The 72,089-nt window shown below is 30.5% G+C and overlaps 3 protein-coding genes, 1 long non-coding RNA gene and 4 pseudogenes across 8 annotated transcripts; 1 reads left to right on the top strand and 7 right to left on the bottom strand.

The window, feature by feature from the left end:
- Positions 1-1,797: 1,797 nt before the first annotated feature.
- LOC109792477 (disease resistance protein RPV1) lies at positions 1,798-7,926 on the bottom strand. The gene is made up of 7 exons (XM_083062522.1): positions 7,331-7,926; positions 4,987-6,100; positions 4,607-4,882; positions 3,475-4,434; positions 2,785-3,387; positions 2,466-2,622; positions 1,798-2,089 (listed from the first exon to the last, which is right to left on the bottom strand). Exons 1-5 carry the CDS (start codon positions 7,822-7,824, stop codon positions 2,926-2,928), a joined length of 3,306 nt encoding a protein of 1,101 aa, XP_082918648.1. The 5' UTR covers positions 7,825-7,926; the 3' UTR covers positions 1,798-2,089; positions 2,466-2,622; positions 2,785-2,925.
- Positions 7,927-13,016: 5,090 nt separating this feature from the next.
- Positions 13,017-14,756, top strand: LOC145950733 (uncharacterized). Its single transcript, XM_083062421.1, has 3 exons — positions 13,017-13,746; positions 13,850-14,257; positions 14,380-14,756. Exons 1-3 carry the CDS (start codon positions 13,179-13,181, stop codon positions 14,628-14,630), a joined length of 1,227 nt encoding a protein of 408 aa, XP_082918547.1. The 5' UTR covers positions 13,017-13,178; the 3' UTR covers positions 14,631-14,756.
- Positions 14,757-24,691: 9,935 nt separating this feature from the next.
- Positions 24,692-33,352, bottom strand: LOC109792482 (disease resistance-like protein DSC1; annotated as a pseudogene). Its single transcript, XR_014428343.1, has 8 exons — positions 33,321-33,352; positions 33,185-33,190; positions 33,020-33,099; positions 32,853-32,955; positions 29,904-31,019; positions 29,520-29,801; positions 28,381-29,349; positions 24,692-28,288 (listed from the first exon to the last, which is right to left on the bottom strand). The product of XR_014428343.1 is annotated as a disease resistance-like protein DSC1 (transcript).
- Positions 33,353-33,796: 444 nt separating this feature from the next.
- Positions 33,797-35,496, bottom strand: LOC145950787 (disease resistance-like protein DSC1; annotated as a pseudogene). Its single transcript, XR_014428628.1, has 2 exons — positions 35,083-35,496; positions 33,797-34,935 (listed from the first exon to the last, which is right to left on the bottom strand). The product of XR_014428628.1 is annotated as a disease resistance-like protein DSC1 (transcript).
- Positions 35,497-36,169: 673 nt separating this feature from the next.
- LOC109792483 (disease resistance protein RPV1-like) lies at positions 36,170-39,715 on the bottom strand (annotated as a pseudogene). Its single transcript, XR_014428342.1, has 6 exons — positions 39,489-39,715; positions 38,170-39,293; positions 37,997-38,072; positions 37,568-37,842; positions 36,832-37,393; positions 36,170-36,704 (listed from the first exon to the last, which is right to left on the bottom strand). The product of XR_014428342.1 is annotated as a disease resistance protein RPV1-like (transcript).
- A 5,771-nt stretch (positions 39,716-45,486) lies between these two features.
- On the bottom strand, positions 45,487-48,077 carry LOC109806977 (TMV resistance protein N). Its single transcript, XM_083062517.1, has 3 exons — positions 47,535-48,077; positions 46,344-47,439; positions 45,487-45,735 (listed from the first exon to the last, which is right to left on the bottom strand). Exons 1-2 carry the CDS (start codon positions 47,913-47,915, stop codon positions 46,948-46,950), a joined length of 873 nt encoding a protein of 290 aa, XP_082918643.1. The 5' UTR covers positions 47,916-48,077; the 3' UTR covers positions 45,487-45,735; positions 46,344-46,947.
- Positions 48,078-48,229: 152 nt separating this feature from the next.
- On the bottom strand, positions 48,230-50,565 carry LOC145949189 (disease resistance protein RPV1-like; annotated as a pseudogene). The gene is made up of 3 exons (XR_014428627.1): positions 50,290-50,565; positions 49,676-50,183; positions 48,230-49,383 (listed from the first exon to the last, which is right to left on the bottom strand). The product of XR_014428627.1 is annotated as a disease resistance protein RPV1-like (transcript).
- Positions 50,566-56,174: 5,609 nt separating this feature from the next.
- LOC145950842 (uncharacterized) lies at positions 56,175-57,636 on the bottom strand. The gene is made up of 2 exons (XR_014428690.1): positions 57,532-57,636; positions 56,175-56,452 (listed from the first exon to the last, which is right to left on the bottom strand). It is a non-coding gene; the product is annotated as an uncharacterized LOC145950842 (long non-coding RNA).
- Between the last annotated feature and the right edge of the window lie 14,453 nt (positions 57,637-72,089).

The raw sequence follows: 72,089 nt of genomic DNA, 5'->3' as shown, positions 1-72,089 counted from the left end.
ACATACAAAAAGTGTCACTGTAGTCTAAATTTATATTTTTTAACAATATATCAACATATATTGCATCTATAATATTTGAAAAAATAATTTTTAATGACAAGTATTATGTCTCTATAAGATGTGTGTCATTACTTAATAATTATTTTTAATAAATTAACATATAATTTATATATATATATATATTATAATAATAATATATATATATAAATAGAAAAAAGTAAAATTTTAGTGGGGGAAACTCTCATACAAATATATCGATTTGTAAATATGAAGATATAGAATTTGTGGTTATAGAGATATATATTAAAATAAAAGAGACAATATATAAAATGACACGTAAACATTTTTGTTAACATGATAATATTTTAGAAATATTTTTAGCTAACGTGTCAATATAATATAAAGTAACTCAATTATAAATAGATAGATAGATATTATTTTTTCATTCACCCTTTCTCGCCATTTGATATACTCCAGAGGCACTTAATTGACTCTATCAATAGCAAGGAAATTAAAGATAGTTGGTGTGCCAAAACAAAGGTAATTTATAATAACTTTATTATTTCCATCGCTTCTTTTGGTTTTGAGTAAACACATAAATTGTTCTTTGAATTTAGAAGATATTGTCATATTAGTTTCTGAAATTAAAAATTGTTAAATTCATTCCTAAGTATGTGTTTTTGAATTTAGAAGATATTGTCATATTAGTTTGTAAAATTAAAAATTGTTAAATTCATTCTTAAGTGTGTGTTTGTTAGAAAAGAAATAAATAAGTCAGAAATATAGAAATAAAAAGGGAGTGAAAATAAGTAAAATATAAAGTGAAAATTTTAATTATTTTATTAAAGAGAAATAAGTGAGAAGGGGAAAAGAAATAGAAAGATCATTAAATATTCTAAAGGACAACATACTAGATTATTTTGGTTGTTCTTGACGGTTCTAATGATGGAGTTTATTTTATGAGTTGACAGTAGTTATTGTTTGCTGGAGAGTGAAGTCCCACATCATGTACCTCCGTCCCCTTCACTTAAAAACTATTGAAAGAGAGAAAAACAAATGCAAGGGCAACTTCACTTAAAAACAATGAAAGAAGGAAAAACATATGCAAGATATGCTGAAACCGTGTGTTTTGGCTACATAGCAGAGTGTTTTATATAGACTCAATGAAATAAATACAAATAAATTTAGGAGAAGATTTTCCTATTTACATTATATGATAGACCTATAATTACAAAGATCCTAATTTAATAAAGAAATAAATCATAAAATAAAAAATAAAAATAAATCCTAAAAGATCATCTATGAATTTGATCACAAATTCTACTTGTTGACAACACACAAGTAGTTTTCCGAAACAAGTTTTTCCAAGACAGAGTCAGAGAATGTGAGGGTGTTTCATGATGTTTCTGATAGAGGTGGAGGGGAAGGAGGAGGAAAACCAGAAGCCATAGATCAGAGATTGATCCAAGCTCTTGATATATACCAAATTGAGAAGGAACTCGATACTCTGTATTATTTATGAAAGAATAAAATTCTGATTTTATAATGAAGAGAGCAACTATATTTATATAGATGCTGAAATGTGCACAACAAGCTTCATAAGTTGCAAGACTTCAACAGAAGCTATCTCCTAAGAAGAATACAAGAGAAGCTACTTCTTAACAGAAAGGAAGTGACACATAACTGAGAGTGACAGTGACTCAACCCTCCACCTTAGGCCAAACCTAGCGATTCTTTAATAATCATCTATAAGCTTGAGGATAGTTTAAAATTATTCTTAATAAAATACAATAAAAATTAAAATATAAAAAATGTAATAATGTAATATAATAATTAACTCCTCTTGTTTATGTTCAAATGGGTTATGTGAAATTACATTTTGTAAAGGAGCAACTCCATCAATATAGTAATCAAGATAAAATATGGTTGGCCCATGAACAAGCTACGTATCCAATTTGACTAAAGCCTAATTACAATTTAATCATAAATTTAACAGATTGAATCAAACAAACATGGTCTTCTTGTTTCGGTCTTTAATCCGGTTTTCAAAAAGTTGCAACAGGTGGGTGTTGGCCAATGTCACTTCCTTCTACAGGAAAAAGGATTCAAATTGTGATAAGCACATAAAACATGTAAGAAGAAAACAAAAATATAGCAACTTCAAGCTTCAAGATATTTTTCAGATTCAATCTTCAATTTAGTTTTCAAAACATTACAACAAATAATCCATTTTGTTTTCCTATTCTTTTGTTAGGAATCAAAATGCTTAAGACTAGTCAAGCCCTCTAATATCAGAGCACAGGGCAATGACTATTTGGATCAGAATATGAAACAGATTCTATTTGTTTTAAGTATATATATAAAACTTGAATAAAACCAACAAAAATACCATAATATTATTATATGTCAACATAAAAAGGATTAGAAACACATTAAACAAAAGAAAATTAGAATCATATGCTTACCAATAGAAGGATCCTATAGATGCAGGATGTGGAAACTGATTAAACAAAAACTTGACTGTGTTTTTCCATGAGGATTTGGAAGCACCCTTTCTCCATTCTGTTGATATTTGTCTCAAGTTGTGTGAACGACCACTTGTATGAAAATATTAATTGCCACCTTAGAGTCACAAGTAAAATTGGTCAAATAATGTACAAAGACAAGTTAAAAAACCAAAAGGGAGTTAAGGACCAAACTAGCTATTTACATTTTTAAAGTAGTAATAATGAAAAAGATGACTAAGAGCATTTCTTCTATTTACAATCAAACAAGTAACACTACCTTTAACATTTGTGCAGCTTGCAAAGAGAGGGTTGGACAATATATCCCTAAAGTCATTGTGAATTTGAATTCTGCTATGCAACCATATTCAATTATGCCACCAATCCTTCTATATGTGAAAGCGTAGCTGAAATGAAGTTGCTACATGTTTTCTTCAATTGCCAAAAAGTTGTCCTTCTCATATACCCAACGATACCCATATTTTTTCACCTCAATAGGCCAATAGCTCGTTATTTGAATTTCCAATTTCCTGTCTGTGATATCCCGTGGTGGATTAGAATAATAGAACAACCACAAGTGATCTTCCGTGACTTGACGTTCTTCACCCGAAACCAACGGAATCACAGCAGTATAACCACAAATAAATTCTGTTTTGGGAGGAGGCATTCTTCCAGAAGAATGTGCAAATACTACACAACAAGCAAGAGCAATACAACCATTGTCATGCTGCATAAGGGGTGCTTCATCTAAGGTTATGAATTTACCCATGCCTACGTGCTGATTGTTGAACCAACCAGGTATTTCACTTCCTCCAATAATACTTGAAATGTTTGGAGAACACACAGTATCATCGAACCACAGACATTTGTATTGGTAGTAGGCCTAGTACCACAGACATAGCTAAGAGTTAGTTCCTGGTTCCTAGTACCACAGACAAAGAAAAAGAGAGAAAGGAAATAGTGAACACACCTTAAGAATTTGTATCGTCCATGAAAGAGCCTTGCTACGGCAGCATTTCAACTCAACCAATTTTGGACAACAATAAATATTTAATCCTGCTTTCTTGAAGTTGTTATTTCTCAAAAATACTGATGGGTCATTTATTCTTAAACGAGACGTTGTTATAGACTCTGGGATCAGGTATCTTTCTGGTGACAAGTCAGTTTGTGAAGGGAGCTCAGGCAAATTTTCCAACCGCCTACAATCCCTTAAATTTAAATTGTACAGTTTCGAAAGCTCCTTGAGGCTCGGAAGTGTGGCAAAATCATTTCCCATTAAATTTAGAATTTCTAAGAAACATAAACTTCCAATAACATCAGGGATTTGAACTAAATTGCATGACTTCAGATAAAGTTCACGCATATGAGTAAGAGTAGGCGAGGAAGGCAACATGCAGCTAACTGAATCTTTATTTGCTCTAGGATGAAACCACCTTTTCACGATGGACGATTTTGAGTGGGAACAAATAGGAGATTCACCTATACAAGGCTTCATCATTTTCTCTTCATCTCTTGCTTTAAGACTAAATAATTTTGGACACCAGGAATGATTCAGGTATTCTAGAGAATTTAGACGCAATATGTTGCTGGATAAGCTTACTAGATTTTCACACTCACGCAAATCTAAAAACGTAAGCTTTTGTAGATGACCAATAGATGGCTTGATCTCCTTCAGTTTTATACATCCTCGAAGATTTAGAGTTTCAAGACTTAGGTTCTCTTTGAAATGTGGTAACTTGATAAGACTTGTACATTCTTCCAAATCCAAAAGAGTCAGCTCTCTTAGAAGACCAATGGATGGATGAAGCTGCCTGAGTTTTTTACATCCTCTCAAAATTAGACACCTAAGATCTAGAGCATCTCCAAGATCTGGTATCTTCATTACGTTTTTGGAATAGGAGAGATCCAAACGTTGTAATTTGGGTAGAGGCTGCAGTGAAGGGACAATAGTAGGCAACAAAGTTAATAATAACATTCGGGTTTTTTTTTTTTTGTTTAGTTAATATGACAAAAAGTAAATAACATAAGAGGGCTTGTATTTTTATTTTTTAATTGAATGAAATACAAAATACAAAAATCTAGAATATAACAATTTACAGTACCTTTCTCTTTTTCCACAGTTGTTTCATGTTGCTCTCACATAGAGACAACTCAACAAGGTTCTCTGGTTGAAAGCTTTGAGGCAAACTCTTAAAAGGATATTTTTTCCATTCAAGATGTACTAACTCATTGGACAGATGATTGAGGCTTCCCGAAAAATTCAGAGTATGAAGCATGAGCAACTTAAGATGTCTCATTTTTGATAGAGCATCAACACGTATTGTTATTTCATCCAAAAAATCAGGGTATGAAACTATGGCCTCAATATTTTCAGATTCCTAATAATGTAAAATGGGAAGAAAATGTTAGATTTTTTCTAGAGCATTTACACATTGTATAAAAATGACAACCCGAAATTTTAAAATCTCAAATAATATTTTACCATATTGTCTGACATAACTTTGTGCAAATCTTGATAATCCCACAACCTACTCCACTTTCTTGGCTCTTTAGGGAATTTTTCTCGAACAATACACTTTCCCAAGTCTACCAACAAGCTGTGCATATGAATACCCTCATACTCATCAATGGTTATGAGCGATTTGCTAGCAAGAACTTGTAGACCACATTCAGGATGAAAACCACGTTGATTTAGAATCTCCATCACTTCTTTCTTGATAGAAAAATTGAAGAAGCAAGCAATATCTAAAAATAGCTCCTTTTCAAGGTTATCCAAGTCATCAAAACTTATTCGTAGGACATTCATAATTTTTTCACTTTTAATTTCTTTTAGCCTAGCCAATACACTTCTCCATTCTGGGATATTTCTATTACATAAAGATGAGCCCAATATTTCAATTGCCAAAGGATGGCCTTGAACATGTAATAGTATATCATATGTCAACTCCTCATAACCACTCATAATATGATTACCTTTGAAAGCATATTTGTAAAACAACTGAATAGCATCTTCGTGATTCAGTGGCTGGACTTGATAAACATCATCTACTCCATGTTTCCTCAATATAAGATTATCCCTAGAAATTATGATAATTCTACTCCCCCTACCTAGGCATTCACGTAATAAAGTCTCCCTATTCCCTGTAAACATATTTAGTTGCCTATCTTGATCAACATTATCAAGAATAATAAGAGCCCTTGCACCTAATAACCTTTCCCATACTAAACACGTTCCCTCAGAAGCATTGGAAATCTCAAGATTCTTTTCTTTAAGACATTGAGAAAGCAATTGCTTTTGTACACCTATAGTACCATAAGCTTGATAAATGTTGCTTACATCAATAAAACAACAAAAATTATATTGCTCAGAGATTCTTTCATATAAAGAATGAGCAAGAGTTGTCTTTCCTATCCCACCCATTCCACTAATTCCGACAACTCGAACATCGTTAACCAATTCTAAACACAATATCCTTGATAATGTTTCAACACGAGATTCCATTCCAACTAGATTATCTTTTGGAAGACAAGAAAATTTATTACCCAATATATCTTTTATCTTTTTAATAATTTCTTCAATCATTGCATCTTGTTTCCTGAAATGTGAAAGAAAATGAAGGATGTCAAATTATCACCCAGAGAACCAAAGTAGAATGTACAAGTATAGGACATGAAAATTACAGAGTACTCTTTTCCCTTTTAAACATGCTTATTTCACTAAGCATGTATTTGTTTAGACCCACTACTAGAATTTCTCTTATTACATGCGATTTTTCCTGCGAATTTTTCATAAAAATTTGCAAGAAATGTTGTTCATGCAAATTTTTTTACGAAATTTTATTTGCAGGTAATACCTTCGTGGATAATATATTTTTGCGAATTTTAAAATTTGTAGGAAATTTTCCTGCAAAATTTCTTGCGATAAAAATTCGCAGGAAAGTTTCCTGCAAAAAAAAATTTGCAGGAAATTTTCTTACAAAAAAAAATTCGCAGGAAACTTCCTGCGAATTTTTTCACAAGAAATTTTTTAAAAATTTACTATAAATTCTATATTTTAAGAATTCATAATCTTTTATTTTCATGCCTCATACATAATCTTTTGAATTCTAAGATTATAAATTATAAGTCTAATACTCAACCATACAATTCAACTTTTAAGATAAGTGTTACTTCAACTTATATACTCTTTAATTGTTTTATTTTCAATCGATGTGAGACTTGAAGATTTTTTAAAATATTAAATTTATGAATTTAAATATATTTTTTATTTTTCCTGCGAATTAAAATTTGCAGGAATTCGCAGGAAATGTTACCTGTAAAATTTTTTTACCATTTAGTAAACATTACTTGCAAATTTATTTTTGCAAGAAAATCAGCAAGAAACAAAATAAAATTCTTACAATATTTTCTGCAAATTTTTACCATGGACATTTTTTTTTCATGATTATTAAAATTGTAACAAAATTTGTAAGAAATATCTGTAAATTATTTTTTGTAGGAAAATTCGTAAAAAATTTCTACGAATATTTTTTTTGCAAGAAAATTCGTAAAAAAATTTTGTAAATATTTTTTTATAGGAAAATTCGCAAAAGTTTTCTACGAATATTTTTTTGCAAGAAAATTTGTAAAAAAAAATAACACTTTTCTAGTAGTGACCTAATCTTCATGTTACCTCTTCAACTTTATTTTAGAAAGGGATAATAAATACAAGAAAACCAATGACAAAGTAATGATGAATATATGCACATGGATATAACATATAAGGTAGTGTTATATAGGTAAGAAATTAAGATCCATCATTAAATGAGAGAAGATTGTTAATTTACTTGTTTTTTAAATCCCAACCGGAGTGATTGGCCACTCGATTGAGAGCTTCTCTCCATCTCTGAACTTCCTCCATCTTCTCTTTATCTTCATGTTTGGAAAAGGCTTTTTCATAACATCCACTTTGTTTTCGCACATCTGAAGGATCAACATCATAAAAGATAGGAAGAACACGCCTTTGTGAAGTTTGAATGCAATTGCATATGTGTACTAATTCACGCAAGCACCAAGTGGAGGAAGCATAGTTCTTAGAGAAGACCACAACGAAAAGGCGAGACCCTTCAATGGCTTGTAGCAACTCGGGTGCAATGGATTCACCTTTGTGGAGATGTGTATCATCTTTGAAGGCCACAATGCCATTTCTACTGAGATCTCGAAAGAGAAAGGAAGTGAAGTTGTTGCGTGTGTCTTCACCGCGGAAGCTCACAAACACATCATAAGTTCTTATCATGTGAGATGAAGAGGAGCTGCATTGGATGATGGCGTTAGAAGCCATTGCAATTGCCAAAAGTGGAAGCAAACTTGTAGAGAATGAATGATATGCGAAGGTGCAAATGCAAAAGCAAGAACAAGTGATTGAGGAGAAAAACAAAGGGTGGAGAGTGAAGATATATAAGGTTTGGGAATTGAAGCTGTAAATGAAGTTGGTTGATAATGTATTTAAGTTGACTATTCTCACTATTAGTTGGGTCCACTTTTTTTACTTGATCATAAACCTAGTAGTACATATGATAAAACTATTCTTCCAATGCCTTGTTTTTATTCCACAAACGTGCTTGTGGTTTGGGAATTGAGGACTCTTGTTGATTGCATGCGTAAATGTTAGATTATATTTCTCATGTTAGGTTCCGTACGTAAAGAGAAATTCACCAAATACCCTTATCATTTCATACGTGAATTTTCTCAAATCAACGCACTCGCATTATATTTCTCATATGTTAACTTTCGAGTCTATGCAAAAGAACCGTTATACACCATAATTTATTTTATTTATTTGATCGTGCATCAAAAATAATGTCGAGAATATGTTTAAATATTTTTAAGAGAATAAATTAGTTTTGATAAGAATTTTTTATTTATGTTTTAAATATTTAAATTTAGTTTGTTTTGATTATTTTAAGATTTGCTTCTTTATTTTTAGAATAGGATAATTTTAATATTTAATTTTTATATTACAATTTTTTTTCTATATAGAACTCAAAATTAAATGATACTTATAAAAATATAATTTTATAAAATATAAATATAAAATAACTCATTAAATAAGTGGGAAAAAAAAACTTCACTGTATTTTACAAGAATATTACTTGTATCCATTTTCATCAAAGTTTTGATACTAAGGGAACGAACTAATCCTACTGAAAAGTCTTGAACAACACTATATGCATGGCACTCAAGTCACATGAATACTTCTTCTCTTTGCTAGTAAGGTAGTGTTTAGTATAAAGGAAAGAAATAGAAAAAGAAAAAAAGGAAAAAATAGACAAAAAAAATTAATGTGAAAATTAAATTTATTTGGTAGGAGAAAATTAGAAGAAAAGTGAAAGGATTAAATTTTTTAATTAATTTATATTGAATTAAATACATTTATATTAATAAATTTCAGTTTATTAAATATATTTATCATTATTTTATTTATTACAATAATTATATTTTTATATTTATATTATTTAATTCTTAAAATAAATAAATATAAAAATATTTATATATTTAATCAATTATATATAGAAAGAGAGGAGGGATCCATATCCACTTACTTGAAGAATAATTCAAGAATAATTTTAGCTAGGTTTATTCTACTCAATAACTCATATCTTATTCTAAATTTTAATGATTTATCCATTTAAATATAGGTTTTTAATATATAAATCAAGTCTGTAAATTTATAAATAAATAAAAAAATTAAAAATCATACGATACTGCATTTTATAAATTCAAAATGATAGATAACCATAAAATTATTTTATACTTTGTTTGAATTTATATAATAAAATACATTTTTAATTTTTTAAAAATTTACAAACATAATTTATGTATTAAAAATTTGTTATTAAATGATTAAATTAAATTTGAATGAAATAATTACAGTTATTCTTAGGACAAATAAATTCATTTTCAGTTAAGTTTATAACAAAATATTATATATATATATATATATATATATATATATATATATATATATATATATATATATATATATATATATAACCACAATCTACTATGGACTTTGATGGACACATGAACTTGGAAGCTGTTACATAGTAACTTCCTTCCTTCCCCTTCAGCATGTGTTTGGATACACATTTTAGGACAACACACGTTTTTTCCTTCTAAAATATGATTTTTATTTTTATGCATGTTTTAAAATTTTCATTTTTACATGATTTTATAGATAAAAATCAATTCTGATCAACGTTGATAAAGATTATTTCTATGCTTTGAAGAAATTAATTTTGACCAACACTGATAAAGATAAAAATCAATTCTCCAAACACAAATCTAAACACGCACTCATATTTGAGTAAAAGATTAGCATAGATCCTACATATATAAAAACTTCTACACACACCTCTACTTCATCAAACACATTCTAAACCCATTTTTCACACACTACTCTCTTCTTCCCTCTTTAATCTCTTCTCTTTTACTACACCAAACAAAGCATAAGAAAGAAGCACTATGCAAAAAAGAAAAAAACAACGAAGTTATCTTTAAAATTTATTTTAATTTTTTACTTATTAAATTTGAATTGTTATGAATTTTATGAAATAGTAATATTTTCAATTTTAAGATATAATTTTAATTTTTAGTTGACCGACTTATGATGGAAAACTTGTTCCATTAAACTTCCTTTATTTATTTGATCGCAACGTAGCAAAAATATATCAAGTTTTATTCATTGTATTTTACAAGAACTTTACTTACATCCATTTGCATCAAAGTTTTGAAACTAAGGGATCGAACCAAACCTAATGAACCGTGATAACGTTGCCGAGTCATTATCAAATGAAATTAGATTTCTCAAAAATTTTGTAATATATAGAACTAATCTAATTTATCTCTCAGGTTTGGGAGAATTTTATTTCAATCAAATTGTAAACAACAATATAGAAAACAGAAGATAGAATTTCAACACAAAATTTTAATATTATTAAATATCGGTTTAAGGTTTCAATTCCTACTATGAAATTTTTATTGTTCACAACAAATAAGAATTCTCAACCAACCTAATTCAATTCGAAATTAATTAATATAGAAATCTAAATCTATATTATGAATTCCATTAAAATAAGAACTGCAATCGCAAACTCAAGGTTCCAAAAAAATTCAAGAGCTGTAAATTGAATTAAATTAAGTTGATTTAGGTTATTTTAAATATGAAATTGCATATTCTCATTTATGTTTAAGATTCAAAACAAAAATTCAATATCATGAAAAAATGAAACTATCCTAAATAGAAAAGAGAAGAGGAAGAGAGAATTCGCTCGATAAAAATTAGGAACTCAAATTTACCGTGGTTCTTGAAACCCTAAATCGATTGATGGATTAGCCTTGCCTCACAATCATGTTGCTTCAGCCAATTTAAGTAGAGAAGAGAGAAATCTCGTGAGAGAGAAGAGAAATTTCATGAGAGAGAAGAGAAGAGAGTTGAGAGAAAATGAGAGAAACTTCTTGAGTAAAAGTAAAAGTTTTATGCAAAGAGTCATTACATGAATTTAAAGCCAAAGTAGGACCTAAACTAAGAGTCCAGCCCACTAATTATACTCTTAGAACCTAATTAACTACAACTAAACAATTTCAAGTGCAAGGCCATGAGCTACGCTATTTAGGGCTTGAAAACATCCAAATTGGGTTTTTTTCCCAACATAGAAGTTATAGATCTTCCTCTTATCTTTTTAGGAATACCATGTTTGCCTAATTCGAATTGTATAACTCCAAATATAATTTGCATAAAAAACTATGTTAAAAAAGAAAATTATTATGAAAATTTAGTAAAATTTACAACTGAATCTTAAATGATTACTTATATCTATTTTCATCAAAGTTTTGATACTAAGGGAACGAACTAATCCTACTGAAAAGTCTTGAAGATTCTGTGCGAATTCTCTGAATTTACAATTTATGTCTCCGATAATACCTTGTTGGAAAACCCAAAAGTTTCTTCTTCAAATTTACATTTATGATTTTCGTTCCAATCTTGTTATTATATTTTTAAAGATTTAATAGAATTCATGTCATAATAATTATGGTTATCTAGTTTTTCCCCTTCATTATATAAATTATTTTTGTACTGTAAATTAAAAAAAAAAAATAGTGTCTCTTTTAAAAAATGAGCCCTGGATAGTCGTGTATTTGACTGTGGTCAGAGTCGCACTGAAGAAAATTATTATAAAATTATTTATTATTTTTTAATAATTATTTTTTATTATAAAATCATTTTTTAATTTTTTATTATAAAATTATTAGGATATCAATAATATTTTTAAGTCTATTCACAATAGACATACTCATTTAGTACCAGTAATTTATATTATAATTAAATCACTTCTATATTTATTTCATGTTATTAGATTGTCTAATAAATTATATGGCTTTTTGACCAAAGTAGGGTTGTATGGGAAGTTATTTACGTAAATAGTGCTGTTTGAAAACTATTTACGCCTTTAGGGATGTTTACAACGGTGTCGCTATGGGCCATAGCGACACCAATGCCACGTGGTTTTTTTTTTTTTTGTGTGGGGTGGGCTCGAATGAGCCAAAACAGTGTCGCTATGGGCTGAGGCGACACAGTTTGTGCGCCATTAAAAATGGTGTAGCCCATAGCGACACCATTTAAGAAAAAAAACAAAAAAAAGTAAAATAATTTCTAAATTTAAAAATAATGAAGTGAACTTATATATTTATAAAAATAAAAAATATTTATTTAAAAACGTAATCATAAAAAATACATATAATTATTTTACAAGTGGCGCTATGGCCTATAGCGACACTGTGTCGCTATAGGCCACAGCGACACTACTAATTTCTTTTTTTTTTAGTTATTATTTTCTTTTATTTTAAAATTAATTTTATAATACCAGTTAAAAATGTTAATTTGTAATTATAAAGTTAATTTTTCTCTTATTAGTTTTATGTATATATATTTTTTTCGTTTATTATTTTATGACAAATTAAATAATGCATTTATTTATTTTTTAAGTGTGTCGCTATAGGCCACAGCGACACCATTTAATGTGTTTTTTTTTATTTAAATTATTTACTTATTTTATTTTACCATTTGTTTATTTTATATTAGCAGTTAAATAATATTGTAATTGTAAAATTAATTTTTCTGTAATTAGGGTTGTGTATATATATTTTTTTCCTTTATTTTAATGTTGTTTTAGGTGGCGCTATGGCCTATAGCGACACAGTGTCGCTATAGGCCACAGCGACACCATTTAATTTGTTTTTTTTTTTTTTTTAAATTATTTACTTATTTTATTTTACAATTTGTTTATTTTATATTAGCAGTTGAATAATAATTTGTAATTGTAAAATTAATTTTTGTGTAATTTCTTTATTTTTCTATGTATATTTTATCCTTTAATTTTTTTTTATGGTGTCGCTATGGCCCATAGCGACACAATGTCGCTATGGGCCATAGCGACATTATCAGTATATATACCCCCACCCAGCTACGTTCTTTTCACAGTTGAAGTCATATATATATTTATCAATTACGTTTTGGTCTGATTTAAGACTCTGAGCCAGTTACGTTTCTTTCTGATTCGGTGAGTATAATTTTATTTTTGTTTAAATATAAATTATAGATATTTGCACTAATTAATTTTTTTTGTTGTAGATATTATGGATCAAATGATTGCTTATATTTATACTGGAAAGATGTATGAAGGTGCTGAGGGTGTAACATTTGATGGACCAAGAAAAGGAATGTATATTAAACGAGGTATCACTTTGGATATATTAAAGGGAAGGATTCATAACAAATTTAGTCTTAACTCAAATCAAGTGATTTTATCTGTAAGCTACAGATTTTTAGTTTCACAAGGTGATAACAACATATATTCTTCATTGGAATTGAGTGACGATGATGATGTACAATGCATGATAGAAGCATTTCAAAGCCAGAATGTGATGCCAATAATGGAATTATATGCTGAAATAGGTATGCAAGAATCTTCTACTTTTTCATTAGAAAATTTGTCAATTGAACGATCACCTTTGATCACAAGAGATGAAGATGAAGATGACGAAGAAGATGAAGACTATCATGTTTCATCATCATATGAAAGCATTGATGAATCCAATGAAGATGAAATTGATAATTGTGAACCATCTGATGATGAGGTGCAGCCGGATGTTCTTGTTAATAGTCCAATGGTTGAACCAATTTCAATGTATCCATCTACTGAAGGTATCATTTGAAAAATAAATTTGTCAATAATTTGTTATTTGTTTAAAGTAAATTGTTGAATTTTATTTTATTGAACTTACTAAATTCATTATTATTAAAATAGGTGGAAGTCAATTTTGGGGTAATTTACCCCACTACAGTAACATAAATTGGAATCATCCCGATGAAGAAGATATTCCAGGGATGGATGTCGGTAGTACTTGGTCAATTGGGCAAGATTTATATGTGGGGTTGGAGTTTGAAAATAAAGATGCAGTTAAAAATGCAATCAAGCAAAATGCAATGAGAATGCATCAAAGTTTTTATGTGGTTGAGTCGAAAAAGACTAAATGGGTTGTTAGATGTCCAAATGCACATGATGGATGTGGATGGTACATGAGAGCCATTGAGTCAAAGAGATCTGATAACTGGAAAGTGACTCAGTGGGGTGGACGTCATACGTGTTTGAACATGTCTTTGTCGCAAGATCATGCTAAGTTAGATTCTGAGTTAATTGCAACATTTATACAAGGTAAGTTCTGCAAAGTTTATAGTTTATATTAATAATAATTTATGTTTGTGTTTACTAATATTTAATATGTTAGTGTTTACTAATATTTAATATGTTAGTGTTTACTAATATTTAATATGTAGGAATGGTTAACCAAGATCCATCAATAAAGATTAGCCTTATCCAAGAGAGAATAACATCTCAAACTGGGTTCAAAATATCTTATAGAAAGGCTTGGATGGCGAAACAAAAAGCAATTGTTAACGTTTTTGGAGATTGGGAAGAATCGTATGCTTATTTACCTCGATGGCTGCAATACATGAAAGAAATTGCTCTAGGGACATTTTATGATCTGTGTCATGATGAGTTTTTTGTTGGTAATCGTTTTATTTAAACATATTTAAAATAAATTAATTTATATTTTAAATATCATTATTTTTAAAATTAAAATAAATTACACAGAAATATAACTAATTAAATTTACACAGAATTATATTTAATAAAAAAATATAATTAAAATATTTTCTAAATAAATATCAATTCAACAGAATTAAAATAAACAAATCAAATTTTAAATATAATGATTTTAAAAATATAAATAAATTACAGAAAATTATAACTAATCAAATTACACATAATTAAATTTAATAACAAATTAAATTAAATTATTTTCTGAATAAATATTATTTAAACAGATTTAAAATAAATCAATTTATATTTAAAAAATCATTATCTTTTAATTTTAAAATAAACTACACAGAAAAATAACAAATAAAATTACACAGAATTAAATTTAATAAATTATTTAAATTAAATTATTTTCTAAATAAATATAAATTATTCAGAATTAAAATAAATCAATTTATATTTTAAATATCATTATTTTTTCAATAACAAACAATTACACAGAATTATAACTAATTAAATTACTCACAATCAAATTTAACAAAAAATTTAAATTAAATTCTTTCCTAAATAAATATAAATTTAACAGAATTAAAATAATTGAATTTAAATTTCAAATATTATTTTTAAAATAATAACAATTACAGACAAATATAACTACCTCAAATTACACACAATAATTTCATAAAAAATTTATATTAAATTACACAGAAATTTAACTAAATAAAATAAATACAAATATCATTATTTATAAATTAAACATAAATTACAGACAAACATAACTAAATAAACTATAATAATTATAAAAATCAATATATTTAATTAAATTACAAAACTGATAAAATAAAAAATACCTCAAATACTTGATATTTCTGGAACTCTGCAGAAATCCAAATAATACAATTTAACCTGAAATATTAATTATAATATATATAAGTTAAACAATATTTAAAAAACAAAATTTAAACGAAATTCAACAAAAAAAGAAAAAAAAAATTTGAAGGGAGGGGGACCAGCACCTGAAGAAGTTCACGCGGAGGGGGGGGGGGGGGACCAGCAGGCAGGGTAAATCCTATATATATAGGAAATTTTTTTTTTTTTTACTGTGCCAGGCCACATGTCAATTACCCATTGGTTCCTCAGACGGTAAATTGACACGTGGCCACTGTAATAAATGGCCTCAACCACCACCATCAGTGTCGCTGTGGGCTATAGCGACACAGTGGCGCTATAGCCCATAGCGACACCACTGTTTCTTTTTTTTTTTTTTTTTTTTTTTAATTATTATCTTATTTTTTTTAAAACATTTCTATATTTATATATTATCATATAAATTATACTATTTTATAAACTTATTTTTCCATTATTTTCTTTTTTTAATATAAATAAATTTATTTTTTCTGTATATAATAGTGTCGCTGTGGGCTATAGCGACACAGTGACGCTATAGCCCATAGCGACACCAGTGTTTTGATTTTTTCTTTTGTTTTGATTTTTTTATATTTTAAATCATTATCTTATTTTTTTAAAAACATTTCTATATTTATATATTATCATATAAATTATACTATTTTTTATAAACTTATTTTTCTATTATTTTCTTTATTTAATATAAATATATTTTTTTTATATATATATAATAGTGTCGCTATGGGCTATAGCGACATAGTGGCGCTATAGCCCATAGCGACACCAGCTGTATTTTACGTTTTAATATTTTAAATTATGTAGTATATTTTTTTTGTAATTTTTTTTTTAAATTATCATATAAATTTTAATAACTATTTTATAAATTTTCTTTTTAAATAAATTATATTTTTTGGATTTAAGTTTTTTTTAAATTTCTAATATGAGTCGCTGTAGCCCACAGCGACTTCATTGTAGCTACTAGTGTCGCTATAGGCTGGACCAACTTCCTCAATATGGCTCTCATGGCTTCTCTGGAGTTTAAAAAATGCCACGTGGCAGTGGTGTCGCTATGGCCCATAGCGACACCGTTGTAAACAGCCCTAAAGGCGTAAATAATTTCTAAACAGCCCCATTTACGTAAATAACTTTCCATGCAGCCCTACTTTGGTCAAAAAGCCTAAATTATATTGACTATATTGTCTAATATGGATATGTTAATTTTTATTATTAAAATATTCAATTTTATTATAATAATCATCTTTATTTTTATTATTTTAAATTAAAATATTAAACTCTTCATTATTTTTATATAGTACTTCATTCTAAAAAAAATTTAGCTTTAGAGCCTAGAATATCTAGATTTACTTTATTTGAAAGAAAAATTATAAGATATTTAACAAAAATATTTATCACGAATACTCTTTTGAGAATTAATATCAATCTTAATTATTATTTTTTTTCATTTTAAATAACAAGAAAGTTATTTTCTGTGCAATATGTTAAAATTTAAAAAATTAGATAACAATTATAAAAGATAACGATTAAGTGAATAGAGAGAAAATTAAAGGATTATATATATATATATATATATGAAGGAAAAGAAAGAAATTTCAAAATGATCTTAAGAAATTAAAAAAATAAGTTAATAATATATTATAATTATACATTACACTTTTTATTTATATTTAATATAATTAATTTATTTTTAAAAAAATCACAAGTTAATTTTTATTAAGAAATAAAAATATCTCATATCAATTGATTAATTTATTTTTTATAATAATATCTTTTATACAATTTAATTATAAAAATTTTATTTTTGTATTTCTGTAAATAAAAAAAATAGTGTCCCTTTTAAAAATGAGCCCTGGATAGTCGTATATTTGACCGTGGTCAGAGTCGCACTGAAGAAAGTGTAGTACAATAGCAAGGCATACTCCCTTGACTTTGAATAGTGTTATTGTCTTGACTTTGAACCTTTCCCACTGTTTGGCATACTCCCTTGACTTTGAACCTCTCCCACTGTTTGGCATACTCCCTTGACTGTTTGGCATACTCCCTTGACTTTGAACCTTTCCCACTGTTTGGCATACTCCTCAGCCACTTAATTCACTCTGTCAATAGCAAGGCAGCGGTAGTTGGCACAGGACAAAGGTAACTCATAATAACTTTATTTCAATGGCTTCTTTTGCTTTCGATTAAAATAAAATTTGTGACGGATTTTGTAACAAATTTTTTAAAGATAAAATTTAATTTATTATTGAATAAAAAAATAAAATTAGTGACAAATTTTTTAGAGACAATTTAATTCGTCACAAAATTCGTCACTGAATAAAAAAATAAAATTAGTGACGAATTTTGTGACGGATTAAGTTTCTCTATAAATAATCTCTCACAAAAATGCGTCATAATACTATAATAAATAAGTCAGTAACGAATTTTGCGACGAAATTTTTGTCAACATTTATGAAGAATTATTGATCCCTATCAAAATATTAAAATTTATTTATGAAATTTTTATATATAAGAATTATGCAGAATTAAAGAATATATGTTAAATTGTTTATTAAAATTATGACAAATTAATCCATCAAAATTTTTGATGGAAAAAAAATTTGTAAGAAAAGTTATATTACTGATGGAATATGTCCGACAAATTTATATTTGTCAAGAATGTAAAAGCTTGTTACGAAAATTGAAAATCATATAAAAATAAAGGTCCATAAAATTATATATATATATATATATATATATATATATATATATATATATATATATATATATATAATGAGGGTTATAATAACACCGGTATAACTTTTACTAAGTATTACACCGCTCAATAACTTTATATTAAATGAGAATTTTGTAAATCTAATCGTTAAATTGAAAATTATTTACTCTTAAATCATATGTACAAAATTTTATATTAATCCAAGATGATTTGATATTTCATTCTTATAAAACAAAATTAATGTAATATATACATTTCAAAATATACTAAAATATGAACATTTTGATTACCTTCACGTTGTTGTTCAAATTTAACAAAATTTGATATAAACATATAAAGTGATATGAACATTTAATTTAATGGTTGAATTTACAAAATTCACATTTAATATAAAGTTATTGAGTTATGTGTAATACTTAGTAAAAGTTACATCGGTATTAGTATAACCCTCCTCTCTCTCTCTGTAACGCCTAATTCTAATACCCAAATTATACAATATAAAATTATAATATTTTCGCAATTATATTATTAACAATATCTATATATTTATTTAATAAAATTTAAAAGTAAAGAAAAGAATATCTTGTGAATTTAATACATAACATATCGTTCTAAAATATTTAGAATAACGTATTATTTTACACATTATTCATTTTCCTTACTCTTTTAATACAATATATATATATTCATAACGGAAAGAAAATTACAATTAAAATAATATGATTGACAAGTAAAGTTATAACAGATCCATCAAATAGCCTCCATATTCCAATTTCCTTCCATGTAGGACAGCAGTAACAATAACAGCAAAATGATCTGGAATCTCAAGTTGATCCATCTATTTATAATATATTTAATTTTTAAAAAAAAAACAAAGAAAAGAAAGGAGTAAGAACAATATCCAATAAATACAATAATTCGAACGAATAAACATAATTATTTATGTATAAAATTTTAAACATATATATATATAAATATATATTTATACAGATTAAATATTAGATTTTCTTGATACAATAAAATTTGAATTATACTTGTAGTGACTAGTCAGGATAAATGAGCATCATTATAACACCAGCCAAAAATTATTCCACCTCCATTTCTTACTCATTTAAATCCCCAAGGTTAAACCTCCAGCTACAAATAATTCAAACTTTATCGTCTATGGCCATAGAGTATTAATTATCTTTAAACTGAGTAAAAGACATTTTAACAAATTATATTAATCATAAAAAAAATTACTCAAAATAGATTTAAGAATAATCATAGAATAAGTAATAGTAATTAAAGGTTAAACAAATATATGAGGTTAGAAACACCCCACTAAATAATAACGTAAATAAATAAACATAATAATTAAAAGTTAAATAGTTAGATGAGGTTAGGAACACCTCACTGAATAAATATAACAATAACATAGTAATTAAAAGTTAAGTAGTTAGATGAAGTTAGGAACACCTCACTGAATAAATAAATAAATAAAGTAATTAAAAGTTAAGGAGTTAGATGAGGTTAGGAACACCTCACTAAATAATAACGTAAATAAATAAACATAATAATTAAAAGTTAAATAGTTAGATGAGGTTAGGAACACCTCACTGAATAAATATAACAATAACATAGTAATTAAAAGTTAAGTAGTTAGATGAAGTTAGGAACACCTCACTGAATAAATAAATAAATAAAGTAATTAAAAGTTAAGGAGTTAGATGAGGTTAGGAACACCTCACTAAATAAATATATAAATATAGTGAGGTTAGGGGCACCCCACTAAATAAATAAATGCATAAATAATTATACATAATAGTATATAAAATTTTAAAAAGATAAGGTTCTCCTCCCCCTTACCTAGATAAGTAGGAGTTGAAACTAGTGCAATATCTCTCTAAAAACTTGGGCAGAATTTCTTCCTCTTTCTCCTTAAACGAGGCACTAGAGCATAACCTCCTTTTCTTTCTCCTTCTCTCTCTCTTACTTTCTCTCTCTATTTCTCCAGAATTTCCTTCTCTCTAGAATTCTGAATTTTCAAAACCTTAGGCCCCTATTTATAGAAATTTTGAAGTTACTATGCACTATGCACTATTCATTAAAATAATATTATAAGTTACTATACACTATTCATTAAAATATTCCAATTAATTATAAAATTGAACCTTGCTTCCCTCGTGCCACCCTTAGCAGCCATTTACTATTCACGTATACGTATACGTGACTAGTAAAATACGTATATGTGAATAGTAAAAAATATGTATATATGAATAGTAAAAAATACGTATATATGAATAGTAAAAATACGTATAAAAATATGATAAACTTTCTAATAATCTCAATAAATATTTAAAATCAAAATAACCTGTTTTATTTAATAAAATTTGGAATATTACAATAATAGTAATTACCATTTTGAAAATTGGGGTGTTACACACTCTCTCTCTCTCTCTATATATATATATATATATATAGAGAGAGAGAGAGAGAGATAGAGAGAGAGAGAGTGGAGGAATCAAATAACTTACAAAATAACTCTTGGTAAAGTTATTCTACTCAATAACTCATGGTGTGTGTTAAATTTTATCGATCTAATTGTTAAATTAAAAGTTATTAAATTTTACTAATAATTAATTTATAAAAAATTAATTAGCTTTGGAATAAATTATTTGCTAATTAACAATCTAATTGAAACATTAATTATTTTAAATTATTAAACTAAAATCTTATTGACAATTTACTATATTTTCTTAATATTTTGTATAACTAATATCTGGTTTTAAATTTAATATGAAAATATTGTGATATAGTTAGATAAGATTTTAAGTTAGTATTATATTAATGGTTGATAATTAGAAAATAAAACAAGGATAAATATATTTTTTAAATTTTATATCTTTGATTTAAGATAAATAAATATATTAAATTATTTAATAAATTATTTAAAATTTTAAAATTGAATTTAAAAGTATGTAATAAATAAGTATTTATAATTTTATAAATTATATTATCATTATAAATTATAAAAATAAATAATTTAAATTATAATTTTAAATAGAAAGAAGTAGATTATTAATTATAAATATAAATATATATAAATAAAGATTAATTAAATATATTATTATTATTATTCGTAATACAATTATTATATATTATTATATTTTATTGTAATCTAACTGTTAAATTTACAAAATTCACATTTTATATAATGTTACTGAGCGGTGTGTAATACTTAGTAAAAATTATACCGGTGTTAGGATAATCCTCCTCTCTATCTGAGAGAGAGAGATAGAGAGGGAAAGAGAGAGTAGAGGAATCAAATAATTTATGAAATAACTCTTGGTAATGTTATTCCGCTCAATAATTTATGATGTGTGTTGAATTTCATCGATCCAATTGTTAAATTAAAAGTTATTAAATTTTACTAATAATTAATATAGAAAAAAAATTAATTAGCTTTGAAATAAATTATTTGCTAATTAACAATATAATTGAAACAATAATTATTTTAAATTATTTAATAATTTGTTTAAAATGTGTTAAAATTTAATTTATAAGTATGTAATAAATAAATATTTATAATTTTATAAATTATATTATCATTATAAATTATAAAAATAAATAATTTTAAATAGAATTAAGTAGATTGTTAATTATAAAATTAAGTATATATAAATAAAGATTAATTAAATATATTATTATTATTATTATTCATAATATAATTATTATATATTACTATATTTTTATAATAATCTAAATGTTGAATTTACAAAATTCACATTTAATATAAAGTTATTAAGCGGTGCGTAATACTTAGTAAAAGTTATACCAATATTAGTATAATCATCCTCTCTCTTTGAGAGAGAAAGAGAGATAGAGAGAGAGAGTGGAGAAATCAAATAATTTACGAAATAACTCTTTGTAAAGTAATTCAGCTCAATAACTCATGGTGTATGTTGAATTTCATCGATCCAATTGTTAAATCAAAAGTTGTTAAATTTTACTGATAATTAATATAGAAAAAATGAATTAGCTATGGAATTAATTATTTGTTTATTAACAATATAATTGAAACAATAATTATTTTAAATTATTTAACTAAAATATTATTGACAATTTACTATATAATCTTAATATTTTTGTATAACTAATATCTAGTTTTAAATTTGATGTGAAAATATTATAATATAATTAGATAAGATTTTAAGTTTCTATTTTATTAATGGTTGATAATTAGTAAATAAAACAAGGATAAATACATTTTTTGAATTTTATATCTTTGATTTGAAATAAATAAATCTATTAAATTATTTAATAATTTATTTAAGATTTTAAAATTTAATTTATATGTATGTTATAAATAAATATTTATAATTTTATAAATTATATTATCATTATAAATTATAGAAATAAATAATTTATATTATAATTTTAAATAGAATTAATTATATTATTAATTATAAAATTAAGTATATATAAATAAAGATTAATTAAATAAATTATTATTATTATTATTCATAATATAATTATTATATATTATTATATTTTTATAATAATCTAACGGTTAAATTTACAAAATTTACATTTAATACAAAGTTATTAAGCGATGTGTAATACTTAGTAAAAGTTACACTGATACTAGTATAATCATCCTCTCTCTCTCTGAGAGAGAGAGATAGAGAGAGAGAGTGGAGGAATCAAATAATTTATAAAATAACTATTAGTAAAGTAATTCTGCTCAATAACTCATGGTGTGTGTTGAATTTCATTGAGCCAATTGTTAAATTAAAAGTTGTTAAATTTCACTAATAATTAATATAGAAAAAAATTAATTAGCTTTGGAATTAATTATTTGCTAATTAACAATATAATTGAAATATTAATTATTTTAAATTATTTAATTAAAATCTTATTGACAATTTACTATATGATCTTAATATATTTGTATGACTAATATATGGTTTTAAATTTGATGTGAAAATATTATGATATAATTAGATAAGATTTTAAGTTATATTTTATTAATGGTTGATAATTAGAAAATAAAACAAGGATAAATACATTTTTTTAATTTTATATCATTGATTTAAGATAAATAAATGTATTAAATTATTTAATAATTTATTTAAAATATTAAATTTTAATTTATAAGTATGTAATAAATAAATTCTTATAAATTATATTATCTTTATAAATTATAAAAATAAACAATTTAAATAGAAATAAGTAGATTGTTAATTATAAAAGTAAGTATATATAAATAAAGATTAGTTAAATATATTATTATTATTATTATTCATAATATAAAATTATCATATATTATTATTATAGTACAAGTATGAGATTGTATAGTTAAAGATGACTTAAATGAATTAATTTGTACAAGTTATACTAACAACACGCATATACATTTTGGTAGCTTATCTCATAAGAACTTCACAGTTAAGCGTGCTTGACTTGGAGTAATGTAGGGATGGGTGACCTTTTGGAAAGTCTCCCAGAAATTATGCAAGCAAGGATAAAACATGATAAAAAGTGATATGTCGTAAAATATACCCCTCTTGAGAGGTCAACATCCCTATCAACTTGTAGCGTTAATAAGAGGCACAAATTTTGTCACAAATTTGTGACGGAGTTAATTTGTCACAAATTCCATCACAAATTTGTAACGGAATTACAAATCCGTCACAAATTTGTGACGAAAATAAAAATCCGTCACAAATTTGTGATGAAGTAAATTCGTCCCAAAATTTGTGATGGAGTCACAAATTCCGTCACAAATTTGTGACGGAAAAAAGTCCCTCACTAAATTTGTCACAATTTGTGACAAAAATTTATTAATTTATGAATATTTAATATTATAAATTAGTGATAAAATTTGTGATGTCATAATTCCATCACTGATTGTGACGGACTGAAATTATCCGTCACTAAATATTTTGTGACGCCAATTTTTGTGACGAAATCAGTTTCATCACAAATTTCGTCACTAATTTATTTTGTGACGGATTTTAACATACTTTGTGACGGATTTTGTTCCCTCTCTAATTTTAATTTTTCTAGTAGTGAGATAAGCTAAAAAATTTAGTGCAAGGCCATGAGCTTGAGGCACGATTTAGGGTTTGAAAAAATATCCAAATTTGGTTTTTCTCCCAACAGAAAAGTTGTAGATCTCCCTCTTATGTTTTTAGGAACACCATGTTTGCCCAATTCAAGTTGTATAACTCTAAATATGGCTTGCACAAGAAAATGCGTCAAAAGAGAAAATTATTACAAAAATTTAGTAAAATTTACGACCGAATCCTAAATGATTCATTAACACAAATCTAAATTAATACATGAATATATGATACTAAAAAAAAAAAATCAAATAAGACAAAAATATATAAAAAGAAGGTGTGCTAAAATATGATTATCAAATCGTCTTGAAGATTTCGTGCCAATTTTCTGAATTTGAAATGTCTCCGATAATACCTTATTGAAAAGACCAATAGTTGCTTCTTCAAAATTTACATCCATGGGTTATAGTAAATTTTCGTTCCAATATTGTAATTTATTAATAATTATGTACTATTTTTTCTTCTTCTAAAACTATATGCATTAAGAAAATCCTTAGTATCTTAATTACACATTAATAATTAGTTACCTTACACACAATATACTATTCATCATCAATTTATATCATCCTCTGAACACAGTAAAAGGTAACAACTTTATACAATTAATCACAATATAGGGTAACAACTTTATTTTTATCACCCTGTTTCCTCTTCTTCTTTAAGTCCATACGTAGTTTCCATACTTTATAGTTTCCATTCCTAATACTATATCATATAACATATTCAAATGTCTTCAACTTTTTAGCACACTAAAAATGGTCATTATTGGAAATATTAATGGTTCTTCTCATTACTAATGTAACAATTAGATTTTTCCACATTAAAATATAGAAATTTCTATCAATCGTCCTACATCAAAATGGAACATTTATTGGTTTCTATTAGACTAACTTACCGAAATATAACTTTTGACTTTGGTCCATTAAAGAGTTGAATTTGCTACTGATTTTACGGAGGAAAAACTGAAGCGTTTATTTTTGGGTTTGAAGTTCAAAATCATTGGATTTCTTATAAATTTATCATATGAAAATATAATGCTTTCCATTGGTTTTGATGCATGTGTATATATAATAAAAATATTAAGTTTGCTATTGATTTTGAAATATTAATTTATTATTTTATTTGTACTTAATTTCTATTACAATAAATTTGAGGATAGCAAAACAACAACAGCAAAACAGCAATAACAAAACATCGTGTAACCTGTTATGAAACCCAACAAAAATGATTATTAGTGTATACAAAAGAATAATTGAACAACCAGATAGTATGCATGATAAAATTCAAGGAACTTTGACTTGTGAAATCGGCAACTGCGCCAAATTTGATAAACATTACTGAGATGTTATCAGATTAAACTAGTTTCTCTTTTAAATTTGTAACACATAGGGAATCTTGGGTCAGAATCCAAATACACAAATCATTAAACACAAATTTGACAATGTGAATTAGCAAGTCAAGGTCCTCAAACATTAAGGTCTCAAATTCGAGTTTTAAATTTGATAAAAAAAATGACACCGAGAGAAATAATCTTATTGCAGTAAAAGTCTTGAGGGAGACTATTTTTGACAAAGTCGATGATACTCCTATCAATACCATGGTAAAAAAAAATAAAAATAAAAAGTGTATATATATATATATATATATATATATATATGATACCACTTTATTTTGTCCGCTTCCATCAAAAGAAAACAATATAATAATTAAATAAAAGCCCCTAATTGTGGTATAAGCGTTTTTTCTTGGCAGGTTCTGCACCTTAGCTTTCTTATAATTGCCTTTATAAGAATCTTTAATCCTCCTTCAGATGAAATTAATAAAAGTTAAGACAACTTTAACTTGTCCACTTATTATAAAGATAATATATACTAACAGACTTTATTTTTCCATTGCCATGTTTTCTCCACGGAAGAGAATAAGATAATTCTAACGTGTATTGTTAGTATTATCATAGTTGTTGTTCGATCTATTGAGCATTATTCAAACTCAAACCTCCAAAATTGGCACAAAGTACACCATCAGATCAGGGCAATCTGCACACGTATACATACATACATGGACAAGACAGATTAAATTTTTTCCATTTCCCCACTTGATAGATTTATGGTCCATAAAAAACAGCACCCTGAAAAGAGTTTCAAACTCACCCTAACATTGTTAAAAACGTAACATAATTATTTATTATATAATGCTGGTAGGTTATAAAAATTATTCATGCTGGAGGGAACTTGTAATCACTTTATCAAAGAAAGTTTCCATCCCATACAATGCAAGATGTGAGATGAAGATGTTAAATGTGAAGTGATATGAGGTGAATGGATTATTAAACATCACAAAGAAGAAACTGAACTGGAGCTGTTGAATATAAGATGTATCATCTCATACATATAAACTTCTTCATAAATTGGTAAAATAGATTGTAACACCCCTAGCTGACAAGTGACTAGGTAAGGCCAGTTTCACAGGTCACACATTTTAAATCAACAATGTAAAATACTAGAATGATAAAGTATTTCATAAATTAACAAATTAATTGGTTCGTATAACACTTAAATTATAGAACTTGTCACATTTGATCCATTCTTTATTTATAACTAGCCTACAACATGAGGAATAAGTAAACCAGAATCACATAAAAATTTATCATAAGAACCTAATTTAGAATTTGCATCAGTTCCCCTTTGTGACTCTTCATGTCTCTTCAAATAAAAGTTTTGTCATTATTCATTTGCTTATACCTTATGATATATTGGCATTTGGAAGTTTGTGGCTTACAATAAATTGCAGAAGGAAGGATCATTCTATAGGTCCAAATGCTCTAATTGATTATACAACAGCTTGATTGTGTTTTCCAGGGAGGGTTTGGCAGCATCCTTTCATCCTTTTGCAGATTCTTCCATTATTTATATTTCCTCACTTTGTTCCTCTGTTTTATTTTCTTTGATGTAGATATGGAGATAGAAGTGCGGCTATTTATTTCATTTAATGCTAAACTTGTCACAAGGATGTTAACAAGAGACAGGAATGTTAAGTGCCACCTTGGAGTCACAAGGATAAACTTGGAGTGAGATTAATAAATTTGGAAGCCAAAATATGTGCAAACACAAATTAAAAAATTGAATGTCTGGTAAGAAATAAAGCATTTCTTCTCACCTTCTTCAAACAGAGTGGATTAAATTTAACAGAAAGAGGATTGGACTGCTATCCCTTAAATCATGGTGAATTTGAATGCTACAGCTGCTTCTACTTGCATTTTAGTTTTGTTTGATTGTTGCAAATCTTGCTTACATTTTCAACAATGCCTCCAATTCTTCACTTTGCTGCAAGTGTAGCTGAAATGTAGGTGCTACAAGTTTTCTTCAATTGCCAAAATGTTGTGCTTCTGAGCAGACAAATTTCCACTACGAGGAACTGTTAAGTTTGACAGTTCTAGATCCGGTTCATATATCCAACGATAACCATATTTCTTCACCTCAACATGAAAGCCATGCCTGTCTACTATAATTTAGAATATCTGCTCGAATTGGTCATGATGGAGTGTTTTGGATCATAATAGAATAACCACATGTGATTTGATTTTTCCATGACAAGATCTTCATCGAGAACCACCGGCATTATAGCATAACGACGATGGACTGTTCTTGGATTTGGAGGATTCATCCCAAAAGGTAATCCCCACCTAGAACGAGCAGCAAATACTACACAACAAGCAACTTCAATGCAGTTATTGTCATGTTGTCCGAGGGGAGATGCCTCTATGTCTATGGTTATGAAAGTTCCCATGCCCACATGCTGAATGTTGAACCACCTTGGTATCTCACTTCCTGGAACAATAATCTCAACGTTTGGATCCACAGGAGAGTTTTTCAGATCTTTGTATTGGTAGTCTGCCAGGTGCTACAAACACAACTATATGTTAGTTGTTGATTCCTACACACAAAAGAGGAGAGAAAGAGTTGCAAATTAAGAAGGAGGGGGCACATATGTACCTTAATGATTATTAATTTGTATCATCCATGACAAACTCATGTTAATGCTGCTTTCCATCTCAACTAATTCTGGGCAGTTGAAAATATATAATCCTGGTTGGCTTATATCAGTTGTAGGTTCTGTAGTTGACCATGGCCCTTCTCTAAAACCAAGTTCGCCTAATTCTAAAATTAACGATGGCGGTTGGTATGTTCTTGAGGGCAAGTTAGTTTGTGAAGGGAGCTCACGCAAACATTTCAACTGCTTGCAATGTTGTAAGTTTAAGTAATACAGTTTGGAAAGCTCCTTGAGGTTGGGTAGTGTAGCAAAATTGTTTCCACTTAAATTTAGCCTTTTCAAACAAGGTAAATTTCCTATAGCATTAGGGATTTGAACTAAATTGCAGAAACTTAGTTCAACGTACGCATACATAGGAAAGTGGATGAGGGAGACAACAAACAACTAACTAAATTTTTATTTACTCTTCTGGAATAGGTGGATGTTGATTGGGAGTAAATTGGAGCTTCACCTATACAAAGCTTCTTCAAATATTCTGCATCTCTTTGTTCACCAAATAATTGGATATGTAGTTTTGAACAGCCAGAGAGACTTAGATACTCAAGAGAATTGAGGCCAAATATGCTGTTAGGTAAGCTTGCTAGACTTTTGCAATTTTTAAAGTTCAAAAAGGAAAGCTTCTTTAGAAGACCAATGGATGGGTCAATCTTCCTAAGTTTTATACATCCTTTGAGATTTAGTGTTTCAAGATCTAGGACATATGCAAAATGTGGTATCATGATAAGGCTTATGCAGTCTTCCAAATTCATAAAAATCAGCTTTCTTGGAAAACCAATGGATGAATCAATTTGCCTGAGTTTTATACATCCTTTGAGATTTAGCCACTCAAGATTTAGGAACTCCCCAAAATCTGGCAGCTTGGTTAGGCTTTCAGAGTAAGAGAGATCCAAACGTCTCAAATTGTGTAGAGGCTGCAGTGAAGGGTCAACATTAGCAAACAAAGTTAATAATGATTCTTCATATTTCTTTTATATCTTTAATTCATCTTAGAAAAAGGACATATAACATGAAAGACCTTGTACTTTTATTTGTTTATTTTAAAAAAACAAATTGAAAAAGCTAAAATAACAATTTACAATACCTTTTTGTCTTTCCATAGTTGTTTGATGTTGCTTTCACTTAGGGACAACTGAACAAGTTTCTCCGACTGAAAACTTTGAGGCAAAAACTCAAAAGGATATTTATCCCAAGTAATATATCCTAACTCATTTGAAAGATAACTGAGGCTTCCGGAAAAGTTCACATTCTTAAGCTTGAGCAACTTAAGGTGACTCATTTTTGATAGAGCATCAACCATTGTTGTTGTTTCATGAAATTCTTCTTTTTCAAGTTCAACAGTTATGACTTCAAGTTTCTCTGCAGCCTAAAATGTTGCAAAAGGGAAACAAAATGTTAGATATTGTGAAGTATTTACAGATTCCAAAATAAAATAGCAAACTAAGATTTTGAGCTCAAACCATTTTACCATATTATCTGACATAATTTTGTTGAAATCTTGGCAATCCCACAACCTACTCCACTTTCTTGGCTCCTTAGGTGATTTTTCTCAAACAATAAACCTGCGCAAATCTATCAATAACTCATGCATAAAAATGTACCCATAGTGAATTTGTATGAGTGATTTATCCATGAGAATTTGTAGGCCATCTTCAGGATGAAATCTACGAAAATCTAGAACTTCTCTAAGGTGATCTTCACAATAATAATTGAAGAAACAAGCAATATCTAAAAATACTTCCTTAACAAAGTCGTCCAACTCATCAAAACTTATTCGCAACACATCCATAATATCTTTACTTTTATGTTCTCTTAGCTTAGACAATGCAGTTCTCCAATGTGAGAGATTTCGTCCAAACAAAGATGAGCCCATTACCTCAATTGCTAAGGGATGGCCTTGAGCATATGTCGCAGTATGACGTCTGTAAACTTTTCATAACCACTCATAATAGAATTACTTTTGAAAGCATTTCTACAAAACAACATAACAGCTTCATCTTCATCCAAAGATTGCACTTGGTAAACATCATCTACTTCATATGTTCTCGATATATGTTTATCCCTAGAAATTATGATGATTTTGCTCCCTCCAGCTAAAGATTTACGTAATACAGAGTCTTTACCTCCTATAAACATCTTTAATTGTCTAACTTGATCAACGTACACTGTCAAAAACTATAAGTGCCTTTGCACGTAGCCTCGTCCATATCAAATATTTTCCCTCAGAAACATTGTAAATCTCTAAATTTTTCTCATTTAGAGACTGGGAAAGTAAATGTTTTTGTACACCTAATATATTAGAATCTCGATAAATTTTACTCACATCATCAATAAAACACCTAAATCATATTGATGAGATATTCTTTCATATAAAGCACGGACAACGGTTGACTTTCCTATCCCACTCATCCCACTAATTCCAACAACTTGAATATCATTATCTGAGCCCAAATTTAAAAGCTTTGTTAATTCTTGAACACGAGATTGCATTCCAACTAGCTCATTATTTGGAAGACTTGCAAATTTGGGACCCTGTAATTTTATTATCGTTTGAACAATTTGTTCAATCTCTTGAAATTGTGGTCTGAAAATTTAAAGAAAATAAAGGATGTCAAATCATCACTTAGGAGAATAAAAATAGAACGTACATGTATAGGACAAGATATCAATAGAATAGAGTACATTTTTTTTAAACTATGAAACACTGACTCTGGCTGGACAATGTCATTTGGACACCATATGTAAAGAAAATAAAGGATGTCAAACCATCACCCAAGAGAATCAAAACAGAACATGTATAGGACAAGATATCAATATAATATAGTACTTTTTATTTTTAATATTAAACATGGACATTGACGCTCACAATGTCACTGGTGTTAGAAGCCATTGCAATTGGGAAAAGTTTAAGTTAACTTTTTCTGAATGATGTGTATCAGAATTCAGAAGTAGTGTGAATGTGCAAAGCTAAGAGTACGTAGTTGAATATGAGTTATTTAAAAATCTCTTGCATTAATGTAACTAAAAGCTGATATTGTCAACTTTGTTGGCAACTTGTGGGAAACTTCTCCGACTTCACCACTTCCTAGAGAATAAGTTAACCCTAAGTACATCATCATTATTATTATTCAATCAAGCAAACATTATTCAAACCCCCAGCATTGGAGCTTCGAAAGGGCTAAGTACATCATTGATCACGCAAAGCAAGAACAAGTCTGCAATAACCTACTAGTGATTAAATTAAGCACATTTCTAATTAAATAGAAAGAAATATCTTCAATTATATACATATAGTAATATTATCATGTTGTTAGAAATAATGGTACTATTTTGAATTAAAAAATAATATAAAATTGAGTATATACACTTTTTGAAGAATATAAATAGAAATAAAAATTAAGAAGCTATAACAAACCATTAACAGATTCCATTTCCTCTATGTTAAATGGTTCAGAAAAAAAAAAAAAAAATCGTTGGCTTGTTGTGCAGCTATGTATAGAAGCCCAAACTGGTCACTGAGGGTTCCATCAGCCAATGCTTCGGCTTGTGACTCCAAAGAAAATAATTTAATCTCAAGTAGGTTACTGACTTGTTCTAATTTGCCCTTTCCGAGTGCCAATGCTGGATATTTTATAATGCTCCCTTGATTGAATAATACTACAGGTTGGGATAACAATAACATGAATAATAATTACTAGCATAAATAATCCCTTTCTAAAAAATGTGTACACGAAATGGGATAATCCACTTTTCTAATAGTATAAATAATAGTAGTAGGTGGTGACACATTAGGATGAACTTATTCTCTTTGGTGGAAAAACCAGGGAAATATAGTGCAAAAGTGAGAGAAGGTTCGTAAAAGCTACCAAGAAAGTGCAACCTTGTTGGTTTTTACTTAATAAATACCACAAGTATTTCCCTTACTAGCATTAAGTGAAGTTGTCCAATAAATATATAAACCACACCCAAAAATTGAGATAGGCGATGCCCACCAGAACCAGGCAAATCAAGAAGATGTGGACTCTAAGTTTTGATATCAAGTTAGATTTCATCTTAAAACTAATTGACATTAAGTGAAGTTGTCCAATAGATATATAAACTGCAGCTGAAGAATGGAAACAGGTGAATTGGGACTTTCCAACAGCTTCATGTGGAATGAAGTTGGTTTCAGTTTTCCACTTCATTACAAAACCAAGCTAATATCAACACACTTTAGTTTTTCATAGCTCTGTTTTTCCATTAAAGAGAATAAGTTAATCGTAATGTGTCTTATGGTTATTAAGTTGCTCATTCCCACATGCATGCTATTGTTGGTTGTTGAAACACCTTGGTATTTTACTTACTGGAATAAGTTAATCGTGAAGGGAGCTCATGCAAATATTTCAACTTCTTACAATGCTGTAAGTTTAAATAATACAATTTGGAAAGCTCCTTCAGGCTAGGCAGTGTAGCAAAATTGTTTCCCATTAAATCTAGCCTTTCTAAGCATCTCATATTTCCATCAGCATAAAGGATTTTTACTAAATTGCAGAGACTTAGATATAGTAAAAGCATACTAGAGACTTAGATATACTAGAGACTTACATGGGAAAGTAGATGAGGAAGTCACCAAACTACTAACTGAATCTTTAAGTGCTCTGGAATACAACATACCACTAACCATCCTGATTTAGATATAGTAAAAGCATACTAAATAAAAAATTCACTGACTTCGTTTCAAGTCACATAAACAGGATAAAAAAATTGTACCATCCTCTGTTAAACATTACAACCAAAAGAAACAGAATCATATGCCAACCCTACTGACACCTGGATCCTATGATAACAGACAATATAATTTTATGTTAGCATGCTTATTCAGAATTTGCATCAGTTCCTTTTATACCTCTTCCTGATTCTTGGTGAAAATGTTGTCATTTTTGCTTTTCTTGTAGCTTATTTATGATTAAATATTGGCATTTCATGGCTTAAAATAAATGCCAAATGTATAGGTCATTCTATAGGCTCAATTGGGAAAATTGATTATGCCGAAATGGCAGATTTCCTCACCTTCCTGAGATTCTTCTTTAACTCCGTTTTCCTTGCTTTCTTCCTTCATTTTATTCTCCGTGATGTAGATATGAAAGGTAAAAGTATTTCCATTTATTTGATATTAACTTGGCAGATGGTAGTTAACGTTAGACACAGGAATGTTAAGTTTTTTCACCTCAACATCAAAACTTAGCTTCTCCATTACCAATGCCAAAGATGTGTCACATAATACAGTAAAATAGTATAACCACATGTGAATTTATTTTTCCATGTTTAGATGCTCATCAAGAACCACCCAAATCACGTTAGAAATTTGTAACTTGCAGAAAATTAAAATGAAGAAGGAAATTTGACATTAAAATTCGTAAAAGAGAATGTCTATATATAGACTTCCAACCAATTTGAAAATTCTAAAAAGTTTCATATGCCATCAGAATTATTAGGATTACAAGCAAAATAAAAATAGAACAAAAAGAATAAAAATCTGAAACAATAAGACTATCTAAATTTTCAAAAGCCAAAATTCAAATAAGACAAAATCTCATGCTCTAACAAATTATACCGAGAAGAGGATAAAACACTTAATTTTGGAGGCCCTATCCCTAAAACTGTTCCCCACATGCACACATGCTGATTACTGAACCACCTAAGTATTTCAGTTTCATTCACTTCCTCAAATAATACTTTCAAAGTTTCAGTGGTTGGAGGAAACAGAGTACTTTCAAGACATTTGACATTTGTAATGGTGGTCCATCTACACAGACACAACTATATGTTAGTTGCAGGTTCCTGCAGCAGAAAAAAGAACACAGGGAGAGGAAGAGATGAGATGAGGAAGGAAGGGGTGTGCAATTTATTTCATCCACAAAATAGTCATGCTAGTGCAGTGCTCGCTTTCAACTAATTCTAGGCAGTACACAGGTCTATATCAAGTTCTTCACTTTGATGTTTCCATCACTTTCCAAATAGTTGGGCTTCTCAGCTAACGAATTTCTGATATGTACCATTGTTAATTTTGACAGTTTTCGATCCTATTCATATACCAAACGATAACCATATTTCTTCACCACAACATCAAAACCTTGCCACTCCTTTATATCATATTCCAATTTCGAAAATGGGCATGTGGGTCGTTGTGCATTGAAATAGAATAACCACATGTGATCTGATTTGTCCGCAACTAGATCTTCATCTAGAATCACCGGAATAAAAGCATCACGAGATGTTTGTAGCATTGGAGGATCCATCCCTAAAACTTTTTCTATCCCAGAACCAGCTGCAAATACTACACAGCAAGCAATGCCAATGAAATTATTGTCTCCCATAAGGGGAGGTGCCTCAATTCTTATGAAAGTACCCATGCCCTCATGTTGATTGTTAAACCACCTTGGTATTTCACTTCCCGGAATAACACTTGAAATGCTTGGAGGCCATGTACTATATTTAAGAGGATTGTATTGGAATTCCGCCTAGTACCACAGACACAACAGTGATATGTTAGTTACTGTAAAGATAATTTTTTGTCTCTAAATTTTGTCACACAATTTCATTAGTTTCTTTACACATGAAAAAAGAGACAGAAATAGATGCAAAGAGGAAGGAGAGAGTGGACACACCTGAATGATTTGTATCATCCATGAAATAGTCATGTTAGTGCAACATTCCCTCTCAACAAATTCTGGGCAGTTGAATATCTCCAATCCTGCTCTACTAAATGGAAGCAATGCATTTGACAAGGCAGTTCGCGAAGGGAGCTCAGGCAAATATTTCAGCTGCTTGCAATGTTGTAAGTCTAAATAATACAGTCTGGACAGCTTCTTGAGGCTAGGCAGTGTAGCAAAATTGTTTCCCCTTTAAGTTAGTCCTTCTAAGCAATGTAAATTTGCAATAGCATCAGGGATTTGAAGTAAATTGCAGAAACTTAGATCAAGTTCACGCATGCATGGGAAAGTACTAATGGAATCCAACGAACAACTAAGTGAATCTTTATGTGCTGTGGAATGTTGATTGGGAATACATATGAGCTTCACCTATATAAAGCTTCTTTAAATGCTCTCCATCCCTTGGTTTACTGTTGAGATTTCCGTTGAAGTACTTTTTATTATAATTATAGATTAGGTTACTTCCCTCAACGGACTCAAACACGGCAAGTGTACCGGCCGTACAAGTAGTAAAAATATCGTATCCACAGGGATTAGAAGGTAAACTAAGCATTCATTGGCTACTTGTGACTTGAGAACAATCCCAATAAATATGAATATGAATTTAAGAACAAAACTACTGGAATTGTTAAAACACAAATAAATGAATTAGAAATGAAATGGGGTGAGAAATGGTAAAATGGACACTTGAAGTTGTGGGGGTTTGATTTCACCAAACAAACACTAGTGAATCCTATGTCTCTTGTTACATCCATTGTTCAGTCAACCATAAATTTACTCAGACCTAATTCCTTAGAGAAAGAGCCTAGGTACAAAATATTGAATATCAATCCCTTGAGTACTCAATACCTCCACCCGCATTACCGGTTAGGGTTTTAAGACTACTAATGGGTCAAGCCCTATCCCTAGGTACAATTCCCACTAGGCATATGTTCATAACTAGTTTCAAGGATATTTCCCAATACTCAATGAAACCTTAAATCATGCAAAGGGTGATCAAGCCAAAGCAAGCATTAAGCATAGAATCATACACAACAAGGAATGAAACAAAACATATATATCATTAAACACAAAGGGATTACAATAGAGTTTGTTGGTTACATCAAAACCCCAATACAATGGATAGAACCTCTCAAAACAAAGAGGGGAAAACTAAAATAGAGATGGAAGAGGAAAGGAAGAACCGAAGGAATGATCCACCGTGGGAGGCTTCCGAAGCCTGAGAATCCCTCCTGCAGAGCTCCTGGAGGCGCTCCTAGGCGAATTGGGGAGAAGAACCCCGAAATTTTCCTTTTATGCAGCCCGAGGAGACAGATTAGGGTTATTGCGCCCGGCGCGTTACACTTCGCGCCCGGCGAGGGCTTCCCCTGATGCTCAATGTGCTCTCGGCCTTGAATTGAGCCCGGCGCAATTATAAATTGCGCCCGGCGCGAGGTTCCCAAAGGCTGAGAGTACTCTATTTTATGCCCGCCCGGCGAGATTAATACGGCGCCTGGCGCGGTTGCCTGCTCTGCTCCTTAATTCTTTTGTTTTCCACTCCTTTAACCCTTTTTTTCCTCAATTCTCTACTTGAATACCTGCATATACAAAAGAAACCAAAATGAGAACAATTATATGCAATGATACAAAGAATGGAAGAATTTGATCATTAAATCTTGTATAAGTCTCATCCAAAAAGAGGTAAAATTGAGACTTAACATTTACCTAAAGACTGAATAGTATACAATTTGGAACATCCAGAGAGACTCAAATGTTGAAGAGAACTGAGGTCCAATATGTTGTTGGGTAAGCTTATTAGATTTTTGCAGTCTTTCAAATTTAAAAAAGTAAGCTTTCTTAGATGACCAATGGATGGATTGATTTGTTTGAGTTGTGTACATCCTTCGAGATTTAGCATTTCAAGATTTAGGTCCTCTCTGAAATGTGGTAACTTGATAAGACTTCTGCAACCTTTCAAATTCAAAAAAGACATCTTTCTTAGAAGACCAATGGAGGGATCAATCTTCCTGAGTTTCACACATCCTTTGAGATTTAGCGTTTCAAGATTCAAGGCCTCCCCAAAATGTGGCAGCTTGATAAGATTTTTGCAGTCTTCCAAACTCACAAAATTAAGCTTTCTTAAAAGACGAAATGAAGGATCAATCTGCTTGAGTTTTACACATCCAGTCAGATTTAGGAACTCAAGATTTAGGGCCTCCCCAATATCTGGCATCTTCGTTAAATTTTTGGAATGAGAGAGATCCAAACGTCTCAAATTATGTAGAGTCTACAATGAAGGGGCAATAGTAGTAGGCAAAGTTAATAACGACACTGAACTAAGATTTTTTCTTTAATTAATTTGAGAAAATAAGTAAATAATAAATGAGACTTTTATTTTTATATGTTCATTTAAAGAAAACAAAATAGAAAAGACTAGTACTATAACAATTGATACTATTACCTTTCTTTCTTCCCATAGTTGTTTGATACTGCTGTCTCTAAGGGACAACTCAACAAGTTTGTCCGGTTGAAAACTTGGAGGCAAACACTCAAAAGGATATTTATCCCAAATAAGATATCCTAGCTCATTCGAAAGATGATTGAGGCTTCCGGAAAACATCACATTTTTAAACTTGAGTAACTTAAGATGACTCATTTTTGATAGAGCATCAACCCTTATTGTTGTTTCATTAAGCTCTTTCATGTCTTTATGATCAATCCAACAATCAGTGAGACCTAAAAGTAAAATTTCACCAAGACTTTTGTTTTAATTTAAATGAGAAAGTTATATAATGGGTCATTTTACCAATATATGTGACTTATTTTGTTTAATAAAGAAATAACAAGAAAATAATTTTATATTGATAGGTCTAAGCTTTAGTTGTCTTACTCTCTGGAAAACCCTTAGGCCAAACTTTAGGCCATATAACCTTTTCAACTGCTATGGCTTCAATATTTTCTGATACCTACAATGATTCACAAAGCAAATGTTAGAACTTTTGAAGTATTTACAAATTCTGAAAAAAATGACAGCATAGGATTTTATACAAAAAACTATTTTACCATATTGTCTGATATAACTTTGTGAAAATGTTGGTAATCCCACAACCTACTCCACTTTCTTGGCTTCATAGGTGATTTTTCTTGAACAATAAATCTACCCAAATCTCTTATTAAGCGATGCATATGAATGCATCCAGCACTGTCAATACTTATAAGTGATTTAGCAATGAGAACTTGTAGACCATATTCAGGATGAAATCCACGAAAATCTAGTACTTCCTTCCTTCACAAAATTCTCACGGTCATAATCTTTAAAAAAGCAAGCGATGTCAAGAAACATTTCCTTGTCAATGTCTTCCAGCTCATCAAAACCTATTCGTAGCACATCCATAATATTTCTACCTTTATTTTCTCTTAGCCTAGCCAATGCACTTTTCCACCGGGAGACATTTTGGCCTAACAAAGATGAGCCTAATACTTGAATTGCTAAGGGGTGGCCTTGAGCATGTGATAGTACGTTGTACATCAACTTTTCATAACCACTCATAACATAATTACATTTGAAAGCACTTATGCAAAACAACTGAACAGCTTCCTCCCGATTCAATGGTTGGACTTGGTAAACATCGTCCACTCCATGTGTCTTCAATATACGTTCATCCCTAGAAATTATGATGATTCTGCTCCCTTCACCCAAGCATTTGCGTAATAGAGTCTCTCGATTCCCTGTAAACATCCGCAATTGTCCAACATGATCAACATTATCAAGAATTATAAGTGCCCTTGCATTGCGTAGCCTTGTCCATGCCAAATATGTTCCCTCAGAAATATTGTGAATCTCTAGATATTTTTCATTTAGAGTTTGAGAAAGTAAATGATTTTGCACACCTAATATACTAGAATCTCGATAAATTTTGCTTACATCATCAATGAAACAAGTAAAATCATATCGATGAGAGATTCTTTCATATAAAGCATGAGCAACAATTGACTTTCCTATTCCACTCATCCCATTAATTCCAACAACTCGAACATCATTATTAGACCCCAAGCGTAAAAACTCTGCCAATTGTTCAACACGGGATTCCATCCCAACTAGATCATCATTTGGAAGACTAGGAAATTTTGGACCCAATATATTTATTATCATCTGAACTATTTGTTCAATCTCTACATGTTGTGGCCTGAAAATTCAAAGAAAAATAAAGGATGCCAAATCACCCAAGAGAATTAAAACAGGACTACGATCATAGGACAAAGATAACACTTTTAAATACTACGTACATTAAACATGTATTAATTTGGGCCCAATATGCAACTTGCATGTTACCTCTCTTAAATTCAAGAGAACAATTGCCAAATGGGAGAGGATTACTTACTTATTTCCTATATGCCAACCAGAGATGTCTGCCACTTTGTTTAGAGATTCTCTCCATGTCTGCACTTCCTCCATCTTCTCTTTATCTTCTCTGAATCTCTCTTCGTATTCGGCAAAGGCTTTCTCATAGTGTCCACTCTGTTTTCGCACCTCTGAAGGGTCAACATCATTAAAAATGGGCAGAACACGTCTTGGTAATCTTTGATGGCAATTGCATATTGATGCTAATTAGACCCAACCCAAGTCATGTGTATTGCAATTTGGCGTTTTTTTCTCGGTTGCTTCTCATAACAAACCTTAACTCACATCCATGACTTTCATTTTTCTTCCTTTGTGGTCAATGTTCACTTTTTTTCACTTTATTAAAAGCTCATATGAACACATTTTATTTTCTTGTTGCCTGTTTCTTTCACTAAGGAAATAAGGTAATCCTAACGTGACTTATGGTTTGGACGTTGTAGATGTATTGATTCCAAGAGATAATCGAAAAGTCTTGAAATTGAAAAGTGTATTGATTATCATTTGAATGAATTTTCTGATTGAATACGGTGAAATTTAGACTACACATGAGAAATCTAAACGTTTTGAGGTTTTCAGTATACAGAATGAGAAATCTTGGGCAATTTATAAGCTACGTATAGTTTCATAAGGTGATGTCATCTTTTAGCTAAAGTATATTGATCGATTATTTTTATTTGTATTTTAAAAAAATATAGCTTTTAAGCATAATCTAATTTTATTTACGAAGTCTCTATTTTATAGAGAAAAATTGTAATATAAAATCAACTATTGGTATTATCTTATATATTCTAAAATTAAGAAAAACAAACTCTCAAATAATTAAAATATATTAAATCTAAATATTTGAAACATAAATAAAAAAATACTTATCAAAACTAATTTATTGTCGCATATTCCTAATACATTTCTTTGATCGAATATCTTTAATTATCACCTAATTTGGATTTAAATTTCAAAATCTATTTTGTTTCTTCCTTTTATTTTTCTTGTGATTTTTGTTACAATCCTTCTTAAGTGGAACCACCTTAATATTTGTCTCAAATTTTTCTTTGGAAGGTGATTTTTCATCATCTTCATTCTGCTTTTGATCATCAAACTTCTTTTTTGAAAACATGCATCTTTGTGCTCTTCACTTGTATATGCATTTGTAATTAGCTCCTTCTTCTCCAAATTTAAGGTAAAAGTCTTGCGTTCATATGAATATTGAACACTTTTTTATTATTTATATCTTTAATCACACAATTTTTATAATCAAATAACACTTTATAGCCTTTTCCAACAACTAAGAAACACTCGACAAATTTTGATTAATATCAGGAACGTATAAAGCATGACATTAAGAGTAGTTGTTCTTCTTCCTTTTCTTGTTGATTTCCAGCAATGTTGGCTTCTTCTTGTTGCCCATTAGATTTGCATATATATTTTAGGCTAGCATCCTAATATTGTTTGCACTCGTAACATTTTGTGTCAGGTCTCCTATGTTGTGGATGACTAGACTTTTTGTAACAAAGACATGGTGGAAAAATTTGAGTATTATTATTTTGGTTTTTCTCTTGGAATTCCTTCTTATTTTTGCCACCATTATTGTTCTTCCATTTGGCTAAACATACACCCTCCATAGTTCCTCTTGTCTCATAAGCTTCCTATTATAATGCTTGCAATGCATGCAACTACTTTACCAAAGTGATCTTACTCAAATCCTTTGTATTCTCCAAGGCCATTATTGAAGTTTCATATCTTTTGGTTATAATTACTAGAATTTTTTTTAACAATTCTAGAATTATGAAATTGTGTTTCTAGTAATCATACCTTATTAGCAATGTCAAACAATTTGTTTGAGTATTGTTTGATTGTCTCAATATCCTTCATTCTTTGTAACTCAGATTCTCACATTAAATTCAACCCTTGCATGCTTCAAATTATTTCATCTCCAGCATATTCTTCCTCCAAGTAATCCCAAATTATATTATTTTTGGCAATTTGAGAGTCATGGTCATGATGAAAACATTTTGTGAGAAACAGGCAAAGAGAGTAACTTCTTGATTTTCCATTCTGTGTAAATTTTTATTTGAGCTACAATAGGATTGTCTGGCAACACGAAAGCATCATAATCTTCTTCGACTTCCCAAAAATTTAAAACCTCTAGGTATGCTTCTATTCTCATCGCCCAAAGATCATAACTTTCTCCATCAAAGATAGGTAGGGAAATTTGTGAAAAGTTTATTTTGACATCCATCTCCACAGGTTGTAAGCTTGACTCTAAATACCAATGATGAATTATTTTATATTTGTATTATTTAAAGATATATTTTTTATCAGATGAGTATAATCTAATTTTATTCATAAAGTCTCTATTTATAGAAAAAAGTTGTAATACAAAATTAATTATTTTTATTATAAAATTAAGAAAACAAACTCTAAAATAATCAAAATAGATTAAATCTAAATATTTAAAACATAAATAATTTTTTTTTCTCAAAACTAATTTATTCTCCTAAAAATATTTAGACATATTTCCAACATATATCCCCGAATGTACGGAAAGAAATTAGATGTTGGAAACTTTAAGGGAAATCAGTGAAATTTCACACAATCACACTAAAAAAAATATGCCAAGAAATTAAAAGTTATTAACTTCAAAGAAAATCAAAAAGTATTATCGGGGTATGTTATTGTAGCTAGTAGGTTGGCGTAACATAATGAAAAGAAAACCAAAATAGTTTTAAAATAATGATAGAAGTGCTTAGAACTCTAAACCCAACACCAAAAAATGTCCGACCTACGAAATCAGAGTATTGTAAGGAAAATACAAAACCAAAGAGTATTGCTTAGGCATGTGATTAACCCATTTCTCTTCTGCCTGATCCTGTTCCTCTGTGTTGTTAAAGATATAAACAACTTCTTAATGACTCAAAGAGGGCTTAACCGATTGAACTAATCAAACCATAATCCAGAAATCTCATCGGCTGATAGAGCTTACTCTGATTTTTCTGTTCTGATATTGTTGAAACTAGTCAAGTTCTCACATGTTAGAGGACAGGGGAATAACTCTCCCAATCAAAATCTGAAAGATTCAATTTGTGTTAAGTACATAGGAAACGGAAGAAGAAGAAGAAAAATATATACCAAGTAACTCTCCTTATAAAAATATATTACAAAACCATTTTTTGTCTTGCCTATTCAATATTCAATCTAGTTTTCAAAACATTGCACGGTAATGTCAGTGATCTGTTACTGTTCTTATGAATCCAAATCCTTGAGACTAGTCAAGCCCTCAAATGTCAGAGGACCAGGCAAAGGCTGGTTGGATCAATAACTGAACCACGTTCTATTTGTTTTAAGTATAAGACATGAAAGCAGCAGAAAATGAAGATATCATGACTCAATGCAACAAAACTATTTTTCCTCACTTTCTTTCTGCTTAATCTGAAACCTTGTTCCACGGTTTTATGTCCTGATTATTAGATTTCCTGATCAGGGAATCATTTTTATCAACTTCTCTTCATGTTGTCATAAATAACATGACTTGAATAAAACATGATTGGTACATTATAGAACTCCACACTAACAGAATTAAAGATCATAATTAAGTTAATATATTGATTTAGATACAATAAAATCATACTTGACATCAAATTCATTAATTGGATAGAATATTGTACCATCCTCACGTAAAATTTAATGTTAATTACTTAGAACATGGTAGTTAACTTGAGACATGGGAATGTTAACTGCCACACATTGGACTCACAATTAAATTGGTCAATGCTAGTAACACAAGCATTGACTTAGTGAGATTTATAAATTTAGAAACCAAATGATAATCGAAGAGAAATTAAAAAATTAAATGGCAGGTAAGCACTAATGTCAAGGACAAAATAGCTAGTTTGAATTTGGAAAGTAATAATTGCAAAGACTATCGGCATTTCTTCTCACTTTATTCAAATAGAGTGGAACTGACATTAACAATATTGCAGCTAGAAAAAAGAAGATTCGAATCCCTATCCCAAATAAAAGCATTTTTTTGTTTGATCTCCATATTCAACCTACAATGCCTCCGATTCTTGATTTTGATATAAGTGTAGCTGAAATGAAGTTGCTTATTGCCAAAAAGTTGTGCTTCCAAACCAAAGAATTCCTGCTATGCAACTTTGTTAAGTTTGATAGTGTTGGATTCTGTTCATATACCCAACAATACACATATTTCTTCACCTCAACATCAAATTTTACACAATGGTCTTCACTTATTAACAATTTTGTATTTATACCGATTTGGAATGGTAGTGGAGTGTAAAAGAATAACCACATGTGATCTGATTCGTCAGTGACTTGACATGCATTGAGATCCACCCGAACAAAAATTGGTTGTTTCGGAGGACTCATCCCCAAAGCTGTTCCCAACCAGAACGAATTGTGAACACTACACAACACACAAAGCCAATGCAATTATTGTCATGCTGCATAAGTTCTGATATGTCTAGCTTATGAAACTTCCCATGCCCACATGCTGATTGTTGAACCACCTTGGTATTTCTCTTCCTGAAATAATACTTGAAAGGCTTCGACCTAAACAGATTATGTTCTGCACAATACACAAATTATATGTTTAGGTGATGCACACTAGTACCACAGACAGCTATATGTTAATTCCTGGTTCCTACACACAATAGAAAAAGGAAGGAGCTACACACCTGAACAAATTTTATCATCCATGACAAAATCATGCTAGAGCAGTGTTCCCTCTCAACTAATTTTGTGCAATCGAAAATATTTAATCTCACGTCAAAAGGAAGTGTTATGATTGGCCATAGTGGTAAATAAGTTTTTGAGTGCAAGTCAGTTCGTGAAGAGAGCAAAAAGTGTACTTGTGTTCGGATCAAAATCTGCAACAGATTCAAAATATAGCGAATGCATTTGCTTTGTCTATTCAATCTTCAATTTAGTTTCCAAAATTGAAGCAAATAGTGTTCGGTAATGTATTTTTTTTTCCTATTCGTTCGTTATGAATCAAAATCCTTGAAAGCCATCAAATATCAGAGCATAGAGCAATGATCTTTTGGATCAAAATACGAAAGACTTGAATGCATTAGAAAAATATACTGTAAACTCTATGCTTTGAATATATTTAACTATTGATAGTTATTGGAAACAGAACATAGAAGATAGGTGTATGATTAAAATAATATAACAGGTGAGATTAAAAATCTGCAAATTCCCACATACGAAACAGGTCAAAAACTGATTTGATATATTTGAGTTATGAACTTAGTTTTACACACATTAAAAATGCTACAAGTTTTTAAATACTAAAACTAGCCCACCCCTCATTTAGTAAAGCTAAAAATAAATTATGAATAAATTAACAAACAAACATTATTTGTCTATACAATTTACTTTTTTCCTAAACACAAACAACTTTTAAAGAAATTTATAAATTAAATAAAAAATTGTAAAGACTTTAAAATATTTTATTTTGACAATTAGAAAATTTTCAATAGCCAACAATAGTTTAATATACTTCTATCAATTTTTATATGATTGTCTTCGAAAAGGATAAAAGACATTTATTCTATCAATTTTAATATACTTCTATCAATTTCACAGTCATCAACAAATGCTACGGAAGAAATTAGAAGTTATTAACTTCAAAGAAAATCAAAGAATATGATACGGATTTGTATTCTTGTATTCAAAACATTTATGTATTTTTTTTTAGTTAAAACAAAAATATTTAACTTAATACAAATAAAATTATTTAGGTACTAATAAAATAATAAAAATTGGAAAAAAATATTTGAATTAAAAATCTGAAGCATATATATTATTTTTGTTAAATATAGATGTTACAGATTAAAAACAGAATAAGAAAATATTTGAAATTGTAATTTATAATAAAAACAGTTTTTGTACTCCGTTTGTTCTTGTTCCTCTATGTTGTTAAAGAAGGTTTATGTGAAATTACATTTTGTAAACAAGAGTAGAGAGAGACCAGCTGCCACTACGTCAATATAATAATCAAATTACAATTTAGTCATAAATTTAACTTAATGAATCAAACAAACATTGATATAGTGGTCTTCTTGTCAGTCTTTCATCCTGTTCTCATAATGTTGCAGCAGAGAGAGTGTTGGGCAATGTCACTTCATTCTTTTTTGTTTTTACTTTTCTTTGAAACTGTAAAGCCCTCACATGTTAGACCACAGGGGAAAATCTGCCTGGATCAAAATCTGCAACAGATTGAATTTTTGTTAAGTACACAACACATCAAAGAAGAAAAGAAAAATATATGGCAACTTCAAGCATCAAAATATTTTCCAGAAGCATTTGCCTTGTCTGTTCAATCTTCAATTTAGTTTTCAAAACACTGTAGCAAATAATGCATTTGGTTTTTCCATTCTTTTGTTATGAATCAAAATCCTTGAATCTAGTCAATCCCTCAAAAATCAGAGGACAGGACAATGACTGTTTGGATCAAAATATGAAATAGATTCTATTTGTTTCAAGTATATAAGACTTAAATGCATAAAAGGCAAGTCAAACTTCAAATATATTTTCCCTCATTTTCTTTCCAATTAGTCTACAATCTTATTCCTTTGTTTGATGTCCTCATTATTACATTGACCAATACAGACCTACGGGAATCGTTTTTTTAAATTGCTATCATGAGTAATATAACTTATATAAGTTAAATAAAACATGATTGGTTCATTATACAACTCTATGCCAACCAACAGAAGTATAATAATATTATATGTCAATATAAAAAAGATTAGAAATTGTATCAATTAACCTCTGGAAAACATTACAATCAAAAGAAAAAGAATCATGTGATTACCAACAGAAGGATCCTACAGGTTCAAGAGGTGGAAATTGATTATGCAACAACTTGATTCTGTTTTCCAATGAGAATTTGGAGCATCCGTTCTCCATTTGCCAAGAGTCATCTTAATAAGTTGAGTGAAAGGACACTCATGAAAATGTTAAGTTCCACCTAAGAGTCACAAGTAAAATTGGTCAAATAGAGTTAACACAAGAATTTACTTGCAGTGAGATTCATAAATTTAGAAACCAAATAATATGCAAGGACAAATTAAAAAATCAAAAGGGATTTAGGAAATTATGTTAGCGACAAAAGAGCTACATTATATTTTTAATTAAAAATAGAATACCATGAACATGATCATTTCTTCTATCATGAGTTTATTCAAACAAAGTAGCACTAATTTTAACATTAGTAGAGCTTTCATAGAAAAGATTGGACTGCACATCCCTGAAGTCATTGTGAATTTGAATTCTACTGTGCATCTTTGTTTGGTGTAATGCTGCAAATCTTGCATCCATATTGAATTATGCCTCCAATCCTTCTATATGATGAAAGTGAAGCTGAAATGAAGTTGCTATTTGTTTTCTTCAATTGCCAAAAAGTTGTGCTTCCAAGCTCACCGGCTGCATATCATTGTCAAGTTTGATTCTTCTAAGTCCTTCTCATATACCCAACGATACCCATATTTCTTCCCGTGAAAACTCCAACTTTCAATGTCCGACTCCCTTATTATGTGAAATTGCAATTTCAAATTTTCATACTTGGTTGACCAAATATGGCTTCCACTTGTAACATAGAACCACCACAAGTGATCTTCCGTAATTCGATCTTCAGCGCAAAGAAAGGGAACAGAAACATGATTAAGTGAGTGTATAATTGGAGGAGCTTTTCTTCGAGAAGCAGGAGGTCCAAATACTACACAACAAGCAAGAGCAATGCAATTATTGCCTTTGTGCATAAGGGGAGATTCATCTATGGTTATTATACTGCCCATGCCTTCGCGATGATTGTTGAACCAACTAGGTATTTCACTTCCTCCAATAATACTTGAAATGATGCTAGGAAAAGGAATGTTCCACAGAGACGGAAGTATGTATTGGTAGTGAACCTAGTACCACAGACAGAGCTACGTGTTAGTGCCTGGTTCCCACACACACACACACACAAAGAAAAAGAGAGAAATAAAGAAAGGAGTGGACACACCTGAAGTAGAATTTGTAGCGTCCATGATAAAGCCGTGCTAGTGCAACGTTCCAATTCAATTAATTCTGGACAACCAAAAGTATTTAATCCTGCTTCCATGTAGTCGTAAAATCTCTCAAATGCCCATGGGTCTTTTTTGCTAGAAAAAGACTCTGGGAGCGACCTTTTAGATGACAAGTCAGTTCGTGAAGGAAGATTAGGCAAATATTTCAACTGCCTACAGTCCTTTAAATTTAAAAGTTGCAGCTTGGAAAGCTCCTTGAGGCTAGGCAGTGTGGAAAAATTGTTTCCCATTAAATTTAGGATTTCTAAGAAATGTAAATTTCCAATAGCATCAGGTATTTCAACTAAATTGCAGAAATTTAGATGAAGTTCAAGCATACAAGCAAGTGTAGGTAGGGGTGTGCAAAAAAACCGAACCAAACCAAACCATTTAAAACTGAACCTGTACGTGCTCTAGAATGCAACAAATGTAAAGGTGACATAAACCACCTTTTCATGATGGACGATGTTGAGTGCGAACAAATCGGAGATTCATCTATACAAAGCTTCTTCATTTGCTCTTCATTCCTTGATATATTAAACAATTTTTGACAGCCAGAGAGAGATTCAAATATTCTAGAGAATTTAGGCACAATATGCTATCGGTTAAGCTTACTAGATTTTCACACCCACTCAAATCTAAACGGGTAAGCTTTTGCATAAAACCAATGGATATATTAAACTCCTTGAGTTGTATACATCCTCGAAGATTTAGTCTTTCAAGATTTAGGTTCTCTCTTAATTGTATTATCTTGATAAGACTTGTACATTTTTCTAAATTCAAAAAAGTCAACTTTCTTAGAAGACCAATGGATGGATGAAGCTGCCTCAATTTTTCGCATCCACTCAAATTCAACAACGTAAGATTGAAGGCCTCCCCAAGATCTGGTACCTTGAAGATCTAGAATCTCCATCACACGTTTCTCTTTAAACTTATTTAAAAAGCAAGCAATATCTAGAAATATCTCCTTGTCTAGGTTATTCAAGTCATCAAAACTTAATCGCATGACATCCATAACATTTGCACTTTTATTTTCTCCAAGCCTAGCCAATGCACTTTTCCACTGTGAGATATTTCTACCAAACAAAGATGAGCCCAATACTTGAATTGCCAAAGGATGGCCTTGAACATGTGATAGTGCATCATTTGTCAAGTTTTTATAATCACTCATAATATCATTACCTTTGAAAGCATATTTGTAAAATAATTGAATAGCATCTTCGTCATTTAACGGTTTGACTTGATAAACATCATTTGCTCCATGTGTTCTCAGTATATGTTCATCCCTAGAAATTATGATAATTCTACTCCCTCCACCTAGGCATTCATGTAATAGAGTCTCCCTATTCCCTGTAAACATATTTAGTTGCCTATCTTGATTAACATTATCTAGAACAATAAGTGCCCTTGCATGCAGTAACCTTGTCCATACTAAATATGTTCCATGAGAAACATTGCAAATCTCAAGATTCTTTTCTTTTAAACATTGAGAAAGTATCTCTTTTTCGTACACCTATAGTGCTAGAATCTTGATAAATTTTTCTCACATCAATAAAACAACAAAAATCATATTGATGAGAGATTCTTTCATATACAGATTGAGCAAGAGTTGTTTTTCCTATTCCGCCCATCCCAGTAACTCCAATAACTCGAACATCATTAATTGACTCCAAACACAATATCTTTAATAATTGTTTAACACGAGATTCCATCCCAACTAAATTATCTTTTGAAAGACATGAAAATTTATGACCCAGAATATTTTTTATCTTTTGAATAATTTCTTCAATCACTACATATTGTGGCCTGAAATTTGAAAAAAAAATGAAGAATGTCAAATTAATACATTGAGAACCAAATAGAGGAAATGAAAATATCAGAGTTCTTCTTCCCTTTATAAATGCTAATTACATTTAACACGTATTTGTTTATACCCAATCTACATGTTACCTACTCAACCTTATTTTAGAAAGGGTTAGTAAAAACAAGAAAACCAAGTGATAATGTAATGGTGAATATATGCACATGCATATAAGGTAGGGTGTGTATAGGTAATAAATTAAGATCCAACATCATGAAATGAGAGAAGATTATTTACTTGTTTCGGATATCCCAGCCAGAGAGATTGGACACTCGTGTGAGAGCTTCTCTCCATCTCTGAACTTCCTCGGTCTTCTCTTTATCTTCATGTTTGGAAAAGGCTTTTTCATAAAATCCGCTTTGTTTTCGAACCTCTGAAGGATCAACATCATAAAATATAGGAAGGACAGGCCTCTGTGAAGTTTGAATGCAATTGCATATGTGTGCTAATTCACGCAAGCACCAAGTGGAGGAAGCATAGTTGTTGGAGAAGACCACAATGAAAATGCGAGACCCTTCAATGGCTTGTAGTAACTCGGGTGCTATGGATTCACCTTTGGGGAGATGTGTATCATCTTTGAAGGCCTCAATGCCATTTCTACTGAGATCACGACAGAGAAAAGAAGTGAAGTTGTTGCGTGTGTCTTCACCACGGAAGCTCACAAACACATCATATGTCCTCATCGGATGAGATGAAGAGGAGCTGCATTCGATGATGGCATTGGAAGCCATTGCAATTCTCAAACCTGTAGAGAATGAAAGATGTGTATTAGAATTTGTGTAAAGATGCGAATGCAAAAGCAAGAACAGGTGACTCTGGATACAAATAAAGGGTGGACAGTGAAGAAATACAAGGTTTGAGGGTTAAATGAAGTTGGTTGATTATGTATTTAGGCGAATATCTCTTGCAAACAAGAGAAATTCTTCTTGGCAGGTTCTACTAAGTTTCTCACACTTTGCACTCAGATTCAGACGAAATTAAGTTGCAATTGTCACTATGGCATGAAGTCCAAGTTGGGTCCTCATATTTTTACTTTATCATAAAGCTAGTATGAAAACACTATTTTTCCACTGAAACGTGTCTTGTGCTCTGGGCATTCTAGACTGTTGTTATTGATTTGCCAAAAAGTATTCTTGTTACAATAATTATGGTTATCTAGTTTCTCCTCTTCATTATGTAACCAGAAGCAATTGAAATTATTGGCAAATGCAATGATTTGCATTAATTAGTATTACTGCCAAGGTGTAAAGCAAGAACAATTACTGCTTCAGGATTCAAAGAAAGTGTGGTAGTGATGCTGATGCTGTGGTAATATTTGAAGGAAGACAATGTAATTAAAATAAAAGCCCCTAATTCGGAAGAAATTAAGTTGCAATAATTTTCAGTTTTCCATGACATCCATGTTGCTTCCGGTGCAGTGAAGTTGGCTTCAGTTTTCCACTTTATCACAAAGTTAATTTCAACACATTTTAGTTTTTTATTGCCCTGTTTTCTCCGCCAAAGAGAATAAATATAATTCACTACTAGAAAAATGTTTTTTTTTTTAATTTTCCTACAAAAAAATATTTACAGAAATTTTTTACAAATTTTCTTAAAATAATAATTTCACAAATTTTTTTACGAATTTATTTGCAAAAAATAATTTACAGATATTTCTTACAATTTTGTTATGAAAAATAATTTACAAGAAATTTTTGCAAATTTCGCTATAATTTTAATGATCATAAAAAAAATTTCATAGTAAAAATTTGCAGAAAATCTTGTAAGAATTTTATTTTGTTTCTTGCAGATTTTCTTGCAAAACTAAATTCGCAAGTAATGTTTACTAAATGGTAGAAAATTTTTGCAAGTAACTTTTCCTGCAGATTTTCCTGCCAATTTTAATCCGCAAGAAAAATCAAAAAAATATTTAAATTTATAAGTTTAATATTTTATGATAAGGCTAATATGAACACACTTTATTTTTCCACTGAACCGTGTCTGGTGAGACCATTATTCCTAACTTTACAGCTAGCACAGGCAGTAAAGAATAATAAAAGCCTCTAATTGTGGCTTTGGATTTTTACTTTTTTTTTGTTGGAAAGATTCTTTACCTTTTGCTTTGGGTGTAGTCAAGTTGGGCTTATTTTAATTGTGTGTTTGGACGAGAAATTTATATAGGATAATTCATTTATTTGAAGAATTTCAAATTCCTTGAGGTGAAATGTTTTGTTTGGATGAGAAATTTACAAAGAATTTGAAATCCAAGCATTTGTGAAATTCTTTTAAATAGTAGAATTTCAAATTCTCCCAAAAATGGGAGAATTTAAAATTCCTCATATATGTTTTTCTTATTTCACCTATATATTTTATCTTATCTCTTCATTCTTTTAATTATTAGATATTCAAAAATGTTTTTAAAATTATTAAATATTATTTTATATTAATTTTTAAAATTATTAAATATGATCTAATAATTTTTAAAATTATTAAATATTTAAAAATGGATTAATATTTATTTTTATAAAATTTAATTTAAAAATCTCAACATATAAATATATTTTTAAAATCAATTTTACCATGATGGAATCAAATTATCATATTCAACTTAACAATTTAAAATTTAAGAAATTTGAATTGACTCATCCAAACAAAATATTTTAAGAATAATAGAAATTGAAATCAAAGTAATTCAAATACCAAAAAATTTAAAATTCCTTAAATTTGTAAAATTCCTCATCCAAACACACTATAAGACTTCGTTCTAAAGCTAATATATATGAACACTTTTTTCACTTGCTTCGTTTCTTCAGCAAAAGCAGGGATTTTTTTTAAAAGAATATATGCAATAGTTACAAAATACTCTCCGAAGCAGACTGGTCCTTGATAGAAAAAATATACACAAAATGAGTATTTTACTTCCAATATAATCTAATACACACTCAAAATCAACAGTTGATCTTAGACAGTTTAAGATAAATAAATCATTATTTATGTCAACTAGTTTTGAAAATATGATAGACCATTAATTCAAAGGTGGTTTATGATTCGATCTAAAATTAAGGTTTTTTAAAAATAAAGCATAGGACGTAAATTTTGTTAATGTTTATTTAATTAATATATGACTTTAATTCATTTAAATTAGTTTTAGGTCTAAGAGGACAGTGCATTTAAATAATACAAATAATATCTTTTTTAGTATTATTATATACTATATTAATGTTTTTTTAATTTTAATTATTATTTTAAATTTCTTATTTTAAATTTATTTTTAATTTCTTATTTTAATTTATTATTTTCAATCAACGTATACAATAAATAAAAAATATAAAAAGATAAACATGCATGCTACAAATTTTATTTTATCAAAAAATTATTTATTTTAATATATTATATTATATATGTGAATATTAAGACATATATATATATATACATATATATATTATAATTAAACTTTTTTAAAAAATTAATTCATTATTAAGAAAAAAAATTTATCACATGAGAATTAATTTGCTTCAAAAATTTGACAAATATCAAATAAATAAACATTTTTTCTGAATCTATATATTTATTTTATTAGAATATAATTTTTATTTTTTAAAATATATTATTTTTTTAGATAAAAAATTATGTATATGTCAAATAGTAGTGGGGGCCCACTATTCCAAACGTGCATCTGTCCTTGTATATATATGTATGTATATATATATATATATATATATATATATATATATATATATATATATATAATATAAGGGGTTATAATTATACCGGTGAAACTTTTACTAAGTATTATGCCGCTCTATAACTTTATATTAAATGTGAATTTTGTAAATCCAACCGTTAAATTGAAAGTTCATATCACTTTATACTTGTATATCAAATTTTGTTAAAATTGAACAACAACTGGAAGGTAATCCAAGTGTTCATATTTTAGTGTATTTTAAAATGAATATATCACATCAATTTTGTTTTATAAAAATGAAGTATCAAATCATCTTGGATTAATATAAAGTTTTGTATATATAATCTATAAGAGATATGAACTTTCAATCTAACAGTTGAATTTACCAAATTCACATTTAATATAAAATTATTGAGCGGTGTAATACTTTGTAAAAGTCACATTTAATATATATATATATATACACACACACGCACACACACACACACATACACACACACACACACATATATATATATATATATGTGTGTGTGTGTGTGTGTGTGTGAGGGGGGGTTATAATTACAATGGTGTAAATTTTACTAAGTACTGTTACACCGCTGAATAACTTTATATTAAATGTGAATTTTGTAAATTCAACCGTTAAATTGAAAATCTTTTACTCTTAAATCATATATACAAAATGTTATATTAATCGAAGATGATTTCTTATAAAACAAAATTAAATCTGTTGAAAAATTTATATTTTCGATGAGAAAATTTTTATAAGAAAAGCTATATTATTGATTGAATATTTCAGACAAATTTATATTCGTCGAAAATGTAAGAACTGATTTTAAATTTGATATGAAAATATTATGATATAATTAGATAAGATTTTAATTTAGTATTTTATTAATGGTTGATAATTAAAAAATAAAACATGAATAAATAAATTTTTTGAATTTTATATGTTTGATTTAAGATAACTTACAAAATAACTCTTGGTAAAGTTATTCCGCTTAATAACTCATGGTGTGTGTTGAATTTCATCGATCCAATTAATTGTTAAATTAAAAGTTATTAAATTTTACTAATAATTAATATAAAAAATTAATTAGTTTTGGAATAAATTATTTGCTAATTAACAATATAATTGAAACATTAATTATTTTAAATTATTTAACTAAAATCTTATTGACAATTTACTATACAATCTTAATATTTTTGTATAACTAATATCTGGTTTTAAATTTGATATGAGAATATTATATATAATTAGATAATATTTTAAGTTAGTATTTTATTAATAGTTGATAATTAGAAAAAAAAGGATAAATACATTTTTTGAATTTTATATGTTTGATTTAAGGTAAATAAATATATTAAATTAATTAATAATTTATTTAAAATATTAAAATTTAATTTATAAGTATGTAATAAATAAATATTTATAATTATATAAATTATATTATCATTATAAATTATAAAATTAAATAATTTAAATTATAATTTTAAATAGAAATAAGTAGATTTTAATTATAAAAGTAAGTACATATAAATAAATAATAATTAAATATATTATTATTATTATTATTCGTAATATAAAATTATTATATATTATTATTATAGTACAAATATGAGATTGTATATTTGAGGATGACTTAAATGAATTAATTTGTACAAGTTATACTGACAACATACATATACATTTTGGTAGCTTACTCATCAAAACTTCATAGTTAAGCGTGCTTAACCTGGAGTAGTATAGGGATGGGTGACCTTCTGGGAAGTTTCTCAAAAATTGCACAAGTAAGGATAAAACACGCTAAACAGTGAAATATTGTGAAATAGAACCCTTGAGAGGCCAAATATGAGGGTTGTTACATTAATAAATTTATTAAAATTTAAAAAAATTATAATTTCCAATAGAAAATTCCGTCAAAAATTTCTGATGGAATTTTCGACAGATTTTTCTGTCACAAATTTTTTACCGAATTTTCCATCGGATATTTCATGAGAAATTTCTGACGGAATTTTCCGACGGAATTTTCTGTCAGAAATTTCCATCAGAAAAATTATTTTCGATGGATTTTTTTTTCTGACGCTGCTTTTTTTGACGGATTAAAATTCGTCGAAAATCCGTCGGAAAAAGAAAAATACATAAGAAATTTACCTGTTTCCGTCAAAAATCAGCATTTTTCTTGTAGTGTTTATCTCTTTAAAATTTGGACCAATTTGGTCATTTTGAGACAATGATTGTTTTCAATTATGAGACATGATTTTGAATTACTTTTTGACTCATTCAAGACTTAAAATTTATCTCATTAGATTCATTTATGTGAAAACTGTTGAACATAACTAAAGTTCACATAAAAAAGTATTACTAACATGGTGAAAATTGCATAAATAACTCCAAAAGGCAATTAAAAATTCAAAATAACTATAATTTCATATTATTTTCTAGTTATTTATGAGACATATTTTTCAAATAATTTTTGTAACGCCCCTTGCTTTTTAATTATTTAATTATATGTGTATTATTTTCAATTATGAGGGGACTAATTTTATAATATTTTTTTTTTTAATAAAAATGAGTGTTTTAATAATTATTGTTGGCTATTATTATATTAGTATGTAAATATTATAAAGTTTTTTATTTTAATGTTTTGTTTTATTATTAGTAAGGGAAGGAAAAGTGAACCTAGTTAGAATATGTTACTAAAGGGTTAAGGGTTATGTTTTAAAAAAGAAGGTTAAGTAATTTGCTTTGAAGCTTTCTTACTTTTCGTTTTACGCTCTCAAGATCTGAGAGGAGAAGAGATCGTAGGAGATCACTTTCAAAGGCTTGTGCCTTTCGCTCAACGCTAATCAAGGTAAGTGTGACACCCTCTACCCCATTATTAATATACAACAAATGTAACAATAAAATATTTCTTTTCTTCTTTTTGGGTAAATAAAATCTTTCATAGTTTAATAACATCTTTCATGTATAAAACAATTGTTTCAAATATTATAAGGTAGAAGATTCACATTCGTAACTCATCAATCATAAAAAGTCAACATATAAGTATTAAGATTCAAGAAATCATATAAAGGAAAATATAGATTAATTCCAGCAAAGGTGGCAGAGCCTCCTAGTTAGGAATTAATTTATAACTTTGAAATCATATAATAAAATAGTATAATAAAGATGTACATTTTGGTCTTTTCTCAGGAACGTTCAAAATTACATAAGAAGAGAAAATTAAAGCTTTTTAATATAATAACATCCAAAATAAACCTAGCTATGCCCGACGTCACATCCTATCAGAGCATGCCCCACTGAAGCCTTTAAGCCTCATCACCAACATCCCCATGATGCTGATCATCTGCAACACAATTTAAACATATACAAAAATGACAAGGGAGTGAGAAACATCTCACTCAGTTTCAGGTGCAGAAATAACTGCTAGATAGCACACACACACACAACATATATAAGTCACAATACACATACATCATCAATATTACAAATACATTCATTTATCATGCAATGATGTCATGGACTCATCTCATAAATGCATGCATGTGGCGCCATACGGAAGTTTCACATATCATCACTGGTGACCCAAAGGTACACCTGGTTACATCACTGGTGACCCTAAGGTACACCTGGTTACATCACTGGTGACCCGAAGGTACACCTGGTTAGCAAGTTACATCGCTGGTGACCCTAAGGTACACCTTGTTAGCATGTTACATCACTGGTGACCCTAAGGTACACCTTGTTAGCATGTTACATCACTGGTGACCCTAAGGTACACCTTGTTAGCATGTTACATCACTGGTGACCCCAAGGTACACCTCGTTAGCAAGTTACATCACTGGTGACCCCAAGGTACACCTCGTTAGCAAGTTACATCACTGGTATGCGGCCTCAGCGGCACACCTGGAATAATATATGCGTATGATGCATGCCATACCATCATAATCTCATTGACTCAATATTTAACTTGTTACATAATTTCATTTAGTACATCATGTCTTCATTTGTCATAGTCTCATAATCATAGTTTGTCTCAATAGTCAATTCTTAGGTCTCATGTCATTTGTCCCATATTTCACAAGGTCATGTCATCAATACTCCTCATAAGGTCCGCATAGGTATTCACAGAGATTCAGAGAGCATTCTTATTCATGTATTATTAACATTAATTTCATATTCATTTATTACTTCAACAAAGAAAAAGGTAGAGTAAATAGAAAATCAGACAGAACAACGGCACTTTCAAAAACAAAGTAGAATAAATAGAAAATCGGACAGAACAACGGCACCTTCAACAAAAAGCAAAGTAGAGTAAATAGAAATTAAACAGAATAACGACAAAGGATTGGGGGCCAATCCGACAAACAACTATCCAACAATTATCCCCACACCCCTGAGCGAGGTTCTCACTCCCCCCCTTACCTGGATAGGCGGAGTTGGAACTTGGGCAGGACCTCCTCCTCTGGATCCCCTCTTTCTTTTCCTTTTCTCTCTCTTTCTTTCTTTCTTTCTCTCTCTCTCTCTCTCTTCTCTTTCTCTCTCTAGGATTTCACTTCTTCTCCTCTGTACCAAATTTTCACCCCCCTGCCCCTATTTATAGGCCTCCTGGCGCAACCGGAACGGCCGTACTGATTTCGGAACGGCCCGTTCCGGATCCTTCAAACGTGGGCAAATTTCTCAACTGGAACGGCCCGTTCCAAAATCGGAACGGCCCGTTCTCAAAAAGCAGAACGGCCCGTTCTGAAACCAGAACGGCCCGTTCTCAAACCCAGCAGAACGACCCGTTCTCCCTCCGGAACGGCCCGTTCTCCTTGTTGGAACGGCCCGTTCTGGGCCCGTTCCCAACCTAAAATTTTAGCTTATTTTAAATGCTCAGAACGGCCCGTTCCACTTTCGGAACAGCCCGTTCCGAGTTACTCAAATACCCCTAATACCTTTATAAAATTACGAAAATGCCATCAATAATTACGAAAATGCCATTATTAATAAAAATATCCTTTTAAGGAAATTGGGGTGTTACAGTAAGGAGCAGTGAGTATTCTCGCTATAAGGCATAGGATAATTGTTGAGTGTAGTGGGTTGGTCCCCAACCTAGTATTTGTTGTATGTGTTATATGAGAGAAAATCTCAATTTGTATTTGTTTATGATTTTTTTCCTCCCACATGATTCTTTTACTCTTGTATTGTTATTAACTGTGTTTATGCATGACCAATTTGTGTATTGAAGCTACTTGAGTTGCCTGTGAGTTTCTATGAGAACTATACATTTGGGGGTTCAAGTGTGATTAGTTAGTAGAAGTATGTAATTGTATGTAATTTTTGCCTTATAGATGTATTATGTGACTATTTTGGAGTGTTTTACCGATTGAATGGATACATGCATGTTTTGGTTCGTAAATTGCATGTTGCGTTTTTGCAAATTTGAATTTTTGGTGATGGTGTCTTGTGCTATCATGCTTCAGAGAAAAGTTGTTCTTTGTGCAACTCAAGTCGGGCATGAGTTAGGTTTCAGTTGGTTGTTGCTAGGTGTAATCAATGCCTGATGCTTGTTCTTGTGAGTGTAAAGATAAATTGTGTGATCGATTCTATACCTTGATGAGTATGACTTGAACATGAATGGTGTGATTGATTCTATACCTTGATGGGTATGACTTCAACATGAATGGTATTGTTGTGAATGATTGAGTGATGCAAATGGTATGTGAATGTCAAATAGTATTTGTGGCAAATTGTTAAGTATGCACATTGAATGATAACATGATATTGAGTCAATGTGACATGCATCATATGCGTGAAAATTGACAAATTGTTAAATCGTTATGTATATGCACTGGCCATATTTGTGAATGGTACCACACACATGCAAATCAAAATTCGTGTCTTCCATCTCATACTTGCATGTGACTGAACACTTGTCTCTTGGGATTCATAATATGATGTATTTGTGAATGAGCTATTGTGTTTTGATGATGTTAATCATGTTCTTTTGCTATGAAGGATATGTTGAGTGTGTTTAGCTAAAGTGAGAAGCTTCTCATTCCCCTTGTTTTTATATGTTGTTGTTATAAAGTTTGTAACACCCCAAATTTTATAAAATTATTAAAAGGATATTTTGATTAATTAAAAGAATTTTAGAAAACATTTTAGAGACTTTTAATAATTATGAGTGTTTTAATAAAATGTTTAAGAAATTATTTTGTAAAATATTTATTAGAGAACTGTGTATTTTTATGATATTTTGTTATAGAAATTATTAGACAAAATATATATTTTAATTGTTTTTGTAATTAAAATTATTTTATAACATATGTATTTTATGGTATTTTAATATATATTGTTAGTTACAATTATTGAGTTTTGTTATAATTATTTGAGATAGTTTTAATAATTGTTTTAATTATTTTATATGTATATGGATATATTATAAAGTTTTATAATTAAATAATTTAATTATTTTATTAAGTGAGGAAAGAGTTTTGTAACTGAGGTTAATTATATTTAACTATTAGGTTAAGATCGCGTTAGGTTTTTAAAAAAGGAATTATTCGATCAGTTTTTATTTTACGCTTTTTTATTTTCCTCTACTTGTCTATGCTCTAAAGGCTTGGGAGAACAAGCTCATAGGAGAACACCTCAGAGATCTACATTATCTTCTAACGCTCATCAAGATAAAAGGAGAGTGAGTAGTCTCACTCTAGGCATGGGATAATTGTTGGGTAGTGAGATTGACCCTCAATCTCCTTTTTGTTTTATATGTTGTATGAGGAGCGAAGGAAGTTTAATTTGTATTTGCTCTTTAATTTTTTTCTTCTATATGATTTTTTATTACTCTAATTGATGATATTGAGTGGTATGTATGTTTAATTCTATGTATTGAACTAATCTTGTAGATCTTGAATTATTTGTGGGTTCTTGTGATAACCCTAACAGAATGCATTTTTGGTGATTGTATGAGAAATTCATATGCGTATATAATTATGTGCATTATATGTGATGTTTAAATTATATATATATATATATATATATATAATTAATTTCATATAATTTGAATTGTTTGAGAATCTTATAGTTCCTGTAGAAAACTCTTGTTTATGGAGCAAAAGTCAAGATTGATGTTAATTGCATGAATATGTGAAATTGAGGTTGGATTGAGTAATTGATAATATAATAAATTAATATTAGACTTTAATCTATGTTTTTAACAATTGGATTGGGATAAAAGAGTTTGGATGTATGTTGTACCTTGTTTTGAAAATTATGGTATGAATATACCTTACTATTTATGTGATTTCTCTATATGTAATTAATGAAATTTAGTTCCTATTATTAGGTTAGAAATTAGATATTTGGGGTTACAATTTAGACTCAAGAATCACATAAAAATGTTAAGAAATGATAGAGTTATATAAGTTAAAAGATGAATCTCATACTCTATGCATGAAATGAAGCAAATGTATGTTGTAAGCATTTCAAGTACACTTAAATGGACGAGTTATGTTTTATAATCATCATAAAACCTGTAGCCCTAGATGTTAGCTTTCAAATTCCATTAGAATCACCTAAAAAGGGTGTCTAGAACTCAAGTTATGATCAAATTAGTGAAAGAAGGTTGGGTAGTCAGATTTAGGATGAAACATTATAGTTTTGTATTTTTTTAAAATAGTAAATGACATATTTATCTCTTGAGATCTTCATAGAAGTTGTAGATAATTGTCTTAATTTTATAATAAAATTAAGATCTATTTGATAACATATATCTAACTCCAGCTAAGGTGTTTGAATTGCACGATTTCTTTAAAGATTAGGTTATGAAAATGTAGTTTGTGAATGATGATAATGAATAATTTTTCCTTTTAAGTATTTAATCTTACAAATGATTTGAGGTACCTATATCAATATTTAGGTTAGAGAAATCATGATAGAATAGAATAGTTACGATGTAAGTTATTTGTTAACTATTTTTATTATAAATTATAATTTCAAATATTTTCTTATTCTTTTTTTAATCTGTAACATCTATATTTAACAAAAATAATATTATGCTTCAAATTTTAAATTCAAATATTTTTCAATTTTTATTATTTTATTAATACCTAAATACATTTAATTTGCATTAAATTACATGTTTTTATGTTTTAACTATAAAAAAATACATAAATGTTTTTTAAGTACATACCCGTATCATATTCTTTGATTTTCTTTGAAGTTAATAGCTTCTAATTTCTTCCGTAGCATTTGTTGATGACCATGAAATTTCATTAATTTTCTTTATGATTTGTTTGGATGAGGAATTTTACAAATTCAAGGAATTTTAAATTCTTGGTATTTGAATTACTTTGATTTCAATTTCTATCATTCTTAAAATATTTTGTTTGGATAAATCAATTCATATTTTTAAAATTTTAAATTATTAGGTTGGGTATGATAATTTGATTCCACCAAGGTAAAATTGATTTAAAAATATGTTTACATGTTAAGATTTTTAAATTAAATTTTATAAAAATAAATATTAGCTAATTTTTAAATATTTAATAATTTTAAAAATTAATATTAGATAATATTTAATAATTTTAAAAATTAATATTAGATAATATTTAATAATTTAAAAATATTTTGAATATTCAATAATTAAAAACAGTAAGAGATAAGATAACATCTGCCTAGTGTCTCTCCACCAGTACACAATCTCGCCCACCAGCATGTAAACTGCATAGGCCAACTTCCTCTCCTCAGAAGATCACAAAACACTGAAGATCTCCTTCATCTCACACAACCACTAATCTATCACATCAGGATCTGAATCCCCCCTTGACCTGAGGAGGCTAACCTCTCCTGAACTCTACTAAATCTCTCCCATCTTGAGAGACCACCGATCTAGCTGCCTCATCCGCAGCTCTATCCGCCTCCATCTGAGCAAAGTGAGCACTTTGTTGCTGCATCACCATGGCCATCATCTCTATAGCCATAGCGATCTGATCAAACTGAGACCACACCATACTAAAAGAATTCAAACATTCTTTTTCTAACACTTTACCACTACAACTCACAAAAATTGACACATATAAGAGATATAACACAACAAAAACCTAGAAGGATCACTCCCCACAAAGTATCCCAAAAGACTCGACCGGCTCTAATACCATAAAAGTGTAACGACTCGCCATGGTCTTTACACTTTGTGGAATCGCACTACTACTAATGAACTAAGAGAAATATTAAGTTGGATAACTCATACATACAAGTATAGATAAGAATAAAAATAACTCAATTTCTTAAATACAAAATAGAACGCCATATATGTACAATCATCCCAAAAAAATAATATTCCCTAGTGCCGGTCAAGCACAGATAAAACCGTTACCCAAAATGGTAACCCTAACACGAGGACCAAACTCCCTGTCTCGCAGCGGTCACCTCAACTCCAAGCTAGTCTGACCTGCTCCCATACCAAGTATGATCATCGCAGTTCCACCACATGGAAACAGAAGGGTAAGCTATAATTCACAAATCAATCAGACAAGTATAGAACAATAATCTATACTACACAATCGTCCAACTATCAATCATATTCATAGAGTCACACCATACACTATATCCAATACTACTCATGCATAAAATACGATTCACCAATCATGAAGTCAAACACCACACTTCATCATATTAATAATCATGCAATAAATGCATCTCATGATAGATATCAATTCATATCAATCATCTAATGCGTCGTCACGCATACACCTAGGAGATATCTATAACAATAGAGCTTTATAAGTGACATTCCATCCTACCGAAACCACCCCAACCGTTTTCACGCCCAACGTGCCCGCTCGGTCACAGCTAAACAGGATATAATCCTCACTCGGGTTTGCTCGGATGATGTCACTTACACACTTGGAAGTCCAGATCCACCGTCAGGTATAGCACAGCTGGATACGGGCTTACCATGACCTTGGCTTGCATAACCAAGTCAATTGTGGAGTTCGCCCACCGATTATCCGCAAGGATCCACCTTCCCGAGTACTTGGTTAAGGGAATAACCCTCGACCTCATTACCCCGCTCCAACACTAGCTAAGGACTTAGACGAGACTCACCCAACCTAGTGGCCTATCTGAGCACCACTCTCCAAAATCCAGTAGCCTCCCAGAGCACCACTCTCATATCAATGGCCTATCCAAGCACCACTCTCAAAAGACTCTATATGAGCTCTTCCAGTTCGAAAATATTTTTCCTCTCCTCAAGTCCTAGGCTAGACTCATGCCATAAGGCATCTCATGCAATATGTATCATACATCATACATATGGTCTGCCCACCATCATGATCAACAATCACACACATGTCCTAAGACATCACATGCAATTATGCATCATACATCATAAATGGTCTATGTTAAGTCTCAATTTTACCTCTTTTTGGATGAGACTTATACAAGATTTAATGATCAAATTCTTCCATTCTTTGTATCATTGCATATAATTGTTCTCATTTTGGTTTCTTTTGTATATGCAGGTATTCAAGTAGAGAATTGAGGAAAAAAAGGGTTAAAGGAGTGGAAAACAAAAGAATTAAGGAGCAGAGCAGGCAACCGCGCCAGGCGCCGTATTAATCTCGCCGGGCGGGCATAAAATAGAGTACTCTCAGCCTTTGGGAACCTCGCGCCGGGCGCAATTTATAATTGCGCCGGGCTCAATTCAAGGCCGAGAGCACATTGAGCATCAGGGGAAGCCCGCGCCGGGCGCGAAGTGTAACGCGCCGGGCGCAATAACCCTAATCTGTCTCCTCGGGCTGCATAAAAGGAAAATTTCGAGGGTTTTCTCCCAATTCGCCCAGGGGCGCCTCCAGGAGCTCTGCAGGAGGGATTCTCAGGCTTCGGAAGCCTCCCATGGTGGATCATTCCTTCGGTTCTTCCTTTCCTCTTCCATCTCTATTTTAGTTTTCCCCTCTTTGTTTTGAGAGGTTCTATCCATTGTATTGGGGTTTTGATGTAACCAACAAACTCTATTGTAATCCTTTTGTGTTTAATGTTATATATGTTTTGTTTCATTCCTTGTTGTGTATGATTCTATGCTTAATGCTTGCTTTGGCTTGATCACCCTTTGCATGATTTAAGGTTTCATTGAGTATTGGGAAATATCCTTGAAACTAGTTATGAACATATGCCTAGTGGGAATTGTACCTAGGGATAGGGCTTGACCCATTAGTAGTCTTAAAACCCTAACCGGTAATGCGGGTGGAGGTATTGAGTACTCAAGGGATTGATATTCAATATTTTGCACCTAGGCTCTTTCTCTAAGGAATTAGGTCTGAGTAAATTTATGGTTGACTGAACAATGGATGTAACAAGAGACATAGGATTCACTAGTGTTTGTTTGGTGAAATCAAACCCCCACAACTTCAAGTGTCCATTTTACCATTTCTCACCCCAGTTCATTTCTAATCCATTTATTTGTGTTTTAACAATTCCAGTAGTTTTGTTCTTAAATTCACATTCATATTTATTGGGATTGTTCTCAAGTCACAAGTAGCCAATGAATGCTTAGTTTACCTTCTAATCCCTGTGGATACGATATTTTTACTACTTGTACGGCCGGTACACTTGCCGTGTTTGAGTCCGTTGAGGGAAGTAACCTAATCTATAATTATAATAAAAAGTACTTCAACGGAAATCTCAACAAGTTTTTGGCGCCGTTGCCGGGGATTAGAATGGCAAATTGAGTATTTATAGCTATTTGTGACTTGTTTGTTTATATGTAAATATGTTTTGTGTTATATGTTGTTTGTGTTATGTATTGTTTGTGTTATTTGTTAAGTGTGTGAATCATGTTTGAAATGAGTAAATATAGGTTATACTTTGTTTGGAGTGTGAGAAATGAGGTAATTCTGGTTCTGGTTGGTTACAAGGCTCCTTTCAAAGCAAATTTAGGCAAAATGTGACCATTTCAGAGTACCACGCCCGGCGCGAGTTTGTGCTACGCCCGGCGCGGTATCAGAATTTGAACCTCGTTGGCCTTTTACTGATATGGCGCCCGGCGCTAGTTTGTGCTGCGCCCGGCGCTAGCACTCTCCTGAACCTATATTTCTCTGTTTTCAAGCATGTTTCTTTGTGGTTAATTTTGGTCTAAGGTTGTTCTTCATTTTTGATATAATTGTATGGTCATCATTGTATACTATGCTCACCATGTTCTTCATGGTTATACTCTTTCACAACTTCTGGTTACTAGGACTTGCAGGCATATACTGGTTGGCCTGGGGACCAGGCTTCTAAATGTGGGGGAGTGGAGCTGCTGATGCAGATGCGGTTGAGCACTTACTGAGGAAGATGACCAAATTTGATGGAAATAGATGAAGCTCACCTTAGTTCACCTCTGTTTGCAATTTATTTTTCTGTTGTTATTTTCAGTATTTTAATTGTTTTTGGATTACTCTGGTTGGTACATCTTTTTGAATATCCTGCTAGAGCATGGTTTTTAATCTTGTTGAATACTTGTTTTGTATGTGATCAATTTTGGATTGAGGTTTGCTTAATGTTTATGGTGTGTGTACTTTAGACATTTTCAAGTCATATTAGAGCTTTAGTTCATGATTAGTTGCATACGGGTTTCAATGTTGATCATAGACTGAGCTGAGTGTGATAATCTGTGGATGCCAACCGAGTGAGGTCTGAGCCTAAATACTGATGAGAGAAACTACACTTATGTTGCATGATAGACTTTGCTTGAATTTCCCGGGTGGTTTGCTAGTGTAGTGTATTTACATGATCAAGGCATTTCTATATTTTGATAACCATCTAAGCCAAAAAGCCATATTTATTTTTCTTTTGACCCATATCTTCCTAAGCTTAAACACTCAACCTTCCACTTATCCCAACTTTGAAAAATTAACCATAAATCCTTGTTTTGGTTAAGAGAGTATATTGATGACATCAAATAAGTTTGGGGGAGTTGAAGAATGAAGAAATTTGAGAAAGAAGAAGTATGTGGTCAATAATAAAAAAAAAAAAAAAAAAAAAAATGAAATAAGATGCAAAAGTGTACAGATGCATCATATAAAGGCTAATGGCTGGAATTGGTTGAGGGCCTGTGCTAAAATGATACATTGGGGTATGGAGAAAGAAATTATTGAAGAAATTTCAAGTACTCTCTTAAGCTATAGCACCCTTATTCCTTGAAAAACCATGAAACCGCTATGCTTGACCCTAATTACCTTAAATTGCCCTAATAAAGCCCTTGTGATAAGTGCCTGCATGTGTATTACCATTGGTTTCATTTGGAAACGAAGAGCAAAGTTGAATCCTGTGGCGTGAGTAGTAGATATGAGAGAAACACTCACCCCTATACACTAGTGTGCATATGAGAGAAACACTTTCCTAGTGAGGATGCATTCATAGATAGTCATTAGCTCTTCTCAGTTCTTTGATCTCTTTTGAAACTTTGTTTGCACCTTGTCATGTTCCATTGCAATAATTGTGGCTGAAAATTCGTTTAAGGTTCATGCTTGTGAAATGAAATTGTAAGTGAACCAAGAATAAGGAATTTGACACACATGCATTGCTTGTTATCTGCTTGATTAATTACCTTTTGCTTGAGGACAAGCAAGGTTCTAAGTTTGGGGGAGTTGTTAAGTCTCAATTTTACCTCTTTTTGGATGAGACTTATACAAGATTTAATGATCAAATTCTTCCATTCTTTGTATCATTGCATATAATTGTTCTCATTTTGGTTTCTTTTGTATATGCAGGTATTCAAGTAGAGAATTGAGGAAAAAAAGGGTTAAAGGAGTGGAAAACAAAAGAATTAAGGAGCAGAGCAGGCAACCGCGCCAGGCGCCGTATTAATCTCGCCGGGCGGGCATAAAATAGAGTACTCTCAGCCTTTGGGAACCTCGCGCCGGGCGCAATTTATAATTGCGCCGGGCTCAATTCAAGGCCGAGAGCACATTGAGCATCAGGGGAAGCCCGCGCCGGGCGCGAAGTGTAACGCGCCGGGCGCAATAACCCTAATCTGTCTCCTCGGGCTGCATAAAAGGAAAATTTCGAGGGTTTTCTCCCAATTCGCCCAGGGGCGCCTCCAGGAGCTCTGCAGGAGGGATTCTCAGGCTTCGGAAGCCTCCCATGGTGGATCATTCCTTCGGTTCTTCCTTTCCTCTTCCATCTCTATTTTAGTTTTCCCCTCTTTGTTTTGAGAGGTTCTATCCATTGTATTGGGGTTTTGATGTAACCAACAAACTCTATTGTAATCCTTTTGTGTTTAATGTTATATATGTTTTGTTTCATTCCTTGTTGTGTATGATTCTATGCTTAATGCTTGCTTTGGCTTGATCACCCTTTGCATGATTTAAGGTTTCATTGAGTATTGGGAAATATCCTTGAAACTAGTTATGAACATATGCCTAGTGGGAATTGTACCTAGGGATAGGGCTTGACCCATTAGTAGTCTTAAAACCCTAACCGGTAATGCGGGTGGAGGTATTGAGTACTCAAGGGATTGATATTCAATATTTTGCACCTAGGCTCTTTCTCTAAGGAATTAGGTCTGAGTAAATTTATGGTTGACTGAACAATGGATGTAACAAGAGACATAGGATTCACTAGTGTTTGTTTGGTGAAATCAAACCCCCACAACTTCAAGTGTCCATTTTACCATTTCTCACCCCAGTTCATTTCTAATCCATTTATTTGTGTTTTAACAATTCCAGTAGTTTTGTTCTTAAATTCACATTCATATTTATTGGGATTGTTCTCAAGTCACAAGTAGCCAATGAATGCTTAGTTTACCTTCTAATCCCTGTGGATACGATATTTTTACTACTTGTACGGCCGGTACACTTGCCGTGTTTGAGTCCGTTGAGGGAAGTAACCTAATCTATAATTATAATAAAAAGTACTTCAACGGAAATCTCAACAGTCTACCTACAATTATGATCAATAAACATACTCATATGAACATATTCACATGTCATATTATATTCAAACATTCATACGTATCATCACAAAGCATACATATGAATCATATCGTACCATACATCATATATCATACATACATGATCTAAAACTTTAACTTTAAACATGTATAAGCATCAATTTAAAATCAATTATTTATAAATATAATTACGCTTGGCACAGTCAGCTCGCGCCTAGTCTAACACCAACTCAAGAGCTCTAAGCTCTTCCACGTCTGGCACACTCAACCTGCGCCCGGCCTAATCCTATTGAGTTTGTAAACTCACATACAACCTAAATAACAAACATTCTAGCTTCCCTTACCTGAAAATGTGCTCAAAATAGTCAACAACTATTACAGAATAGAATTCCCTTCCAAAGCTCAACCTGAAACTTTAATCCTCCCAAAGCAAGCTTTCTAATATGAATTTCAAGAAAGATAGAAGGAGTTAGTGATCTAGAGGAGACAATGAGTCATACAAAGAAATTTGGGAGAGAAAGGAGTTCACAGACTCAGAGACCTTCTCTCTAAAACTTCTCTCTAAAAACTCACATTCTCCTGAAGGCCCCTAACCCCTATTTATAGACTTTTCAGACTGGCCAGAATGACCTGTACCGATACCGGAACGGCCCGTTCTGAACTCCCTAAACACGCACAAAAACCACCTCCAAAACGGTCCGTTCTAAAATCAGAACTATGGGTGGCAAAACGGGCCAGCCCGCCCCTTTTTAGCCTGCCCCGCCAATGGCCCGCAAAAATGGGCCTGGCCAGGCTGGCCCGCCAATGAAAAATGGGCTGAAAATGTTGGCCCGCCCTGCCTAAGGATAGGTTGGCGGGCCGGCGGGCCAGCCCGTATACCCAAAAAATAATTTGCAAAAAAATGGAAAAAATAATTTACATAAGCCAGGTAGGCCTTTTGAACCATGTTGTCCAAAGATCCAAATGGAGAGTCAGTAGTAAACTATAATAGCATTTCTCTATTGCCAAACATCACGTTTACTGTTGGAGGCAAACCTTTCACCCTCACCCCTGAGCAGGTTTGGCTTTGAAATTTTGATAAATTAAATTAAATGCAGTTTTTAGTAGATGATTATACTCCACAAATTTACGGTAATCATCAAAATAACATTGGGGTCAGGATTTTTTTTTTGTCCAAAGATCCTAATCTCTTTACCTGTTGGGCCTGAATTTTTTTTTTTTTTGTTTTATATAAAGCCTATTATTTTATTTATACTAAAGCCTAATCATATGCGGGTTGGCTGAAAGTCTGAAACGGACTCTCCTAATTTCTTCACCTATGCGGGTTGGCGGGTTGTGATGGGCCAGCCCACTATTTGGCCCGCCGGGTTGGCGGGCTTCGCGAAGCGGGCTTCGTGGGTTGGCGGGCTGAAATGATGGGCTCGGCCTGCCAAAAATTGGTGGGTCAGCGGGTTGGCCCGCGGGCCACGACCCATTTTGCCATCCCTAATCAGAACAGCCCGTTCTGGGACTCATCTAAAGCAGCCCGTTCTCCCTCCAGAACGACCCGTTCTCCCTCCAAAATGGTCCGTTCTAAAATTTGGAACGGCCCGTTCTAGACCCGTTCCCAACCTAAAAAACTAAGTTGATTTAATAGCTTGGAACGGCCCGTTCCAGATTGGGAACGGCCCTGTTTTGGGCTACTAAATCAGCCAAAAAAAATATATTTAAAAAAAAAATAATAATTACGTTACAACTCTCGATGCACAGAGGTCTATATATATCTAGTTTTCAATACATAGTTACATACTATTACTATTTCAAATCAAGGTAGTTTTGGCCTAAAGTTTTTCCTCCCTTTGAGCCTAAAGGACCTTAAGGAATAAAATAACTCTTCAAACTAAGATTTTGCTTATAGGTTTCGTTGGTGCAACTCAACATTGACAGCTTGAAGTTCAATAGTTTAAGGAAAAAATTTGATGATATATGTTGTTAGGAGATATGAAGGGATTTTTGTAAAAAATATCAACAAGATGCAGGGGTGACTGGGTGTTATTGTATGGGATATGTATCTTACCAAAATATATTCATAAGATTCTTCATAGGTTTGTAATATGAATTGTAACACCTCAGTTGACAAGGTAAATCCAGCTTCACACATTTTTTCAACAACATCAAGAGCTAAAGTCCACCTGCATTGAAAAATAAAAGGCAAATAATTTATTTCAAATGCAGTCTCCATGCCAGACACAGGTACATGAATAACAAATTTGTTTCATAAATTATAAAATAAAATAATGGCACAACAATCAAACACACTGACATCTTATATCAGTTTGAACTTTGAAGTCCCCCTATGAAATAACCCATGCATTGCCCTTCCAGCAGTTTTCTCACTTAAGAGGAAAAAAATCCAAAAGGGTTCTATGTAGACCTCTATACATCCCATTTGCTTTAACTCAACCAACTTGTCATATGGATTTTCAATCTCCCTTCCACCAAACCTTGCAATCAATATTCTTTTAAATATTGCCCATGTAAGAGTGGCTTCAGTTTCTTTGAATCTATTGAACCAGTGTTGATGTAGATCTACTTGAAGGGGGATGAAGAACTCAAGAGGAAGCATGATACTTTTGAAGAAATCTAAATTTTAGAATAGGACTTTCAATTGTAACTTTTTAGTTTTATTTTGTATTTGGACCTTGGACCTTATTTTTGTAATTTCAGTTATGAAAATATGATAGACCATTAATTCAAAGGTGGCTTATGATTCGATCTAAAATTGAGGTTTTTTAAAAATAAAGTATAGGATGTAAATTTTGTTAATGTTTATTTAATTAAAATATGACTTTAATTCATTTAAATTAGTTTTAGGTCTAAGAGGACATTGCATTTAAATAATACAAATAATATCATTTTTAGTATTATTATATATTATATGTATTTACAATGTATTAAAATAGTAATATTAATATATAAGCATATGATAGGAATATACCATATTGGTGATGGATTTTTTTACTCTTGGCAAGCGGACCAAGCTTCGTTGTAGTAATTTTGTTATCATCCTCAGGGATTTGGGAATACTAGTAATTTCCTTTCTTGTTTACAGAGAACATGAATGAAATATTGATTTAAGTTTATAACAAAGCAATTAAAAGCAATAGTGTCAATTTAATAGAAAACCTTATATGAGAAAAAGATTGGATTCAAATGTACTTTCTAACTCTTTTAATCTTCATCAAATAAATATGACTCCACTTCTATCACTTCCATGTTCAATAATTAGCTCAACCAGATTCCTCAAAATTGAGCCCTAAGGTGGTTAACCCTAAACATGATTCCTCTATGATTTAAGATTAACACCTTGCATTAAGACAATAACTTGAACCAAAATGGCTAACAAAATCAAGTCTATTCCTAGAAAAAGAGATTATTAGGTGAATGATTCAGTTCAGGGTTTTGAAAATGTTTCCCAACAAGGTTCAAAAACCTAATATCATAAAACGGGTGATCAAACCGGATTAAGTATTAAGAGAAGAATCAAACACAAATAATAGAACTGAATATCATATAGATCTAAGAAGAAATAGAGTTAGTAGTTACATTGAATCCAACCCAAGAGAACTAACCAGACATGGCCATTACAAGATCTAAGAAGTAAAAGAAGAGATTACAAAGTGGGAGATGAGAACAAGGGGTTGGGCTTCGTTCCCAAATGACCCAGCTGCCCAAGTCTTCGTTCCTCCTCCGTTTCTCTCTTCTCTGAAGTCTAGATCTCCCTTTTTTCTGTAATTTCGTGGTGCCCCCTTTTTTTCTTCCTTTCTTGCCCTAAAATACCCCCTGTCCAGGTGAAAGTTGGGATTTTTAACCCAAGGCTGCAGCTCTGGATGTGTGGCTGCAGCTTTAGAAGTGTTTCCAGACGCACAAAGCTCCAAGGCTGCAGCTCTGGAATGGGGGCTGAAGCTTCAACTCTCTAGAATTGGTTCAGGCTTCGTGGCTGCAGCTTTGAATCTGGAGCTATAGCCTTAACTCTCTGGAACACTTCTTTTTGGTTTAAGCTTCATGGCTGCAGCTTTGGCTT

The sequence above is a fragment of the Cajanus cajan genome, chromosome 8 (genome assembly GCF_000230855.2).
Source record: "Cajanus cajan strain Asha chromosome 8, NIPB_CcT2T_4, whole genome shotgun sequence".
Taxonomy (NCBI): domain Eukaryota; kingdom Viridiplantae; phylum Streptophyta; class Magnoliopsida; order Fabales; family Fabaceae; genus Cajanus; species Cajanus cajan.
Note: the sequence above shows the minus strand (reverse complement) of the source record. Positions and strands in the feature narration are given on the sequence as shown.

Excerpts from the sequence above, each read along its gene's own strand:
- LOC109792477 (XM_083062522.1), bottom strand. The coding sequence starts at position 7,824 with ATGGCTTCTAACGCCATCATCCAATGCAGCTCCTCTTCATCTCACATG. Across the intron at positions 6,101-7,330 it reads GGTTGGGATTTAAAAAACAA|GAAACAAGATGCAATGATTG; the intron begins GTAAATTAACAA and ends TTCACATTTCAG. Across the intron at positions 4,883-4,986 it reads AAGTTATGTCAGACAATATG|GAATCTGAAAATATTGAGGC; the intron begins GTAAAATATTAT and ends TTACATTATTAG.
- LOC145950733 (XM_083062421.1), top strand. The coding sequence starts at position 13,179 with ATGGATCAAATGATTGCTTATATTTATACTGGAAAGATGTATGAAGGT. Across the intron at positions 13,747-13,849 it reads AATGTATCCATCTACTGAAG|GTGGAAGTCAATTTTGGGGT; the intron begins GTATCATTTGAA and ends TTATTAAAATAG. Across the intron at positions 14,258-14,379 it reads AATTGCAACATTTATACAAG|GAATGGTTAACCAAGATCCA; the intron begins GTAAGTTCTGCA and ends TTTAATATGTAG.
- LOC109806977 (XM_083062517.1), bottom strand. The coding sequence starts at position 47,915 with ATGCTTGAACTTCATCTAAATTTCTGCAATTTAGTTGAAATACCTGAT. Across the intron at positions 47,440-47,534 it reads CGCTACAAATTCTACTTCAG|GTTCACTACCAATACATACT; the intron begins GTGTGTCCACTC and ends CTGTGGTACTAG.